This window comes from Drosophila albomicans, chromosome X, assembly GCF_009650485.2.
Source record: "Drosophila albomicans strain 15112-1751.03 chromosome X, ASM965048v2, whole genome shotgun sequence".
Classification (NCBI taxonomy): domain Eukaryota; kingdom Metazoa; phylum Arthropoda; class Insecta; order Diptera; family Drosophilidae; genus Drosophila; species Drosophila albomicans.
In genome coordinates this window covers 23,612,463-23,684,551 of record NC_047627.2, presented here as the reverse complement: position 1 = coordinate 23,684,551, position 72,089 = coordinate 23,612,463, and the positions used below count along the sequence as shown (strand labels likewise).

Sequence of the window (72,089 nt, the reverse complement as noted above, 5' to 3'; positions counted from 1 at the left end):
CTGCAGCTTCGAATTCGGTTTTGCAATTGGGCGATTGCTCCAAGTGACCAAAGGGGGACTAAGAGAGAGACTGGGCCATCGGAGGGTTAAAGGGGAGCGAGGGGGAACAAGAGGGAACACAAGGTGTTGGCATTTGTACGCTTCGCAATCAGAAACTCCGCATTTCCCTCTTGTCAGCTTTCGGCTTTGGAGTCAACTTCCAGCTGCCGCAGTTGTTGTTGTTGTTAAGAGAGAAAGGGAGAGAGAGGACGAGTGAGGGAGAGGGAGAGGGAGGAAGGGATGCCAGTTTAGTTGGCGTAGGTAAATACATCATTAAACATGTAAGGTCCAAATGCATTGTCAACAGTTGTTGCTGCAGCTCTCAAACTGCAGTTGCACCACAATGCAACAGAGCGAGAGGGAGAGAGAGAGAGAGAGAATGGTAATAGGAAGAGAGGAAAAGAGAAGGGGAATAGGTGAAGCTATGCTTCGACTACGTGCTCAAGAGTGTTGTGCATTGCCTCTGACGCTAACTCTCCTCTCCCTCCCTCTGACTCTCTTCTCCTCTTCTCTCCATCTCCCTCTCTCTCTCTCTGTCTCTATTCCACTCTGCAGCTGCAATTGACGTGCCAGCTGTGTACGTGTGTTTTTGGGGCCAAGACAAATGCATATTTGTGAGTTAACATGCGTATTTGCAATGCCACAACGACATCATCATCATCATTATCTGATTGCCATTGCTTTGCCCATAATCATCATCATCATCATCATCAATTTCCTTTCGACTTTGCTCATTATCAAATACACAACTCAATAACAGCGACTGCAATTGTGACTCGATTAATCCAACAATTTGGAAGTCTTCTTGCAGTTATTGTTGAAAGTGAAAGAAAGTCAAGAGCTCAGTGATATACAACTTTTTGCTGAATAGTAGAGGCAGACTTATTACTGAGTACAATCATGGGGACAAAAGCTAAGTGCCATAAAACTTTCTGTTGCAAAGTAGGGGCTTTTAGTATAAACACAACTCTGTTATACGACCCCTTATATGGAGATTGTTGACAAAAGCTTAGTGCCACAAGAGTTCAGTGCTATAAAACTTCATGCCGTACAGTAGAGGTTTGACATAGAACAACCGATAAATTCATGTGGACAAAAACTAAATGCCAGTAGCTAGTATAGGCCTCAAATAGTAACCAAACTCTAATATACGATAGCTTACATAGAAGTCGAACTTAGTGGTCGATGAAATCATCCGGAAAAAATTGAAAAACCTTTCTGTATGGAGATTGCTGACAAAAGCTAAGGGCCATTAATTTTTCGGCGCTACAGTAGAGGCTTGACATAGAAAACCCCAACTTAGTATTGGATAAAATCTTGCGAGCAAAAGCTAAGTGCCTTGAAACTTTGTTTGTTGCTTCTCATACAAAATCCTGACTTAGCACGCGATGAAATCGTATTAATTATATTGCAAAGCAGCCTCAAGGAATTCAACATTTTGGGCTGTAAACTCTCGTCAATTAGTCGGAGTGAATATATTTTCCTTTTAGCATATATAAAACTGAGCAAAAGCTTTGAAAGTGGCTTACAAATGTGAACAAAGTAAAGCGATAATCAAACTAACAAAGCTTGTGACAAATATGCTATACAAAAGCAAAAGATTTGAATATTAACTGAATACTAAATATAAAATACTACAAATAGTATTTAGTAATATTACGTCTAATACTAAATACTTAATACAACTTCTAATCTAACGTTAAGTTGAGCTTTTCAACGCTTACAACATATAGTGCAAAGCAGCTTAAGCAAAATGAAATAAAATGAAGCTTAGCGAGTGGCTAAAAAAAACTTCTGAGCTGAGTTCTGAGTCCTGAGAAGACGTACAGCTGAACCTCAATTAGTACTCACACTTTAAGCTGATGTTGTTGTTGCTGACAAAAAGGAATGTGAAGTACATGTAAATGCAAAGAGAAGGCCAAAAAGGACAAAACAGTTAACAGGATTCTCGCATTGCGCATTGCACCTAAATAGGCCTTTTGGGTTAAGCCATTAACAGCTCTGTCTCTCTCTCTCTCTCTCTCTCTCTCTGTCTGCCTCTGTCTCCCTCTCTTCTCTCTCTTTCTGTAACAGTTCAGGTGAAAATCTCGGCTCTCCGGATGTGGTTTTCATTTATAACGGAAATTAAAAAATGTCAACGCCGCCAGCAAAAGCAACAACAACAACAAAGAGAACGAAATGAAGAGAGAAACGAACGAAATGAAATGAAAGGAGTGAGGAAGGGATTAACCAGCTTACCACCTCCAACCCCCTCTCAACTCCCTCCCCTCCTCTTCAATCTCCACTCGCTTTTCATTTTTGGTTTAGTTTGCAATGTCAGCAGCAGCTTTTCAATTGGGCCAACTCCCTCTCTCTCTCTCTCTCTTTCTCTCTCTCTCACTCTGTCTGCAACACTTTCACAGTTTTTTCATTTGATTTGTAACTCATGCCTCGCACCATTTCATCAATTGCCCAGATATTGATTTTGTTTCTTTTTGTCTTCCCCAATATCAACTGCATTTCATTCGGAATTCCTAATTCTCACTTTTCATTTTGCATTCAATTTCAAAATTATAATCAAAGCTCACCTGTTGCCAGCGTAGCAGGCAGCTTTTGTCTTTCGTAACAAGCAGCTTTATGTTAGTATTGAAGTTGGCTGAAGAAAAAAAAAGAAATACAGAATCAACTTAATGAGTTTATCGTGAATAAATATTAGAATAATATCACCTGTTTACTTTAACTTGCAGCGTAGCAGGCAGCTTTTGTCTCTCGTAGCAAGCAGCTTTATGTTAGTATTGAAGTTAGCTGAAGGAGAAAAGAAAAACAGAATCAACTTAATACATTTATCATGAATAATATCACCTGTTTACTTTAACTTGCAGCGTAGCAAGCAGCTTTTGTCTCTCGTAGCAAACAGCTTTTGTCAACTGCATTTAATTCGGAATTCCTAATTCTCACTTTTCATTTTGCATTCAATTTAAACATTATAATCAAAGCTCACCTGTTGACTTTAACTTGCAGCTTAGCAGGCAGCTTTTGTCTCTCGTAGCAAGCAGCTTTATGTTAGTATTGAAGTTAGCTGAAGGAGAAAAGAAAAACAGAATCAACTTAACAAATTTATTATGAATAAATATCAGAATAATATCACCTTTTCGCTTTAACTTGCAGCGTAGCAGGCAGCTTTTGTCTCTCGTAGCAAGCAGCTTTATGTTAGTATTGAAGTTGGCTGAAGGAAAAAAGAAAAACAGAATCAACTTAATGAGTTTATCATGAATAAATATCAGAATAATATCACCTGTTTACTTTAACTTGCAGCGTAGCAGGCAGCTTTTGTCTCTCGTAGCAAACAGCTTTTGTCAACTACATTTTATTCGAAATTCCTAATTCTCACTTTTCATTTTGCATTCAATTTAAACATTATAATCAAAACTAATCTGTTGACTTTAACTTGTAGCGTTCCAGCCAGCATTTTTCTCTCGTAGCAAGCAGCTTTATGTTAGTATTGAAGTTGGCTGAAGGAAAAAAGAAAAACGGAATCAACTTAATGAGTTTATCATGAATAAATATCAGAATAATATCACCTGTTTACTTTAACTTGCAGCGTAGCAGGCAGCTTTTGTCTCTCGTAGCAAACAGCTTTTGTCAACTACATTTTATTCGAAATTCCTAATTATAACTTTTCATTTTGCATTCAATTTAAACATTATAATCAAAACTAATCTGTTGACTTTAACTTGCAGCGTTGCAGGCAGCATTTTTCTCTCGTAGCAAGCAGCTTTATGTTAGTATTGAAGTTAGCTGAAGGAGAAAAGAAAAACAGAATCAACTTAATAAATTTATTATGAATAAATATCAGAATAATGTCACCTTTTCGCTTTAACTTGGTGCGTAGCAAGCAGCTTTTGTGTTTAATAGCAATCAGCTTTGTTTTAGTATTAAAGCTAGCTGCAAAATAAATGAATAACAGAATGAAAATAATAATTGTAAAGAAAATGTGAACTATGAATATTCTTATATATAACTATGAATATTATTCTTATATATATTATATAATATATTATTCTCCATCTAATAAAATAACTGAAATTTTGTAATCCGTCAAATTTCCTATAAAGTTTGTATCAAGATTTGGGTGTTTTCGTCCATAACTCAGTTAATCAAGCTGTTATGAACCATTTTTCATTGTAGTCTAAAAGAGGAGGTCCTGGAAATCAATTGAGTTATTAGCTCTATTAACTTGTAAAATAATTAATAAATAGTATAAAAAAAAAAATAAAATATAAAGTAATAATTTTTTAGTCTTTTAAGATTTTTGGTCATCCAATATATAATTTTTGGTTTACTTTACTTCTTCCTTTTATTAATAAGAAATTTTCTAACATTAAGATGTTCAGGTTCTTGATCCACTTTTTAGATCGACATTCTTAGTATTAAGACCAATATCTTTAATTTTTTTTTAAGCTCTTGTCCTGGGAGTTCAATTTTTAAAACTTCTTTCTCATGTGATTGTATTTTAACGAAGTCTTATATATCATTTTTGTTAATTTTAATAAACACATTAAGATTATTGGCTCTATAACTGACTGGCAGTCATTATTATTTCCCGTTATTCCTACTTTTGAGTAGCTTTCAATACTCTACTCTACTCAAACTTTTAACTTAATCTATCACTAAAATATATGTTTCCTTAAACATATTTTCTGACTACTTCCGTGTTGTCGCAAGCTCTGTTGATACAGTTATATGCAAGAATAGAGTGAGAAGCTCAGAGAGAGAGGCGCAAAGAAGGAGTAGGAAGAGGTGAGAAGGGGGGAGGACAGGTGAGAAGTAAACCAAGTGCGACGGAAGCAATAAGTGCGCTGATTGATATTGTCAATGATGAAGCATGAATACAAATACGAATATGAATGCGAGTGCATGAATACGCTGAGTGAGTGCGAGTGTGTGTGTGTGAGTACAAATTGTGCGGGTAACTGAGCAATTGAAGTTGTTGTTGTTGTAGCTTCTTTTGTGGCATCTTTTGTGGGAGAGAGAGAGACAGGTTCTTAGCTGAGAGCATTTGTCTTCAAAGTGTATTTATGGCGAGCACACTTCATCGGGATAATGCTCATCGTCATCATCATCATCATCATTATCATTATCATCACCATCATCATCGTCATTATTATCAGTCGCTATCATTCACATCATTCGCCATCATTCACACTCAATGACACCTCGAAGAGACGGAGACAAAGACGGAAAACTAGAGGGAGACAAAACGTGGCGTCGGCTGGTGACACGTTATTGCATTTCATTCTTTTTATACCCGCTACCCATTGGGTAGAAGGGTATTATAACTTTGTGCCGGCAGATAATTTATGTAACAGGTAGAATATCCGACATCTTCGGCTGATACTATCTAGCCTTATCGGTCTGTCTGTCTGTCCGTCTGTCCATATGAACACCTAGATCTCAGAGACTATAAGAGATAGAGCTATAATCTTTTTTCGACAGCATTTGTTGTGTTTGCACGCAGATCAAGTTTGTTTCACATTTTTGCCACGCCCACCTCCGCTCCCGCAAATCAACAATTGGAATTTTAAGGCTGCGAATTTTGGCATATACAGTAATTATGATAAAAATTGTGGAAGTTATTAGAGAAATACTTTTGTACTTACTAGGGGTCTTTTATGCTTTGGCTGACAATCTGGTATATTGTGCTGTCTATGGTATATTTTGAATTTACTGATATACAAAATATACCATTTTACATAATTTTAGTATTTGTGTATCATTTTTGTTGGTATATTTTGAGAATAATACTGCAATATTTAGCTTTATTCAAATTGGGTAGCGGGTATCTCACAGTCGAGCACTCTCGACTGTAGCTTTCTTACTTGTTATTCTTGTTGTTGTTATTATTACTCTTACACACACACATACACATACACTCTCGCTTGGAGTCTGTCTGAGCTTTACAACTTCAATCAAATTCAATTGAGTTCAATTCAATTGTAACGTATTGTATTTTTATTGAGGCGTAAAAAAAGCAAGAAAAGCAACGCTGCCAAGGTGTGTCTTTCTCTCTTTCTCTCTCTCTCTTCCCCACTTATCCCTGTCTCTTTCACTCGCTCACAGATTTAACAAGTGCGACATAATGGCGCTGACAACGCGGGGTTCAACGATGGAAAGGAGATGGGGAAGGAAAAAGAGAAGAAAATGGGGATTGAAGCGTGCAAATGTCGCAATCACTGACACGCAGCATACGCGCCACGCATGAAACTGAGCAGCAGCCTCCAAAAAGGGGGCGTGGCACAAGCACACACACACACACACATTCAGAGACAAGGCATTCAGCATTTGCGCGTCTTGGCGACGCGACTTTTATGACTTCAATTCAATTTGTTTACGAGCCCAAAGGGCTGACAGCCGCTGCCTCAGAGACGAGGGCAGTCACAGCAGTTGCAAGTGTTATACAGTATAACACTTTGGTATAAAAACTTTTAAATTTGATTGTGATTACAACTGTTCTACACATTTATGTACTATTTATACAACTGCTATACACAGTTGTCTCTAAATTGGTTGCAAGTGTTATACAGTATAACACTTTCGCATTCTTTAAAGATAAAAATATGAAATACTTTTATATTTGAAAACATTGTACATAAAACTCTTCTGCACAGCTATCAGCTAAATATGCAACTGTTATACAGAGTAAAAAAAAAAATGGTGCAAGTGTTATACAGAATAACTTTTTGGAAAACTTTCAAGACGAAAAACAAAAGAAAGTTTTGAATTTAACTAAATTGTAAATATAACTGTTCTGTACTGCTATCCGCTAAATATTGAACTGTTATACACCGTGACAAACAGTTCAATGTCTACAGCATTTGAACGAATACATAGTAAATACAGCAAGCTGCTAAATATACAACTGTTATACCCAGTATAACACATGCTTTATACTTTCAAGTCAAGCTATACATTTTCTGTAGAATATATTTCCTGCCTTTCTAAGTATTCATATTCATATTTCATATAAATATACAACTGTTATACCCAGTATAACACATCCTTTATACTTTCAAGTCAAGCTATACATTCTATGTAGAATATATTTCCCGCCTTTTTAAGTATTCATATTCATATAAATATAAATATACAACTGTTATACCCAGTATAACACATACTTTATACTTTCAAGTCAAGCTATACATTCTATGTAGAATATATTTCCTGCCTTTTTAAGTATTCATATTCATATTTCATATAAATATACAACTGTTATACCCAGTATAACACATACTTTATACTTTCAAGTCAAGCTATACATTCTATGTAGAATATATTTCCTGCCTTTTTAAGTATTCATATTCATATTTCATATAAATATACAACTGTTATACCCAGTATAACACATACTTTATACTTTCAAGTCAAGCTATACATTCTATGTAGAATATATTTCCTGCCTTTTTAAGTATTCATATTCATATAAATATAAATATACAACTGTTATACCCAGTATAACACATACTTTATACTTTCAAGTCAAGCTATACATTTTATGTAGAATATATTTCCTGCCTTTTTAAGTATTCATATTCATATTTCATATAAATATACAACTGTTATACCCAGTATAATACATACTTTATACTTTCAAGTCAAGCTATACATTCTATGTAGAATATATTTCCTGCCTTTTTAAGTATTCATATTCATATAAATATAAATATACAACTGTTATACCCAGTATAACACATACTTAATACTTTCAAGTCAAGCTATACATTCTATGTGGAACATAATTCCTCCCTTTTTAAGTATTCATACTCATATGTATTTCAATATTTAAGTAAACTTAAGAGTAACAAAAAAATGGCCAGCACTAGAATCCTTGACAGCTAAATATTAGCCAAATATCTCAAGAAAACATTTGGATCTATTTCTAATGTGTTTATTTTGGAATTTAATGCAATGCAACGATTTGTGTGTGTAAGTTAATTTTTTTAAGTTGCCAACGAACTTCCACCAAACATATTTAAAGAATAATTACAAAGAAGAGAAAAAAAAAAGCGTGACACTGCTTCAAAGTTTTGCAGTACTTTTATTTAAGAGCATGGCAATGCTTTAATGCACCGTACAACCCGTGTGTGTGTGTGTGTGAGAGAGTGTGCGTGTGTGTTTGTCGCGGCGCACAAAAGTATGCTACAGCATAGAGAGGCAAAAACACACACATATTCAAAGCGCCGCACAAAAGTATGCTGTGCTAAATAAGTAACTCAACAACAGGCAGCAGCCAGCAGCAACAACAACAACAAAGAGAGCAAGAAGAACAACAACAAGGTCACAGGAGCAGGTGATGAGCGTAAAATTTATGCAGCGACATGTTAGCAGAGAGGCAGCACGAAACTTGCCTGCGGCCCAAGGGGGACGGGTGGGGAGGGGAGGGGGTAGAGAGCAGCGAAGTGAAGGCAAGCGAAAGAGCTTTTCAGCTTTTTTTTTCACTTCTTTTTTTTTTGGTATTATTGTCACGCGTCTGGCGGGAGATTTTAAAGAGCGAAAGAGCGGTGGAGGGGGAAGGAGAGGGGAGAGGGGTTTTTAAAGTCGCGGCACACTAATTAAGCCGCCAGGTGGCGCCATTGTGCTGATAAATTAGCGCCAATTTACAGTATAACAAGTGCCAACACAACTTTCACCCGGCCGAGCACTTTCTCCCTCCTCCTTCCTCTCTCTCTCTCTCTCTCCCGCCTCCGCCTTCTGTGGCTTTTGCTGTGTGCAGTGCAGCCAATTAAATTTCATGGATAAACATGAGGTTCAAGGCGCCAACAGGCAAGAATGGCAAGAAGAAGCAAAAGCAAGCAAAAGTTGCGAGGTGAGATGACTTTGGATTTGTGGCCAAAAGGCAACGTTGCCCGATTTTGCTTTTGCTGCTTTGCTGCTGGCATTTTCAAGTTTTGTTCAAATTGAATTTCCAGCAATTTGGCGCGCCCGCTGCAAGGCAACAACAACAACAACAACAACAATAACAGCAACAAGGAGCGCGAATTAAGCCAAAGCCAAAGCAAGAGCAAGAGCAAGTAAATCAAGTGGAGCTGCGGTCAGCTAGGCAACAATGGGTTAAAGCGAAAGCTACTATAACAAACATACATACATATATCTGATACGCTTGGCGCATAAATTTGAGCTAAGCAATAATTTGAGACAGTTAATGAGAAGTAAGACGGACTTAAGCAGCAGCATTCAATTAAGTTAAATACGTATTAAAATTCACATTTTATCATTGATTTCAAAATATACCAAATAATATACCGCAAAAGTACTAACAAGTAAGAATGCTACAGTAGAATGTGCTCGACTGTGAGATACCCGCTACTCATATGGAATACACCAAATTGATATACCGAAAAATTACTTAAAATATACTATACGCTATTTATGGTATATTGATATAGTACTATTCAAACTATACCATAGAGTGTAAAATTCATAAAAATACTTAAAATATACCAGACTAAAAGTACTAAAAAGTAAGAATGCTTCAGTAGAATGTGCTCGACTGTGAGATACCCGCTACTTATTTGGAATATACCAAATTAATAAACCTAAAAAATACTATAAACAATATACCAAAGACTATTTATGGTATATTGATATAGCACCATTCAAAATATACCATAGAGTGCAAAATTCATAAAAATACTTGAAATATATCAATAATAAGACATAATGCATAATACGTATATTTTTTAATGAAAAACTAAACTTACCCGTTATAAAGAAAAGCTTCCAATACAATTGGAGAGATCCTCGAGTAACGTAGCAGTTGGCTTTTATGAGGCATGGCAGAAAACTTTTACTGCATTTAGCAGTCAACTTTTGCTGTCAGATGCCAAAAGGAAAGACGTGCTATTTAGTGTGACATAGCAGTCAGCTGTTGTCAACAGAAAATACATGTTCTGTTGCGTGACATAGCAGTCAGATTTTGTGTCGCTAGAGCACACTGCAGTAAAGAGAATAGAATAAAGATCCTCAAGTAAGGTGGCAGCTAGCTTTTGTGTGACTCATCTTAGTAATTAGCTTTTGTCAATGGGGAATACATGTCTTGTAAGACATGGTAGTCAGTTTTTTTGACGCTACAACAGATGTCGAATAGAATACAGATGCACGAGTAACATAGCAGCTAGCTGTTGTGTGACAAGCAGGCAGTTTATTCCGCAGACTTCTAGGTGACATAGCAGTTAGCTTTTGCCAATAGAAGGTATATGTAGTTTATTTGACATAGCAGTAAGATTTTGTGTGTAGAATACATGTTGTTTTGCGTGACATAGCAGTCAGCTGCTGTTGCCAAAGCAGGCTGCAGTAGACGAATAGAAATAAAAATGTTAAATGATGAAACATAAAAATAGCAGCACAGAAAAGAAAAATGCTAAAAGCAGTTAACAACATTTTGGCAAAATGCAAAACAAACAGCGCAACTAAATCAAGTCAAAGATGACGCTCGCTTCTTCCTCTCCCTCTCCCTCTCTTTCTCTCTATCTCTCTCCCTCTCTTTCTCTATCTCTCTCTCGTCTCTCAACCTCAGCTAAACCTTCTCCCATTCCCTTTCCCTCAATCTGTAATTTCAACTCCATCTTAAGCGGCAATCGCGTTTTTCCACAACTTTTTCAGACGTAATAAAAACGCTCAACTTTTCTCCCTCTCCTCGCTATCTCTCTCTCTCTCTCTCACTCCCTCTGCTTATCTCACTCACTCATAGACACACTTTTGTTGCACGATTTTGTGTAGTTTTTTCTTCAGGATTTTAACTCCTTTTTTGCTTGCTATACTCTGCCATTGAAGGTCGCTCAATTGTCTGGGAAGCGTTTGCAGATATCAAGTATACGCAGCGTATTTGAGCTTCGCTCAATAATTATTTCACATCCACTTATTCTTTTTGTTTTTTTTCGTTCGTTGGGCACTCGCCTCGTTTCATTTTCGCAATTTTCATTTGCCGTCGTTGCAGTTTTGCTAGTTGGCGCAATTTTCCGCGTTTTCATCGTTTTAATCGATGTTGGTCAAAGTTGTCGGCTGAGTGAGAGAGAGAGAGAGAGAGAGAGAGAAAGAGAGAGAGAGATGAGGCTGGTGGCATCGACAAGGACTAAAAATCTTTGTAACCATAATTAAAAGTTGTTGTTCTCCCTTTTCCAACTCCCGTTGCCATTGCGCCACTTGTGGCGCAAACAATAATTAATTTAAATTGAAACATTTTAGCGCTCTTTTCTCACTCATTCTCCCTCTCGGTCTCGGTCTCTCCCTCTTTCTCTTCCTCTACATTTCACTCGAGTTTTGTAGTTTTTTCTCTCCTCTTTTTCCTTAAGTTTTAATAGCTGTTTTTGCCACAAGCAACCACGCCCATGCCGCCCACTTTTGGCGTGACTTTTATGGCGTCTCTGTACATATCAATTGTCTCTGTCAAGATTTATCGATATGCGCTTATCGATAAATCTAAATGATAAATCTATGCGACTTGGTAAACTTTGGCTTGCTTCACTCGATAGCTTAATAATCTGTTATCGATCTGTCTATCGATTTAAGCATTAGTTAATAGAATTTCCCATAGTTTCGACTCTCTAAAGCGTTCTTAAAAATGTAGCACATATATATTTACACATTTTGCTGATAACTTGATAATTACTGCTTTAACAATTTTCAGATTCATCTAAATTCGAGAGAAAAATACATAATGGAGAGTAACATTTTATTAAATTGATACTAAAATATTTAATCGTTATTAACATTTGGTTCTTCTTTTATCGATAGTAAAATATTTAATCAGTAGTGTCATTTTCTATCTTGTTCGATAGTAAAATACATAATCGAAAGTAAATCTTTAATCGATAGTAAAATATTAAATCGAAAGTGTAATTTTTGGCGTCTTTAATCGATCAATAGTAATAAATTTAATCGACAGTAAAATATAGAATCGATAGAAACATTTTCTACTTCTTTAGTCGATAATAAGATATTTAATCAACAGTAAAATATTTTTGTTTTTTAATCGATAGTATAATATTCCGTATATGAGATATATCAAATTCTGTTAGTAATCGAGTTGCAGTTGAATAATTAGTACTCTCAGCTTTCTATTTGCTTTTGTTTGTGTGTTTGAGTTTAGAGTTGTCATTTTGTTTAACGCTTTAATAGGTTATTCATTTCCGTTTCAGACTCGTTTTCCGTTAAATTCTCTCTTTCTCTTGCTCTCTCTCTCTCCCTCTCTCTCTCACTCACTGTCTTTGTCTCCGCTTTCATTTCGATTGTCGATTTATTTATGGCTGCGAAATGTTCAGAATGTGTTTTTTCTCTGCTCATCGAAGCGACAACTCAGCACAACAAAAATTTGGCCATTGTTTCAGTTTTTGTTCCTGCTGCTGCTGCTGCTGATGTTTGGTTTTTGCCAAGTTGTATGATATACATATTTGCAGTTATTATACTATATATACCCTGTAGACCTTGCACACTTCATGTGGGGTGGCATCAAAGACCAAAAAGACTTGCGAACTTCTGACGAAATCTTTGCCTTTAATTCTTAATGGATTAAACATATCTCCAAATTGACTTTGACTTTAGATCAAGTTTGAAAAGAAAATTGAATTGATATTATATCAATTAACTACTATAAATTATAGATTGCTTATTTTAATATCAGATTCTCTTCAGCGTTGTCAATTAAGAAAGTTTTGATTTAGGATTTTTATCAACAGACGCATAGAGTAAAGAACTTCAAGTAATGTAGCAGCTAGCTTTTGTGTGCCCTAGTAGTCAGTTTATGCTGTAAAGGGTCAAAGTCAGCTTTTTCTAAAAGAAAAGACGTTAGACTTGTGAGTGACATAGCAGTCAGCTTTTGAGTCGCTAAAGCACACTGAAATATATAGAAGTGAATAGAGATCCTTAAGTAACATAGCAGTTAGCTATTGTATGATTTGATTGATTTAAGATTTGGTTTAATTTGTAGACTTGTTCCATCTACTTTTTATTCTTAACACTAGATGCAATTGTTTAAATTAAACCTAATGCACAACAAATGAAACATTTAACATTTATTTCAAGTTTTTACTTTAGTTTTGTACATCATTTAAGCTTCAACTATTCGTGTACTTAATCTACACAAAACTCTTTTTACAGGGTATTGCTTGGTCGAACACTCGATGTAACTGCTGTTGAAGTTTCGTCTGCTTAATTGTGATTGCATGTAACCGAAACATTTTTGTATGAATTAAGTATCTTTGCCTAATTGAATGACATTGGCAAATATGTTGTACAAAGAAAGCAAAGAGACAAACTGGAATTCGTCAACTCCAACTCCAATTTTATTCCCCAAAATAAACATTGCATTCAGTTGAACTGTGACATTTTAAGGATTCAAAAAGGGATTTAATCTAAGCTAATGAGGCAAGAAAAAGATTTATATTTGAAAACAAAGCTCTCGAAATAAGAAGACTATTAATTAAGAGCATTAAATATCTGAGGAAAGAAAAGAAAGATTATTGAAAATAAATGAAAATTCAACAAAATGAAATAAACTTATTATTTCATTAAGTATCTTTCATTAAAGATATGAATAGTTGATATTAGTTGAAGTTTAAATTTAAGATTTCATTTACTGTGCCTTAAAATATATCTTTGGTTAATGCAATCAACATTGCCTTTTGGCGTATTTCAATTGTTGTGGATGTTTTTAATCAAATCGAGTTGCATTTGCGTTGAGCTAATCAAACGAACCAGAGGGATTGTAACAGCGAGCGAGCTGCAACGAGATTTGAATGTGCCACAACTTCAAAGTATTTTGAATTATCTCAAATGCTCCAATGCTGCTCTTGCTTCTGTTGCTGCTGAGTGAGCAGAGAAAATAGGAAAGCAAATCTGAAAAATTGCCAAATGTGCAAAATGAAAATACACAAAAAAAGGAAGCGGGAAAAAACATACACAGAGTGTGGAACCAAAGCGAAATGTCGCTGAATGGATGCGGCGGCGGCTGTCAAATGCCGTTGCAATTTCGCCCTCGCCGAACAAAGCAAAAGAAGCGAGCAAGAGTTCAACACTTGTCAGATACCCTGTAAAGCTACGAAAGCGTAGAATGAGAGAGAACAAGAAAGGGATTTCACCCAAAACAATTGCTTCTATTCAGCAAGTTGGCAGTCAGAAGATTTGCAAAGCTTAGAAAAGGATTAACAGAGATTTATAATACACAATTGTCATTTTCCAGCAAGTTGACAGTCCTAAAATCGCAAGAGATGGCAGTCCTAAAATTGCAAAACGAAGAAAAAAGAGCCACATAGAGAGCAAGTTGGCAGTCTTGAAATTTCAAAAGCTTACAGAGAGATTTCTACATAAACAATTGGTTTTTTTCAACAAGTTGGCAGTCCTTTTCTTCAGCATGTTGGCAGACTCGAAATTTCAAAAGCTCACAGTTCTAAAATTGCTTAAGTCAAAAAATTGCAAAGCATAGAGAAAGAGAGAAAGAAGAAGTTTATGCATAAACAATTGTTTTCTTTCTTCAGCATGTTGGCAGTCCTAAATTTGTAAGGCGTAGAGAGAATAAGAGACCAACATTTTTACACAAACAATTGTTTTTCTTCAGCAAGTTGGCAGTAATAAAATTCAAGAATATGCAACACAAAAATGGTAAAAACAAATTTATAATTTCCACTTTAAGAGACTTCAGAACATAAAATTTAAGATTTTTAAGGAACTTTTGCTAAGAAAAGAACAAAATTATATCAAATCTTGTGGTTAAGCCGATGAAAATGAGATTAGCTATATTGTTTTTAATATTTATTCCATTGAAATTTAGTAATATAAAATATAAAAGCATTATAGTAGTAAATTGAACTGTACTTTCAAGCTTTTTATAGGGTAGTTGCAGCTAGAGCTTTGGCTAGAGGTGCAGACAGATATGTTAGATAAAGAGAGAGTGAGAAAGAGGATTGCACAATGAATGCGTGGATGCAAAACACAACAACTCGAGAATCGAAAGAGAGAGAGAGTCAGAGAGAGAGAGAGAGAGAGAAAACTGAGAATTGGGTTCATGGAAAGTGGATTCCTGCCTCTGCTGCCTGCCTGGCAATCTATCTCGAGTGTTGCCATGAATTTGTCCAGTCGACTGATGGCATGCCACAGCTAGAGAGTTAGAGAGAGAGAGAGAGAGAGGCAATGTGTGAGGGAGATAGCATGTGTGTGATGTATTGCTTTGTGTGATTTTGACAGAATTAGCAGCTGCTGCCGAAAATTGCACACAACAAAATTCATTCAGCACGCAAAACGATGCGAAATGCCAAAATCTCCCATTCTCACTCTCTCTCTCTCTCTCTCTTTCTCTCTATCTTTCTTTCAACAATTGTTCAACTTGTCCTTGGCGCAGTTCATCATCTGCTCAGCTCATCATTCTCCCATATTCTTCTTCAGCTGCTGCTTCTATTTTCTTCTTGTTCTTACTTCGCTCAGGTTATAAAGTTGCCGTGGCTAATGTATTCTGCTGGTCTCCAAGGATATATTAATTTTGTTTTTATGCTGCCAGCTTTTAGGCCATATTTTTATGCTTAATGTTTATTAGCCATTAGGCTGACCACAAACCAAACAGCAAACAGCAAACGCCAAACCGAAACCGAAACGAACTTTGGCAATTAAAAGTTGCGACCAAGTGAAAAGCCAGCAACATTTTGCATGGCAACCAATCGAACTGTGTCTTTAGCAAATAGCTTTCACTTTTCTATACTGTCATTTTTTTTAAGGGTCGACTTCATTTCTTTACTTCGAATAATCAAATGCAAATGAGTCCCAGATTATTTAGCTGGAAGCACCTTTTTTGGAATTCATTTCATTCTTTCTTATATCATATGTATATAAAAAACTAAAAATCTTATGTATCTGATTCTTTTCTTTCTTTCTTGTATAGTTTATAATAAACTAGAAACCTTCTGTCTGCGATTTAACCAACTTTAGCTCATTTTTTTAACTTTTATTATAATCGCTTTGTTGTCAACAAATTTTGCATTCATAACTCATTTATTAAGTCCGTTTAAACAAGGAATTTCATATACTGCGAATGTGTGGACAGAGTAAGCTGCTGATATTCTGTTGGTAAGAGATTGACCTACATATACTTTTGTATTAGATGGCTGACAAACTTGGTATATTGTGTACTCGATGGTATATTTTGAATGTAGAACTATATATAGTTTTTTGCAGTATATTTTGTACTCGATGGTGTATTTTGAATTTATAACTATGTTATATCGATATACTAAATATAGTCCTCGGCATATTTTATTATTTTTCTTGGTTATTAATTTGGTATATTTTGTACTCTATAATATATTTTGAATCTATCGATATACAAAATATAGTCTACGGTTTATTTTTAGTATAATTTGTATTCCATGGTATATCCTGATTAATGAACTGTACCAAATGAAATTTCGGTATATTTTAGTATTTTTGCGGTTTAATTTTTTGCTATATTTCATACTCTATGGAATATTTTGAATGTAGTACTAGTCCCTAGTATATTTTGAATGTAAGGTTATATTAATATGCCAGATATAGCCTGCGATATATTTTAGTATTTTTTCGGTATAGTTTTAGAATGTGGTATACTTAAAGTGGGTGGCGCGTAGTTGCTGTGAACTTTTTCAGCTTGCTTTTGGAAATAGTTGCGTAATTTCGGTTCCATGCCAATGAGAAACAATTTAACAGTCAAAATAAATAACTACAAAAGGTTTCTTTATAGATTATTGCTGAAGAAATTTAATATTCATTCGACTTGTAAATGCAAATGGATTGTTCTTATTGTTTATTTAGCTACTTCATGTATATACTTCGCAGATTAGATTAAAATTGTAGACTAAAAAGCTGCCACTATTGCTTCACAAAAATATCTGTTTACTTCAATTCACATTTAACATTTCAAGCTCAGTTTACAAAGTAATGTGCTAAACATATTTACCAAATCTCAAATAATTTGCAGTTAATTATACAACTTTAATTTCAACTAAAATATGCGTTCCTTCGTATTTAGTTTTATGTGTTATCCGAATATGACTATCTCATATTCCCAATCAATATTTTGTATCCCCTTCTCTTCCATCTTCGAATGTCTGCTATTTCCTCAATCTCTGTCTAGCCACAAACTGTGCCACAAAGCAAGCTTATTGCCAAGGCTTATTGCGTCTGCTCTCTCTCTCTCTCTCTTCTCTGTCTCTTACGACGCAGTTGTGGATTGCGATGCATTTCTAGTTGTCGCAACTTGTTGTGCTCTGGCACAACAATAAAATAACTTTTAATTATGCGCAACTAAAGGCAGCTTTCCATGTGTTTGAGTGTATGTATGTGTGTGTGTGCATTCGTAAAATGTAATTAGAGTTTTGTGTAGTGAAGTTGTCAGCTTTTGGATAACCGAAAACGAGCGTTTTAACAAGTTTAATTGGTGCAAAGTTGCTCACAAGTTGTCCCATCACAACACAACTTTTCTACAACTCGTGCTCTCTCTCTTTCTCTTTCTCCCTTTAATACTATCTCTATCTCACTTTACTTTAATATGAGTCGAAATTTACTTAAGCAAGATCTATCGACACTACAAAACAGTGTTAATAATGCTTAGCTTAGTTAACGTTTGCTGTCTTAGCTATCGATTCTTGATTTCAATTGCTTTTCCTCAGCAAGTTGGCAGCCCTTAAATTGCATCAGTTGCTAGTTCTACAATATTGCATTTGAATAGTGTTTAGCTTACTTAACATTCACTGTGTTTGCTTTTGATACGTGTTTTCAATCATTTTTCTTTAGCAAGTTGGCAGCCCGAAAATTGCAACAGTTGCCAGTTCTAAAATATTGTAATAGAGAACCATTGTTCAATATATTATAACAAATATTGACCGAATTGTCGCTGTGCATTAAAGTTGCACTCGATTAACCTGCGGACGGGTTTTTTGTGGGCGTAAGTGCCGTGGTTAGTGGCAGGGGGCGTGGCAGGTAGGCAGAGAGGCAGGCAGGCGGCCTGCCACTGACAGTCTATGCAGAGAAACAAAAAAAATGCAATGGAAAGTCAGAGCAAAGCGACAAAACTTTTCGCCACAACCAACAGCAGAAGAAGAAGAAGAAGCAGCAGAAGAAATGCAGACAACTTTTGTCATCTGATTTTCAGTTTTGCACTTGTGCATTTGAATACCCTGTAACCAAAATATGGCTCACATTGGGTCTGACAAGGATTAGAGGAACATAGAGAAATATGATATAAACAAATTGAAATTACAAAAAATAGAATTAAATTCAATGCAAATATTAAAATGATAAATTGACGAGACTTTCATACAATTGAAATAAATAAATAAATATACAATATTAAAAAAAGATAATATTTGCATTAAACAAAAGATACAATTTAATTTATATTTTGTAAATAAAAAAAAATATTTAAAAAGAATGGAATACAGCGACACAAATTTTACATTAATTTGGTAAAAGTTGAATGTGCATTTTTTGAAATTTTAAAATTGAAAATAATGGCAAAAGATATTAATTTAATTAAATTAATTAATTTAATTTGAATACAGGGTATGTGCTAGTCGAGTGCCTGGCAACACTGTTGCGTTTTTCTTTGCAGCTGCTGTTTGGCTAAGCAAAAAATTTTTAATATTTACTAAACTTATGCAAAAAGTGGCAGTTGCTGCCTTCCACTGTAGACACTGTCTCGTGCCTAGTGTTGGCTAATGAAATGCACTTTCCCCCTCCTTCCCACCCCTCCGTCCTCTTTATAGTCTTTTGCGAGCTTGGGCAGCAACTTTAGCCAGCTGCCAAATGTGGAGACACGTTGATAGCAGGCAACAGACAAAACTTGGCCCTAAGTAAATGCTTCAGACGTGTGCATTACCTGTCTCCTCCCCCCACTCCCCCCTCCCCCTCTCCCCTCCTCAAGCTGTTGATGGGACAGCAGCTGGCAACTGGCAATTTGCCCACAACAATTCGAAAAGCGAATATGCAACGCAATGCAATGTGCAGCACAAGAACAATTTGACGCTGGTTAACAAATTGAAATGCCAACCAATGATGATTATTTGCTACTGCATTCTTCCCAATGGGGCTAACCACTATTAGCACTGTCAACACTGTCAACGGGAACAACGGAAACTACTTGCAACAAATTTACTTAGCACAAATTATGATTTCTTGTAAAACCTTGTTGCGATGGCAAAACAATCAAGTGAACAAAAAACACGATAAAAGCATTTTCAATGATGGAGAAATAATTCAAATTAGTTTCGATTATAAGTAGTGGAAATCTCTTGAAGTAATATGTTGATAGTAATAAAACAAATTTTGAAATAGTAAATGAATGATAATAATGATATTATTATGAAACTATTGTAAATCAATTCAAACTAAGAAATGATAAAAGTTCTTGATTTGCATATAAATATTGAAACCTTTTTGGTATTCATTCTCATATAAATTTCTAATACTGATACTAATATCCAGATGAAAAAAGTAAGCCACTATTCAAAAATACTGAAAATATACCAAGTTATACCCCATAAAATGCCAAACCTATTCTAAATTATGTCATATAATTTGGTATAATTATATGGTATAATTTGATATATTGTTAATATTTTATGTGGTACAATTGCGTACTTTATTTGTCGTAATTTGGTATATTTTTAGTATTTTAAACGAAAGCGTTGAAAAATACACCACAGTGCTTAAGATATGCTAGATGGTCAATAACATGATAACAAAATTAAACAAAGCTAATTTAAAAAATACTGAAAATATACCGAAATGTAAAAAGAAAAAGAAAGAAAAAATACTAGATTTTCACATGAAGATAAAAATAATTAAGAAAGATACCGTGAAAAATACTAAAAATATACCAAAATGTGTCGTATAACTACATACTACAGTATTCTAAATATACCGTACAGAACCATATATACAAGATTGTCAACAAGGAAAAAACAACAAAGAAGTACGAGTCGAAAAATACTAAAAATATACTAAAATGCGTAGACAACATTCCAAATTATACAAAAATTGTCAGTCAAAGTCAAATCAAATAAGAATAAAATAACAGATCCCGAAAAAAACGAAATAAAACCTGAGAAAGTATTTAAGGTAATTAGTTATGCTTTTAATGAGCAAGAGGTTTCTAATGAAATTGTAATATGATTAGAAAATTAGGTGAATTAAAAATTTTAGACAATTTCATTATAGTAAAGCATTTACAGTCCAAAAACGACTGCAAGTTATTTAAGGCAATTTTTGGAGTTGCAACTTTGCATTCATCGAATGCAATTTTGCAATTTCAATTCGTGTTGCAGTTATCAAGTGCAACGCAGACGTTGCAACTTGCCACGTCATCCACTTGTTGCAAAAAATTGATCTTTGCAGTCGCATTTTTTCGACTTTTTGTTAAAGTTGTTGAACCCCGCCGCATGTGTTCTCCGTGTCTCTTGTAGTTTGTTGTCTGCTCTTGATGAGTGTTAAAACTGACAAACAAAAGCTGCTTGCCCACAATGTGTCCCCCTTCCCCGCCTTACTCCTCCTCCTTCCAATTGACTTTCCCTGTTCCGAGTTTTGTTCCTCTCCCGCTCTCCCCTGTCTCAACTCTTGCTGAGGACTGGCCCATGTCCAGTGCAGACTGTAAAACAATTGACAGCTTCAGCTTCAGCTTTAGTGTCACCATTGAAACATCCTTTCTCTCTCCGTTCCTCCGTTCCCAACTCTAGCCGCAGCTCTTCCCGAATGAATGACTAAATGACTGACTGACTGACTGCACACCTCAGCGACACTCTCTCTCTCCCTCTTTCTCTGTGTTTGTATGTGTGCAGCTTCAAGTGACCGTGAATCCCTCTGACCCTCTGTTCTCTGTTCTTCGTTCCCTTCCCTCAATCCCAACCCTCTGACCCTCTGTTCTCTGCTCTTCGTTCCCTTCCCTCAATCCCAACCCTCTGACCCTCTGTTCTCTGTTCTTCGTTCCCTTCCCTCAACCTCAATCCCAACCCTTACTCCTGCTCCAATCCCCAACAAACAAAAGTTTGACAGAGTGTCTGATGTGCGAAAGGCCAAGAGCAGAAGCCGTTCAGAAGCCGTCATGGCCATGACTAGTGTCTGCCTGCCTCCCCTCTTTCCCCCCACGCTTCCTCCCTTTCCTTAACTTCGAGAGTTCCCCACATTGATTTACGGGCAACAGGGGTGCAGCTCGTCGCAGCTCGACTGTGGCACCTCCGTTGGGTGCAGGCCACTTAACGTTGCGTCCAGCAGGTTTCCTTATTTTTTTATTTTCCAGCTTGTTCTTTGTTTGCATTGTTTTGATACCCTACATGAAAGCGGGCAAGCTCAACGCTATTGCATGTTTGCACTTGTAAAATTAAATAAAATACTCTGTAAATCTGAAAGTCTGTCCGTATGGTCAAATGTAAGTGCGATAAATGCATGCTTTGTAGAATAGAATTTCATAAAAATATACCAAATGTGGTATAACGATATACTACAGCATTTAAAATATACCAGATTGTCAACAGGGTAAAAGAATTTTTAACAAACTTCAGTCGAAAAATACTAAAATTATACCAAAATGTAAATGTGGTATTGCGGAACACTATCGCATTTAAATTATACCATGTAAAGCATAAGAAGATAAGAAAGATGCCATCGAAATATACTAAAATTCAAATATACCAAAGAACGCAAAATATACTATATTGTCTATATTACTAAAAATATACCAGCCATATGTGGTATAATGGTATTCTACTACAACTATAGTAAAACAAAAGAATAAAAAAAAATGCAGTCGAAAAATACTATAAATATACCGAAATTTCAATATACTACTGCATTCAAAATATGCCATTTCGATGCTGCCTATGATAATACATTTAAATCTTTAAGATATGTCGAATATGCTAAGTTCAACTGCAGTCAGTTCTTAAACTCCCGTTGCTTGATCTACTTCTTTTAGTGGTAATCATTCCTATATACTAATTAATATAAAATTATCAGCTGACTTACCATTTGCATAAAGTATCTGCTTTGTTGATTGCATAACCTGCAAAAATGTGAGAAATTTAAATTATCTTAAAGTTTTCAAGCTCTAGATTGTCGACAACAAGATAAAAGAATTAAAGAAGCTCCTGTTCAAAAATACTAAAAATATACCAAAATGTATATGTGGTATAAATGTATACCTTTGCATTCACAATATACCATAGATCATAAAATATATTTAATTATCAACAAGATACAAGAATTAAAGAACTGCAATTGAAAAATACATTAAATATAGTAGTTACTATTACATTTCAAATATACTATAGAGAACAAAATGTACCAGAAAGGGTATATATTGAGTCGAGCATACCCCTGGCATACTTGGTCGGCAAAAAATACTAAAAAAAAATACCAAAATATAGATGTACCTTAAATGAAATATATTAAATTGCCAACAAGATAATAAATTTTAAAAAACTTCAGTCGACAAATACTTAAAAAAAATACCAAAATGTATATGTAATAAACCGGAAAGGGTATATATTGAGTCGAGTATGCCCCCCAAGTACTTTGCTGGCCTTGCTTCATAACTGTCTGCGCTCTCACATTTTATGGAGTTTATTAATTTGAGTGCTTTTCACCCGCTGGTGACACATTTTCCTCCCCCCCAACGCGTCGGCCGGTGTGCCACTTGTTTTATTGACTGGCCCCAAGCCGAGGGCTGACTTTGGGTCACACGACAGACTGAGAGGGGGGGATAGACAAGAGATGGGGGAGAGGGGAAGGGAATACAACGCATGTGTCGCACAACTGTCGAATGAAAGTAAACGGATTGGCTTTCAAATGTTGTCCACATACACAACAATCTGCCTCCTTCTCCTCCCTCCCTCCCTCTTGTTCTCCTGCTGCACACACACTAGAACTCTCCACCCTCCCTTGGGGGGAGTGGGGGAAGGGGAGGGGGAGGCAAACACATCATGTGACGCGCGCGTCTCGTGTTGGCAATTGATTTTGAACTTTGGGTCACGTATTTTAAAAATATTTTATAAATATTGACACTGAGATTACGCGACTGAGAGGAGTTTATTTACCCTCCCCTTCCCTCTCCCCTGACCAGCCCTACCCAAAGAGCAAATAAATCACGTATAAGCCGCGTATTGTGCGCCGCGAAAAATGCGAATTGAGTTGACTTGAGTTTCGAGTTGCGAGTTTATGTTGTGCCATGCAATTAGACAAGAAAATTAAACAAAGAGATAGAGAGGAGGAAGAGAGAAAGAGAAAGGGAGATAGAGAGAGAGAGAGAGAAAGATACTGGCAAAGACATTTCCGCTGAGACTTTGAATGGGGACTGAGCAAATGTGACGCTTTGTTTCGTTCATAAACTTTACATGAATCAACTTTTTGATTTGTCTCATTGTCTCTACATAGGCAGGCAGTTGTTGCAGTTGCACAATTGTTGTTGTTGTTGTTGTTGCTGCCACAGTTACAGTTGCGTACGTGCCACAAGTTGAGTTCTGCCTCGCGAGTTGCCAATTTTGCGGCAATTTTGGGGCGTCAACTTTTTAATTGTCTTGCGGTTAGACAGCGAGCAAAAGGAAAATCGACAAAGTTGATTGTGTATGTGTGTTGCTTGTTTGTCAAGCTGCATAATACACACACGTACACACACACTCCCCATCACACACACTCTAAATGCTTTGCTTTGCTTTAATGTCCATTAAAAAAGCTTAAAAAAAAAACTTCTAGATTACGCTAGAGAATTCTTTGAAATTGATTCAAGATATTCACATACTATGATTTAGTTTACAAAGTAATATTGAATGACAAATTAATAATATGCAAACTTATGAAACGATGAAATTGGAATTATAAATTGGAAATTATAGTTTTTACAATATTCATTTAAGAACATTTCTCGATATTAATCTATTTAAAGCCGTTACGATTTAATTATGGGAAATGTGAAAGCTAGTTTTCATTGTTGTTTTAAGTTAAAAATTAATTAATTAATTGCTATGCATATTATTGTGTGTTTAAATTTCATCGTTCCATGCTTTCTATGCTTTCTATTGATTTGTGTGTCCATTCCATCGTTTCATAAGCTGTACACACTATAATTTATGATAGATTTTAATCATTCCAAAAGTTTGCTATACTTACTATAAATTTGTGTTCCTATTTCATTGTTTCACAAGTTTGCTATGCCAATTATAAATTTATGTTTTATTTTCATTGTTCCATTATTGTAAACTTATGGAGTATACTATTAGCTACTATATATTCGTGGTATTAATAGTTATTATTTCAAATTTTATTTTGCTATTATGAACCGAATTTTTAAGTAGTATAATGTGGACAAATAAAAACCATTGCCAGTTCCTCCCGTTTGATGATTTCTCAGCCTTAGTTTTTGCCCAATTCAATTGTAGATTTCCCGTTTTAGGGAAACTCGAGCTTAAGCTCAGAGAATTGGTTTAAAGTGCGGCAACTTGCTCGATTCTCAGCGAACTTTCGAACTTTTCACTCACTCTCCCTTTTTCTCTCTCTCTCTCTCTCTCTCTAACTCTCTCCCAAGTTGCTCGCATTCTTTGGCTATTTGTCGCTCCACAAGCGTCTGCAGTCTGCAGTCTAAAGTCTGAAGTCTGCATTATTATGCACTGGGCATTTGTTATAAAAGTCCTGTGCTGTCACCTCATAAGGAGAGTGTCAGCAGGAGTCAGAAGTCAGAAGAGGAGACAAGCAAAATGCCGCTGAAAGGACGAGCTATTCACTCTCTCTATCTCTCTCTCTCTCTTCGCAAAGCCGCAATAAAATGTGAAAACATTAAAGCATCGCAGCAAAGGACATTAGACAAGGAGAGGAAGAGAGGGAGGAGAGGCAGACACACCTAAGACATAAGCCGCTATCATTCACCCTTAATCCGTTTAAGGACACTTGACGTGCACGGCAAAACAGCAGCCACAACAACAACAACAATAGCAATAGCCACAGCAACAGCTAACCACAGACGAAGCACACCTTGAACACACACACACACACACACACACAATCACACACACACTCAGGTCGAGGCACAACTAAAAGTCAGTCAAGTTGACCAGCAAGTGCAGGAGAGTTTATAAAATAAAATGATGACGATGACGAGGACGAGGACGAGGACGGAGAGGGAGACAAAAAGAGGGGAAGGAAGTTGGCGAAATGGAAACATAAAGAAAATAGCAGATAGAAAAAACAACAATAACAACAACAGCAACAACAACAATAACGAGAGCAAGAGCTACAGAATAAAAGCGGAAAAGCGTCAGGAGCCCGCATCGAAAGTGAAATACAAAAAAAGAAACAAATGAAATAACCTAAAAAGCAATGAATCAAGTATCGAATGACAAAGACCCAGTGCTAATATACTATATAGTATACTAATATACCATAACAGATATACTAATATACTAGTATACTACAATATGATATTACAGAAATAACTTAAAAATGAATAGCTCGAGTAATGACTGCTAGAGACCCTTTGATTACGACGGTTATAGTAATACTTATTTCAACGAAACAAAACACCTTGAACTATGAAACACACATATATAAATATGCTACAATATTATACTACTATATAAATAACTAAAAAGCAACAAACTAACATTAAGAAGTTAAGCTCTAGTATTGACTACTGGAGATCCTTTAATTGCACCTCTTTACAAATGCAAAAAGCCTTGAACTATTAAACTCAGTTAGTCAGGAAGTTAGTTAAGTGAATATTATGGATTATAGAGTATACTAATATTCTACGTTATTTTATTATATAATAAATACAAATCAGAAAACTGAAGTAAAGCAATTCAGCTGGAGTATTGACTACTGGAGACCCTTTAATTGCGCCGCTTTATGAATGTAAAAAGCTTTGAACTGTAAAACTCACAATAACGAAGACCTAGTTGTTGTTTAAGGTTAGGTAATTGAATATTGGAATACCACTTGTTGAACAATATCTACTCTTGAACATAGTGAAATATGCTGCTTCAGCTCAGCTACCTCGTCGTTAGCTAATATTACACGGTAGCTGCATGGTCAGGTATTTCTAATTTCTAGCTATCTATATTTTTTTGCGTTCGAAATCCGAAACCTAAAATCATCCACTTAAAAGCCAAGGGTCGATAATTTACTGATGCCTGCCTGACAGTTTATGGGGCTCGCCAAAGTTTTGTGCGCTCTTCGCTTAGCCACAACACTTTGTTGTCCCTCTGGAAATAACGTTAACGTGTCCTACCTTTTATACCCGAACAGCTTGTTCAACATTGTCATCGGAGCGTAGCATAACGCTACGCCTCTGTCTTATGTTAACTCTGCAGTGGTCAGAGTGCTGCGATGAGCACAGACCAGACATGGAGTCACATTTATTGCGGCATAAATTTGCACTTTGTTGTGGTTTGGAGACACACACACGTACGTATACACACATACGCATGCATGCCTGCATGCAGTTTAGTTTGAGGTTAGAATGAGAAGTGAGGTTAGGTTGAGGAGTGAGGTTAGGTTATTTAGCTGGCAAATTGTTTTATGCTCCTCAAACTTGTCTGGCTATTTGTGGTCGGAGAGAACTTAACTTGCCTCGAAAGCAGACACATTCGATAACAGGGAGTCGAAAAGTAAAGCGAGAGAGAGAAAGAGTAAGGCAAGCTGGAATGGACGAGACAGCAAAGGTCACTGCAGCAAAGAAAGAAAGGCATCATGAGTGGACAAGCGCTTATGTAATGGATGCAGGAGTGTTATCGATAAACGATAACAGCTGGTGTATATTGTTAGGCTAAAATAACTCAAATATGTCTACAACAAAGCAGTTGATTTTCATTGCGCAGTCATATTCATATGTTTATCGATAAGCGATAATTTGAAGGTGTTATCGATAAAAGATAATCGCATCTTAAAGCTGAAGCAACTCAAATATGTCTACAAGCAGTTGATTTTCATAGTTCAGCCATATTTAAATAAATATCGATAAAAGATAACTTGATGGATTGTTATCGATAAACCATAATCTCGTACTATGTGCAGCTAGTGCATATTATTAGAGCAAAAACAACTCAAAATCAACATCAAGCATTTGATTTTCATAGTGCAGACCTATTTTAATATTTTTCGATAAACGATAACTTGAATGAGTATTATTGATAAATGGTAATCTCATACTAAGAGCAGCTAATGCATATTGAAGCTAAAACGACTAAAATATTTCTACAAGTAGATGATTTTCCTAGTGCAGCTATATCAAACTGTTTATCGATAAACGATAACTTCAATGAGTATTATTGATAAATTATAATCTCATACTAAGTGCAGCTAATGCATATTGAAGATAAAACAACTCAAATATTTCTACAACAAGTAGTTTATTTTCATAGTGCAGTCGTGTTTATTGATGTTTATCGAGAAACGATAAATTGAATATGCAGGGTTGCCGCAAAAGTAAGGAAGGAGTTGACTGTGTTGCTTTGCGCTGCTTTCTAATCTCTCCCGTGTTTGAGTTATTTCAGCTTTTTGACACTCACAAGAATTTACGATGCAAATGGAAATGAAAATAGGAATTGGGCAATTTGATGTGGCTTTTTATAGGGTTGCCACAACTCGTGCGCCTTATTTGGCCATTAAGTGCGAGGTATGTCCGACATTCAGCACCTAATTAACGCCAAACGTATAATTTTGCGTCCTCCCCGAGACACAAAAACTACACCAATAACTTTTCTTTTAATGTCCAAAGTAAAAGCAATTGGGGTATGTTCGACTGCCAAGATACCTGGTAATCAGCAGCTATGTGATAGAGCGTGGCCCAATCACGCCTTTCTAGCAGCTACTTCCAGGGTAGGCGACAAAAAGGGGCGCAACAAATCCACAGACAAAACTTTTGTCATTTGCACATTGTTTCCTTTTTTTCCGTTTTTTTTTTTTTTTTTGGAGTGGAGTTGCCTTCAGTTTGTGTCCATTCGCTTCGCGCCCTTTGCTACAGTATTACTCATTAGCAAAGCTCGTTATTGTCAATAGCTGGGAGATAATTTAGTCTTTTGTTTCGTTTTTGTTGCTTATTTTCTTTAACTTCACCTGGAATCTGTTCGTGAGTCCTTTTTTCCTTCCCCTCCCCGCACTCTCCGCTTAGTTTCTCTCTATGTGTCTCGTCGTCGTCTCTCCATTGGACTCTATTATTTGCCCTGTTTTATTTTCAAAGTCATTACAAAAGTTTGCCGCATCGATAAATGGATAACCAAAACAGCAATAGCAACAGCAACAAGGCCGAGAAAGGTGCTCGCAATGCCCTCGGGCAACTTTGTCATCATTGCCCAGTCGAACAACAACAACAACAACAACAACAGCAACAGGAGCAACAACAACAACAACGTATTGAAACAACAAACAGAAATTTCCAATTGACTGCGATGCTCCGCAACTAATTGGCAACAAATGAGCACGAAACCAAACTAAACTCAAACCAAAAACAAAAACTAAATGGAAAGGAAAACGGGAAAAGGGAGGAAGAAGAAGAGCAACCAACTCTCTCTACCTCTTTCTCCTGACTCCTCCTTCGATAGGGTGAGCAAAACATCTCTCTAGTACTTCTCCTGTCCTCCAATCTCTTGCCCTACTTGAAGCTACGGGTTAAACAGGGACCACAAAGCAATGACGAGTAATGCGCTCGACGATGAGCTACCCTGTATTATATCCTAGACTAGTTGCTGTTGGGAATATATCACTTTGAATTTTTCATTTTACGTAAGTATTTTGTTGCAAAGTTAAAGAGAGGAGAGCTATAAAAAAGCTATAAATCAGAAAATAGTAAATATATACAATATACATACTAAAAATATACTAAATATTTAAAATACTAAATATAAAGGCACTATAAAAAGGCTAAAAATACTTAATACCAATAAATACTACAAAAATATTCAGTACAAAAATTCGAAATGCTAAGAAAATATTAAATATAAAAATGATAAAAACTTAAAAATATTAAATATGAAGAATTATAAATACTAATAATACAAAATATAAAAATACTGAAAATACTAAAGACAATAAAATATTAAATAAAGACCTACTAAATACTACAAAATACTAAATATAAAATATAATAAAAAATCTAAATACAAAAAAAATCTAAAGAAACGTAAATATAACAATACTAAATACATACTAAATATTAGATATACAAAATACTAAAATTTAAATAAAAAAAAAAATATATATATATATACATTTATGAAGAATAACAACAACCAGATTTGCATAAATAACTTGTGGTGAAACAAAATTTATATTTTTGTTGAATTTGAATCATTGGATAATGTGGAAAGAACCCCGTTTGCCAGAGAAGTATAGGGTATGCAAGGAGCTAGAGGTGCAAGCAAAACGAAGACACTAGAGAAAGCGAGAGACTGCAAATGCATTCATTTAGATAGGCGCCAGCAAACAGAGAGAGATAGTGAGAGAGAGAGAGAGGGGGAAAGAGGAGCAGGCAACCTAAGGACCTAAGTACCTAAGGAGCGACCTTAAGGACCTTAAGCAACAATGGGTTTACCTCCTGTGGCAGCAAATCAATTAGGCAACGCGTAATGCAGCGTTGTTCTCTTCTCTCCTGTTCTCTTCTGTTGTATTAAACGTTGTGCCACGCCCCCTTCTTCTTCTTCTTCTTGTGGTGGCTCGAAATAGAAAAAGTTGTTAATTGAAAATGGTGCGTGTTTGTTGTTGTTGCTGGTTGCTGGTTGCAACTCGTTTTCCACTCGGTTGCAGCTTTAAGTTATAACAAGAACAGTTCAAATGACCTCTTCCTCACCCCCACCCCCTTCCATGCACCCGTGTCTTCTCTTCCACCGAATTGCTTGTTAATCCCTGACACGCTGCCAACGACAAACCAACTGAATTAACACATTAAAATTACTTTTTATTACAAGCCAAGAAACAAACACACACGGAGGGCAAACAAAACAGCTGCTGGCAGCCAAAGTTGAGTAATAAAATGGCAGGCAAACCGTCAAGAGTAGCGCAAAACCTGAAGGATACCAACTACAGTAGTCACTGCCTAAGAACAACAGATTCATCAACTTCAGTCGACCATTTTGCTTATACTTTATAGGTTTCCCCCTTTAGCAGAGCTGCATACTACAATAATTTCTACTGTACAACCTGAAAGCACGAACAAACTAAATGCATACACTGATAAAACTAAGGTAAATGTTGACTTTTAAATACCCTGTAAACAATGCTTACAACTCTAATCAAGTGTTGATAAACATTGCTGGTCAAAAAGTTGATCAATTAGATGGTTATAATGAGGCAAATTTTACGAGATATCTTATTAGGAATAATAGAAGAGTTTACTCTTTGTCTTGATAATAATTGTATAAGTGTAATATACGAGTTCAATAAGAACAGTTTAGGAGTAAAATTCGAATCGCTGTATAAGAATGATAAATGAGAAAATTACAATTATAAAAGCACCATTACAAAATGCACAATAGTGCACTGTATGAAAAGTATAAGTGTGAAATATGTGAAAATTATAATTATAAAAGCAACAATATAAGAGTGGTACAAGAATCGTATAAGAGTGATTTATAAGTATAAGAAAAATAATGAAAACGCCATAAAAAGTTGTTGCAAATATATATGTATAAGTAAGTATTAGCAAAAATTGGTTTTTATAAATACTTTTTCTACTTTCTCAAAAGATTCTTCTTCTGTATGAAAATAACATAAACTGAACCAATTTTAAAAATAAGTGAATGTTATTCTTAAAGATTTCGATAAGCACTATATTTAGAGCTAAGATTGGTTTTAGGAAGTTTTTCTGTTTTACGATAAAATATATAAATTAGTTAATTTTTTTGGTTTGCTTACGAATTTGTTCATTTTTGCAATTAATAAAAACCAAAAAAAGAATGACTTTTTCTTATTTTTTTAAATATTGTTTCAGTTTATGTTGTTTTTACTGTAAAGAGTCTCATACGGGACAAATCCATCATGGAATTATCCATATTTGTTTTAGTAGAAAATGTAAAATTAGTCCGCAGTCTTTATTTTTGATGATCTTTTGTACATTCCGTTTATATATTTGTTTAATAAAGCGTTCTATTTTATATTCTAATTTCCTTTGCTGTTATTTTGAATAAAGTATTATAATTGTAAATAAATTAACTGAGATCGATGCCACCCGAGTTGACTTCGATTGTAACTCCAGGGTATACAACGGCTGAAGAAGCCAAACGCTTTTGGCTTCACATGCGTGTCGTCCTTGCCCTTACACTATGTACTTGTGTGTGAGTGTGTGTGTGCTAGTGTGTGTGTACGTGTACGTGTTTAGCTGAGGTGTTGCGTGCCTGTGAAATGTTTTGCGCCATGTGCGTGACTGAATGCCCGACTGAGTCCCCCACAGCAAACATAACACACACACATACTCACACACATACATCGAGTCTGCTATAGACATATGCATACATACATCTCCATGGCAGATATCTGGAGGCAAACTCCTTCTTGGGCTGTTGCCACACTCCACACGTAGCAGACGCTTAATCTGACTAAAGACACGAATTGAAATTAGAATCTGAATCTGAATCACAATCTCAATCTGAATCTGAATTACAATCTCAATCCGTATTTCTATCCAAATCGAAAAATCACAACTTTGATTTCTGATGCTGTTGACTATTATTCTATTTGTGAATGTGTCAAGTGCTTTTCTCCTTTCCCTTTCCCTTTCCCCTTCTCCATTCCCTTTCTTGTTCTGCATTAAACTATTTTGCAGTAATACTGTAAACGTAAAAATTATATTTTACTTGGTTCAATAAAGAGCAATTAAAATACCAATATACCAAATATTGCCTTCTGTATATGTATACATATATTATATTTTTGCAACAATATAATATAATAATAATATAATATATTTTTGTAACAATATAATATACCAAACCAATATACTGAAAAAAAAATACTTAAATTTACCGAAAGTTATATAAGTATATTTATAGTTTCAATAATTTTGCTCTTATTCAATGTACTCTATATCGATGGGACAATAAAATATACCAAAACATACTGAGCATTCCGCAAAAATATACTAAAATACACTGAAACGCAAAAAGTCAAAAATAAAATATACTAAAACATACTAAATATACCAGATACTATATAAATATAATGATATTTTTTCAATAAAACTAAAACAATGCAAGAATAAAATATACCAACTTTATATACTAACAATATATAAAAAATATACCAAAAGCTTTACTTGGTATATTGATATACTATTACAAACCATTTTATTTTCATTATTTCGTTTCAATCTCGGCTGTCTTCTTATTTTCTAACACTCTCCTTAGCTTTCGTCTTTCCTTTCATTACCCACTTTTAACTGTGGCTGCTGATAAGCGTAAATACTTTAATTTTCACGAGTAGACACATTATAAATTCATATTTAATATGCTTCAGCTAGCAACTAAAGTTGTTTTGGCATTTTAAAGTGCACACTTGAGCTTAAAGCACGATTGGGGCAGCAGTCAAAGATCTGAGGTTACTCAGGGCAACTATTGCAGCCACAGACAAATGTTGAATTATCGGTTGTGCACACACACACACACACACACACCTAAGTATTGGAGCCGCAGGTAACCGCAAAATGCAATTGAAGAAGTGCAACAGCAATAGCAACAGCATCTGCAATGATGACAGAGAAAGAGAAGATTGTGAAGATGCAACCTGCTAGCTTCGCTGTCAGTGGAAGGTCAACAGCATCGATTCAATATTCAAAATGTAATTTAGCGTAATGTACACACACACATACACACAACACCAAAGAGCAGCAGTAGCAGCAACATCGACTCGAGCAACAGTTGCAACCTGAGACGCAGCAATTGCTGTGCGATAAAGACTTTGCACCTTTCAATTGCCTGGTTGCAACTCTCATTGTTGTTGTTGTTGTTACTGTTGCTGTGGCAACAATGGATTTGATGCCGGCAAATGCAGATAGCAGATAGTGTTTACACCTGAAGGCCACAACTCAACATCAACATCAGCAAAAGCAACATCAACAATCAGAGAGAGAAGAGCGCATAATAATCTGTATCCTATAACATTTATTCCACAGTGAAAAGTTTCCCTAATATTTTAATCTAGAAGAGATTGCTAAAAAAAAATGTTGAATTTGTTTCTAGACCTGAAAATAACATTTATGGTAAAGATAACATAAATCTGTGTGCATATTAAACTTTCTAGTTAAAAATGTAATGAAGTCAAAGGCGAAGTAAAAAGATTTGTTTCCCAACCTCAAGTTATCATTTATCCAACAGATAAAACTCTAAATCATTTGTTTTGCATCCTCAAGTTATCATTTATCCTACAGATAATATAAGTCTGTGTAAACTTTAAAGTCTAGTTAAAAGTTTATCGAAGTCACAGCAAAAGGATTTATTTCTTAGTCTCAAGTTAATATTTATCTTACAGATAAAACTCTAGAGGATTTCTTACTCGACCTCAAGTTAACATTTATTGTACAGATAAGATAAGTCTGTGTACATTTTATATTCTAAAACATTTGTTTGTCAACCTCAACTTAACATTTATCCTAAATAAAAAAAGTCTGTGTAAACTTTAAATTCAAGAAAAGTTAATGACGAAGCAATCGGATTTGTATTTCAACCTCAAGTTCAAATTTATCGTACTGATTTTTTCTAAGTCTTAGTTCACTGTTAACTCGATCCACAAAAATTAAGGAATCTATATGTTAAGAAGTCACAAGGGAATTTTTTTCTTAATCTCAAGTTAGCATTTATTTTAAAATAAAACTCTAGGGGATTTGATTCTCGACCTGAAATTAACATTTATCGTACAAATAAGATAAGTCTGTGTAATATTTAAGCTTTATATGATTTGTTTCTCAACCTTAAATTTAAATTAAAGCACAAACAGATATGCCTGTCAGTTAAAAGTTTTTAGGAAGGCAAAGAAATATTTAGCATATAATTTAGTTCTATAATTTTTCAATTCAAAGTTGTAAATGGTATTGGTATTTCTATTTCTGATAATATTGCAAGCAATTTATCATTTATATTATGATTGGAGTCATTGCTAAACAGAATTGGTGTCTTTACTATAAGTTAAAGCGAACTTTAAATAACCAACGCTTTAACTTGAGCATAATTTACTGTCTTAACGGTCTGTCTGTCTGAACACCTAGAATTCAGCGAAATATTTGTAGAGTCAAATAAGTTTCGAGTATTCGAAGTAGAGCGAGAAATGCCGATAGAATTGCAGTCAATGCGACATTCGACATAACACTTCCAGAGTTTTAGTTCTATTTTTGGCTCGTGTGCACTTTTGCTTCCTTTGCTCCACTCGCAGTAAACGCATAAATGTTTTGCTATGATAAATATGCCAAATAGTTGGCAGGATCTTGGGGCGCCGAAAGGAAAGCAATGACTGGGAGAGGGGCAGAGGTGTGGCGTGTGGCATGTGGCATGCAGGACGAAACAAGTCGAATGCATAAATAAATAAATAACAATTTCAATGCTTGCTGCGCTATCAAAAAATGGCTGAACCACGACGCTTAACCCTTGAGTGTGTTCCCAATGGAATTGCTGAATAAATGCAAGTTTCTTGGCAAGTGGCAACTCGCTAGAGTTGCCAGATCGCTGAGAGTTGATCACAAACAGTGTTTGCATATCTTTGTCATCACATTAACTTTGACGATAATTATGCTGACTTTCACTTTATTACAAGCAGTGTTGCCATCATTTTCGATAATAGTGCTGAATTAAGAAATTATAAATAAATGCGTGTCAATGCAAGTAGTGACAAGTGGCAACGCTGCAGCACTCGCTAGAGTTGCCAGTGCATTAAATTGATCAGCAGCAGTGTTGCCATATCTTTGAGTGAACAAAATGATAATGCTGTGTCATCACATAAACTTTAACGACAATAATACTGATTTAAGTGTTAAGAAAATCATATATCAAATATCAATTATTAAAGTGGCAACTCTGCAGCTGTCTCGCTTTATGACAGCGTTGCCAGACCGTTAAATTGATCACGTAACAGTGTTTTCATATATTTTGCTAAGCCAAATGTTGATAATTTTTGTCTTCACATAAACTTGGACGATAATAATGCTTAATTACGTGATAAAGTGCCAAGTAGCAACTCTGAAGCTCTCTATAACTCTCTGATAGGGTTGCCAGAGCGTTAAGAGTTGCTCACAAACAGTGTTGCCATCTGTTGTGGATAATCGAAATGCTCTAATGCTAAGCCGATTGAATTTGCACTGCCGCCAGGCGTTGCCTGACCGATTAAATCACATTAGGATTGCTGCATTAAGCTGCTTTTAAGCGTCAATTGAGCGCACGAACTAGCTGAACCGGAACTTGTTCATTACCAGCATCAAAGTTGAGCTGCCAATGCGAATGCGAATGTGAATGCGTTCAATGCTCGAGCATTCTACAACTCTTTTCTCGACTGCACTCAATGCCAATCAGTCAAGGGTTAAAACCATACACAACCTCTTATCTCTCTCCCACTCTTTTCCTCTCTCTCTGTCCCTCTCTCACCCCCTTTTTCTCGCTATGTGTTGGCAACACATTCGCTGGCAACTTAAATGCCAAAAAGACCAGGCCAAAAAACTAAACGCGCAGGCCGCAGGCAACGTCCTTCTTCTTTTTTATTTCTATTTTGCTGTCCGCGTGGCGAGTGGAAATCAATAAATAAAAAAAGAAAATTGTAGAAAATAGATAGATATTGAGTGGAGAAAGAGCAAGAGAGATAGTAAGAGAGAGAGAGAGAGAGAGATAGCTGGAAGTGGTGGCTAAAGCTAAAGCTAAAGCATCCGTCAGATACACGCAGCGTGAAAACCTTTTAGTTATATTAATTTCAAGTTCGCAGCGCAAACAACACTTGCAGCGCCACCGCACAACACAACACCACAGCACCTTGACTGCCACGCCCATCACATTTTGATAGCTTTAATACGCGAAAGGCGTAAACCAAAAGTCGTAAAACTGTTATGAGTTTTGCCTCCTATTCTCTCTATCTGTATCTGTATCTGTATTTTTGTGTTCGTCACATACCCTGTATTTTGTTAAAGAGTGTATGGGTTAGCTTGTGGCACCCGAAACTATTTTGAAGCTGACCTTGAATATAACAATAACAATAAATCGCAAATTTCTAAAGTTTTTCAAAGAATATTAATACTAATAATTTATATTAAATTTTGTACACAGAAGTACCTAAGTTTAGACTGTACTATATTATATACTAAATACTTATACACACTAAAATATATTATATATTGCTATAATATACTAAATACTACTACTTATTTATATATACTATATATGGTAGTGTTATTATATACTGTATACTAAATACTGCTACATTGTAATATATACTATTTATTAGTATATAATATATACTGTTATTATATACAATATACTATATACTTCTACACACTAATATATACCATATACTGATATAATATACTAAATACTACTACCTACTAATATATACTATATACTGTTATTATATACTATACTATATGGTATACTAAAAACTGCAACATTCTTATATTTACTATTTATTAGTATAAACTATTTACTATTATTATACACAATATTGTATATACTGCTATAATAATAGTATTTAGTATATTATTATTTTATTGCATTCTAATATATACTATTTAATACAATAATATATTCTATACTACTACTAATATATAGTATATACTGATATTATATACTATATATAGTAAATTGTACTACACGCTATTAAATACTATTTACTACGAATATATACTATATAAACTATATCGCAACTTTCCGCTTAGAGTATGCTTAAAGTCAAGTCAAAGTTACTCGCACTGTGCACTTTATTCTTTTACTTCAATTTGCTCCACTTTCAAGCCTGCATAGTCTCCCACTCTAAAAGGAAATTGTGAATGGAAGGTTGCCTGTCTGATAGTTACAATCGTTGTCCGACAACAAGCAACTGCTGAGATGCAGAGAGAGAGAGAGAGAGACAGAAACCGAATGCAGACCTTGGCCCTCAAATTGATCTTGTCGCATAATTTCAACGGCAAATTGCTACAGCGATTTATCTTGTTGCCAATTAGCTGGAGATTTTCGCAGCAGAGACCCCAATAACAATTGCCGTTGGCGTTTTTAATTAGAAAATGCGCGCAGACAAAAAGCCAAAAGGCTGCCCATTCCAATTCCCCACCTTCCTCCTGCCTATTGAGTGGGCTTTTGTATGTGTGTGTGTGTGTCTGCTGCTTTAGCAAGGTGTAAAAACTAATTACATTAAAACTGCCACGAATTCAATTGCATTGAGGCTGTCTCTCTCCCCTCTCACTCGCTCTCCCTCTCCCTCTCTCACTCATGTGAGTGTGCAAGGTGTAAGCTGACGACGACAACAACAAGAAATTGCGAGAGAAAAGCGCGCATACGAAAAATGTGCAGCATACTTTTCGGCGTTGCGTTAATCAAAGCCAAATGGACGAAACGGTTGAGTTGATATGGACGAAACGGGTGAAACGGACGAAACGGTTGAATGGCGTATTGCCTGCTGCCAATTATTGCTTGCACATGAAGCAAGGCAGCCGCATACTCGTACATATGAAATACTCGAATACCCTAAATAAGGATCATACAAAGGTAACATAAATAGTCTCTCAATGTTTAATAATATTTAATATTTATTAAGTGTACAACTTAATAAGTACTTTAACAACACAGGAATAGTAAATGAATAAAGGGTAACGTTTAAAATAATACAAAACATAGCGAGTAGTAAGTAACGAGTAACAAAGAGAGTGCAACTAGTAAAAAGGAAAATGTAACGAGTAGACATTATAAAGTAACTAGTATCCATTAAAAAGAAACGAGTAGGGCTGTAATGCATGTAATAATGTAATAAAGAGTAACAAAGAGAATGCAACGAGTAATAAGGCAAATGTAACGAGTAGTCATTAAAAAGTAGCGAGTAGGGCTGCAATCCAGTTAAGCATAGAGAAGTTAGTATGGAATATAGGGAATAATACGTAGAATGCAACGAATAAAAAACAAAATGTAACGAGTAGTCATTATAAAGTATCGAGTAGCCATTAAAACGTAATGAGTAGGGCTGTACTGCAGTTAAGCTGCGAGCAGTTAGTGCTAAGTAGCGAGTAGTAAGAAGAAAATAATGAGTAACAAAGAGAATGCAACGATTAGCAAGCAAAATGTAACGAGTAGACATTTTAAAGTATCGATTAACCCAGAAAAATTAAATAATAATATTTCAATCATTCTTAGTCACATAAAAAATGATTCAAATATTAAAAAAAAAAAACAAAAATTAAACTACAAAAATACTAACGATTAAAAATAAAACATACAAATATGTAACGATACAAATATGTATGGTAAGCAGAAATAAATATAGTCTCGCAGTCATGTTAAATCTGACTTCATATTAATAACAATAACATGCTTACAAATCTAAATCACAAACCCAGCCAAAATCATCAACGAAGCAGAGCATTGAAAAGTCAATTGCTAGTGTTAAATTTTGTATATGGATTTGTTGTGTGTGTGTGTTTGTTGCTGTGTTCGCATTGTCGTTTTGCTTTTGCGACTGACTTTGCTTTCAATTGTAATGTCAAGTGATTGGTTTCGGGTTTTCAGGTTTGATTTTCAGTGGCAAGGTGTCTGCTGGGGTCTGGGGTTGAGTGCGATTTGCGTTGTGACTTTGATTGAATTGCGTGGGCATTTAATAATGCAACGAGCAGAGAGCAACGAGACGCCGCCACTCAAATTTAGCCGAGACATTTGAATTGAATTAGCAAGGTTTTTCTCTTGATTGCTTTTCCTGTTCTTTTTTTCACTCCACTCAATTTATGGCTTTTATTTAATTATTACCGCGTAACAACAACAACAACGAGTAGCGAGTAATTGAAAGTAAAACTCTGTTCAACATGCTTCCCATTTCAGCAGTTGTTAAAGTGTGTGTTTTGGAATATTAATTGAGACGAAACAAGTACCGATTAACAAGGGATGAGTAAAAACTAGGACAATATAATTACTAACAAATTATTTATAACAATTCCAGCAATAGCAGCGAGTTGTTAGTATGAAGTAGCTACTACTCGCTAGAAAGTAACGAGTAACAAAGAAAATGCAACGAGTATCGAATAAGGAAAATGTAACGAGGGTCTATTGTAAAGAATCAAGTAACCATTAAAAAGTAACGAGTAGCGCTGTGCTACAGTTAATCAGCGGCTATTTAGCACGAAATAGCGAGTAGTATATAGAAAGTAGCGAGTAACCAAATGTAGCAATTATCGCATATAATATAAAGTAAGGAGCAGCAAATAAAATTAGCGCTTAAAAAGTACTAAGTAACGAGTAGGGAGTGGCGAAAAAATAAGCGAGCAGCAAGTAAAACTAGCGTTTAAAAAGAAACAAATAAAGACTCAAAAGTAGCGTGTAACCAGAAGCGAGTATCTAGTAGGGAGTAAGAAGCAGCGAGTAAAGAGTATCTTGGAGCTCATCAGCATAATATGCGTTGCCTAAATCAGTTGACACATTTTCGCCTGCGGCTTTATTTATGCGTGTACGAATCACAGTTTGGAATTGAAATTAAGGAGCTGTGTGAGCTGTGAAATGAATGTCAAGACAAGAGACAAAAGACATCAGACGACAAAAACAATGGAAATGTGAAAAATCTTGCGAATTTTCGTATCGTTTCATTCTGTTTTTGTTCTCTGTCATTTGTATGCAAATGAAGTGAAAATCTAATTATGGAAAATATGCGCGAAATCTAATGACAAACAAACAATAAGCGAGGCGAGAGCGTATCACACACACACACACACACACACACAGACACACAATCAAGCCGAGTAGCGTGTGAGTGATTACATTATGTACACACACACACACACAAACAAATAAATACAACAACGAGTGAGAGGGAGAAAGAGAAAGATGGAGGCGAAGACGACAATTTGTAATGCGCCAATAAGAATTTATATCAAAGCTTTTCGCAAGGCGCGCACACAGCACACGACATCAACGAGCGCCAAACGAGCAGGACATCACATAACGACAACGACAACGCCAAGGACTTGGACACGGACACGGCTAAAGGGGAAGGACGACACAAAGGGAAGACGCTGTTGTCGTTGTTGTTGTTGTTGTTGTTATTTTGCGAGCGCTTCGCCCAACAACTGATAAGCAGCAGCGAGCAGCAGCAACTTCGCGACTCAACGCTGATTGCCAGCGGCATAAAACAGCACAAAGCAGCAGCAGCAGCAGCTGAAGATGAAGCTGAAGCTGAACGTTGTGGCTCAGAGTGAAGCTCCGCTAACTGAAGCTGAAGCTGAAGCTGAGGCAGAACACGTGCTCGGCTTGGTTTGTCCATCATCGTCGAGCGCTGTAATTCGCTGAAAATTACCGAATGCTGTCGCGCAGGCGTCGGCAGCGACGCGACGTCGTCGTCGTCGTTGTCTCGTTGCTCGGCAGCGTCGTCGTTCGCCAAGTAGAAGAGTGCACTCTCTGGTATAAGAGTGAGCCAGCCGGCTAAAATACTGAGTATAGTGCTCACCAAGAGCGAGAACACTTTTCATGGGAACAGTTTAGTTGGCATACATTTTGAGAATAATATGAATGACATGGTAAAAATCTGTGCAGTGCTTACTACCTACACTTTTAAAATTTGAAAATATTATTATAAACTCAGACAAAGAATTAGAATTCTTTAAAAGTCGTGTTGTTTCAGCAAATAAAATACTATAAATCGCAAAAAACAAATATGTACATACATATATTCTCCTCTCCGAAGTGGAAATTAGCAAAATAGCCCCAAAAGTATGCAACTAAAATTTCCATCACGAAGTCAGCAGCTCAATTGCAAGACAATTAAATTTATGAACTCATTTAAAGTAACACAATACGACAAAAATGATTTATACATTTGTATAAAATTTACTATAACTTTATATATTCCTATATTCGTTCAACTTGTCATTAAATAAATATAAAATACTGTATCAATAGCACAAGCTCCTTCCTTCAAAAGAGGAATTTTGCTAAATAGCCCCAAAAGTATGCAACAGAAATTTCGATCACGCAGCTCAGCTGCTCACCAACATGCCAACAGAGGGAATTTACGAAATATCCCCAAGAAAATTCCCAAAAGAACTTTTGCTACTTATACCCGCAAGCATCGCCGTCGCTTCACTTCGGCAGCGAAGCTGTTCGGCTTTCGCTGTCGCGTCGTGTTTTGTTCGTCGCTCGCGACACGAACGATGCCGACGGCAATTGCCGACGTCGATGCTTTCGCTGTTGTCGTTGTTGTTGTTCTTAGTTCTGCTGCTGCTGCTGCGGCTGAGTTGCATATCCTTTGGCGCTGATAGCAGCAGCAGCAGAAGCAGCAGCAGCAATGACAAAAATTCGGTTTTCAGTTTTCAGTTTCAATTCGGATTGTGATGCAAACGGACGCGCGTGTTCGTAACGCGCACGTTGAATGCCAAAACCAAACAGTTCAAAACTGCTGAAGGGAAATATTTTGGAAGAACGCGTAAATCGCGCGCTCGTGTTGTGAACAACGAAGAAGAGAAGAAGAGTCGAGAGAAGAAAACTTGCAAATCAAAATTGTGAAACACAATTACAAAATGCGAAATGAATGAGAATAATTGCGACGATTAAAGAAGTGCGACGAACAACTCGATTTCTTTTTTTTTTGTTTTTTTTTTTTAGTTTTTGTTTATGTTGCGAAAGAAAAAAAAAGAATTTGAAATTCGAAAAACGAAAAACGAAAAAGCAGCGAGTAGCGAGCAGCGAGCGGCGAAAAGCGGAAATGAATGATGTCAGTTGTGTGCACATCGAAGAAAGCAACGGAAATTAAAATTTGCATGTGCAGCAGGGCAGAGAATCGGAATCAGAATCCGAATCAGAGAATCGAAGACCTGAGAAGAAGACCTGTGTGTGTTGGTGTTTGTTTGTTGGCCATGTGGCATGTGGCATGTGGCAATAATGCGGCCAATACTAGATGAGAGTTGAGAGGCTGCAGCTCTGACTGCTGTCCCCAAATCTCAGTGACAGACGCCACTCAAAAACGCAATTCGAACTCTGTTTTCTAAATAAACTTGACTTGAGTGCGAGAGGAAACGAATGAGAGATCTGTTGTTGCATTAACTGACAAAGCAGCAAAAACTACAACTATAACAAAAAAAAAGGAAAGGAAAGGAAAAAAGAAAGAAAGATAGCAAAAACCCCAACGACATTGACAACATCATCATCAAGTGAAGTTGCTTCTGCTTCTGCATTTGCTGCTGCTGCCTCATCAAGCAAAGAGCTAAACGAGTTTTGAGGGGAGCGAGCGGACAGCAATCTCCTTCCTCTTTCCCCCTTTGCCTTCGCCCTATCCCTTGTGTGTGTGTGTGTGGCAAGTGCAACAGTCATGGCGCTGCAAGGACACAACACGTTCTCCTTTTGCTGCTCCACAGCTGGATTTATCGCTTGCTCAGCAATCGTTCTGCTTTGCAGTTCCGGTAAGTGAAATATGCTCTCCAAACGACTCCAAATAAAGAAAACACTGCAGAAAAGAATTGACCAAACCAGAAATACTCAACAGCAATGATCGACTAACAGTTGCCCTGTATCGAGGACAAAATATTGTCTCAAAAATGGCACCAAATTGAAATATTCAAGTTTCAAAAATTTACAATGTTAGAAATACAAACATTCTCTACAAATAAATCTACAAATGTTGCAAACAGTTTTACGAGCGTGCTCGACAGGCGGTTATCCTTTTTGTGGCATGCTCGACTAAAAGTTACCCTGCGTCAACGATTTTAAGAGACAATTCAAAGCTGCCCATGTTAGAAATGGAAACTTTGTCTTCACATAAAACTACAGCAAATGCAGAAAGTTTTGCGAGGGTACTCGACTGGTAGATACCCTGTACCAAAATAGAAAAAATGTTGCAATAGTTGTAAAGCAGAACTTATACAAAATGTTTATAAATAAAATGTTAAAGTGTGCTCTATTCCAAATCAAAGTGAATAATGCTAGTTAAAAGTTTTAGTGGCGTGCTCGACTAGCAGTTACCCTGTAAACAGTTTAGAGAGAAATGGCAAAACAAAAATCTCATTAAGCCGAAACATTGTCTTCAAATAAAACTGCAGCAGTTGCGAAAAAGTTTTGTGAACGTACTCGACTAACAGTTACCCTGTATAAAAAAAAAAAAAAGCGTCGCAATAGTTGTAAATAATTCGTGTTCTACTCCAAATCACAGTGAAAAATGTTAGTTAATAGTTATAGTAAAATGCTCGACTTGCAATTACCCTCTGAAAAGTGAAAAAGTACTTGCATAGGGAATGAGACACATTTTGTTGTTCCTAATTTTATACTAAACATACATATACTGAATAGGGAATGTGACACATTTTGCTGCGCTCAATTTTATACTAAACATATACTGAATACATAATGTCAAGTATGTTCTAACATATACTAAATGTGTATTGACGAGTATGTTTTATCTGTTGTGATATTTGAAATATATACTGAATGTATAAAATCGAGTTCGTTCTATCTGGTTCAAAAATATACTGAATATATACTGTCAAGTGTGTGCAAACATATACTGAATATATATTGTCGAGTATATTCTATATGGTTGAAACATACTGTATATATACTGACGAGTATGTTCTATAAGGCTTAAACATATATTAAGTATATACTTTCAACTATGTTCTATCTGATTAAAAAATATACTGAATATATACAGACGAGTTTGTTCTAGTATATACTAAATGTGTACTGTCGAGAATGTGTTATCTGGTTTAAGAATAAACTGAATATATGTAGTATATTGTCGAGTATATTCTATATGGTTGCAACACATACTGAATAAATATTATTGTTGAGCATATACTAAATATATACCATCGAGAGTATGCTCAACTTTGGTCAATGCCACCCAATCGATGTGGAATTTCTAGGATATTTAAATAACTCGTCTGCGGCAAAAGTGAAGTCGAAACAAAGTCGAAATCGAAGTCGAGTCATAGGAGAGCGCCAAAAACTGTTTATTCATTTATTCATTCATACATTCACTCGCAAGTGAGGGACTCGCTTGGCCAGTAGTTTATTCATTGAAGCAAACAGCTCAACTTGTTATTGTGCTCGCTGCTGTGCTCGTCACTGCTTCACTCCATTTCCATTTCCATTTCACTCGCATTTGTTGACGTTGCAAGTTGCAACTGGCAACTGGCAACTTGCAACTGGCAATGAAAACGTCATCTCTCTTTCTCTCTCGTCGCTTCTCGCATGTAAAATGTTGTGTGCGAGGCACTTTTGTGCAAAGCAAAGCAGACCAAAAAGCAGCAAAGCATTCCCCAACAAAGAGCAAGGATATAACTCATACTAAGACAAGTTCTCTCTCTCTCTCTCTCTGCCCGAAAAATTGCAACTAGAGTTGAATTAATGCATTTTGTTGCACAATAACATAAATAGTATTTCTCGCTCGTCGTTGGCACTTGCAACCAAATGAAAGCAAATTGATGCGTTTTGTGTGCTAATCAAAAAGCATCTCAAGCACATTCAACTCAACTTCTCTCTTTCCCTTTTGTCAATTACAAATTTAATTCAGTCGTAGCTTAAAGCTTACACTTAATATATGATACAAGGTGTAAAGCATAAGCGAGAGATGATTTCAAATCAATTCATTTCTCAAGTGGCAAACAAAGTCTCGCTCTCTCAGCAAATAACGCAAATTTAAAAGTTGTCGACGAAAACAAATCAAATCTATTCACAAATAAAACCTATTTGAATATGTGTTTGCATTGCTTTCATTAACAACTCAATTCAAGTTGTTTTCATTACGCTTGTTAATAATATGCACCAATTTTTATACCCGCTACTCACAGGGAAGAAAAGTATAATAAATGTCTGTAAAAGGCAGAAGATGTCTCCTTCTCTGATTCCATATTTGTGTTCTTGATTTAGACAGTATGGTATAGTTTCTATTCTATGGTATAATTGTGAATATGTCAATATGCCACATATAATCTTCGGTATATTAATTTGGTATATCTTAATAATAATACCGTCACAGACATTTCTAACCCCATAAAGCATATTCTTAATGAAGACAGCATGGTATATTTTGCACAATATGGTATATGGTATATATTTAATACCGCACTGTTTTGATGTATCAATATACCAAATAAAGCTTTCAGTATATTTCAGTATATATTTTCAGAATAATACAGCACTGTTTAGCTCTCATTAACAATGAATAACGGGTATCTCAAAGTCGAGCACGCTCTATAAAGTCTTCTAACTTGTTTCAATAAAAAATGCAATACAAAATGCCTGACAACAGAAGGCATAAAATATTTGTTGTTTGAAATATATTTGAAATTAATTTTGAATTCAATAACTGCATCGAAGCTAAAAGCATAAAATATTGTTTGAGTTTGAAATACTTTTAAAATTGATATTCAATTAAATAAACTGCTTCTAAGTCCAAATTTTTCATAGATTTGCATAAACTTCCGTTAAAACATTTTCAACAAAATGTTTTTAATTGACTCACCAATTTAGCATTTGATATCAAAAAGCATTCCAAAAGATGCTGAAAAAAAAAAAAAAACAGAAAGATAAATTAAATGAATGTGAAAAAGAAAGGGTATCAATATAAATAATTATTTTTGCCAACTACTTTTGTGGCTTGTAAAGAAATTATTTGGTATTTTTTGGTGGGCTGCGGCGGCATGCCACAAAATGTGGCAGCAATGTGTTTTCTGTGTGTGTTGCAAAATATTTGCGCAAAAATGAAACAAATCATGGTATCGACTGCGTAAAAAGAAAATCAAGTAAAACAAAATCAAATATGTGCTAATAATTAAATGCAAACTTTTCAACAATTTGCCTCGAATCAATAAATAAATCCTTGCAACAACAAGGGGCAAGCAGCACCCCACAACATGATATGTGTGTGAGGCACAAAAACAAAAAAAAAACAGCATAACAAAAATGCATTTTTCATGAAGTGCATTTTTCCGAGTCTCGGCTACACTTGAAATTTACGTTCCGCATTTTTATTCACAATTTATTTGCCATCTCCCCCCCGCTCAAAGGGGGGAAAGAGAGGGGGACGGGGGGTTAATAAACGCAAACTGAAAGCCAACTTTATGCCACAGCCAGAGTCCACAACATATTTGCAGTGTGTCAAAAGCTAAAACCAAAACAAGACTTTCACAAAAACACAAACAGAACAAAACGGAACAGAACACAAATCGCAAACGTTGAAACACGAAAACAACGAATTACAAATACTCTTAAAAACATTGATAAAATGCAGCGTAAATGTTTAATTAAGAAATGAAGTGATTTATTGTAAAGAGAATGATTTTTGCGTAGAACTTTGTATTTCATAATATATATTTTCCATTTTTGATATTAGAAAGAAAGAGAACAGAAATTTCTAATAATTTCCTTTTTAAATATTAGAAAGAAAGGAAGAAAAAGCATTTCAATGTTTATGAAGCTTTAATTTAAAAAAAGAATATAAATTTATAATAAATTATTTGCAAAGAAGTAGTTAGAGTGAATATAAATATAATTGCCCATAAAGCATCAAATTTCATTTATTATTATTGAAATAATCATAAAAAGTCATTTAATGGCTATTTGTAACCGCAAACCTTATATCTAATGTTTGTATTTGATCAACTAAATATAAATAGTGAGAATATACTTTGAAAATTATAAAAATGTTTCATTTAACGTGCTATATAATTCAGTTTAACAAAATTGTTGACTTATAGTATCAACTTGAAGTTTATAGAATAACAGAAATTAATAAAAATAAAGCAGACAATTTAGTTACTCATAGTTAAGTAAAGATATTATGTTTAAATCGAATCATTTAAAAAACGAATTTTTGAAAATTCCTTAAAATTCTAAAAGAAACTCCGCATTCTTTTGCTGACAAGTTTAAATTGACATTGATAGAATAAATATCAGAAACAAATAAACAAAGCACAAATAAATAAATTTTGTTTAAATAGAGTTGTTTTATTCAAAAATATTTCTCGAACGTGTTAATTCTAAATATAAAACAGATTTTTGTAGACTGGTTTAGTCCCGATTAAAATATAAAAAAATAAAATACAACATGTGCTAAATTTGGTATATAAGCAAAACAGTTCGGTATTATTTATGTCATAAACGTACAAAAAATATACCACAATCAATGTTTGGTATATTGATTAAAACAAGTAAAAAAAAAGCTACAGTCGAGAGTGCTCTTTTAAAATATACCAAATTAATATACCTGAATAATACTAAACAAGAAAGCTGCCAAAATGAATATACCGCAAAAATACCAAAATATTCGCTACCCATTTTTAATGAAACCATATTTTACAAATATACTAACATACCACAAAAGTACTAAAACATACCAAAAGCAATATTTGGTATATATTTATATTCTAACTTTCAAAATTGAGTCTTTTTTACATTCTGTCTGTTTTTTTTTAATAAGAATGTTAAAATAGCAAAGTTGGCTAGCAAAATCGTTAAACTGTTCAGCACCGATTATTATCGCTAATTACAGGGTATTCTTAACTCTTGTTGCGGACATGCTAAAGAGCATTGCGTCAAACTGCATGCCGCAGTACAATCAACTTGTCTGGCTTTGACTATCTACCTCTCTCTCTCTACCTCTTACTGTCTCTTTCTATATGCGGGTGTGTGTGTGTGACTTGTGCTGGCTGCCTGCTGTTCTGGTTTATGATACCATTTAGCCCGAGGGTTGTTTTGACAAATTGTGCAAATTATTGTGTTAAATTTGCCCTTGAGGTGAAAAATCACTTTGACATGGATAAAATATATATTTCTTTCTCATTCTCATTCTCACTCTCTTTCTCTGTCTGTTTAGCTGATTGTGCATTTGTCTGACACACACACACACACACACTTAGTCTTAGTCGTGATACAAAAGATGCCAATAAATGTGTCAAGAGCCAAACGCCGCGGGCTTCAAATGGCAACCGAGTGACAATTGCCTCAATTGGCAATCGAGAGTCGCTTAAAGCAACGCATATACCCTATAAGCTCTAATGCGCTTAAATAGAGTATTTCCAAGCTGCAAATTAACTTTAATTTAACTTTCTTTTGCTCGAGAAAAAAAATTCACACGCAGCGCGGAAGTCGTCAATTTAGCAAGAAAGTCTTAATGCTTTGCTTTGCTTTATTATTATTGCGATTTATTCTTAATAATCGTATTATCTTTGGTCTTTTGATGTTTCAATTGTGCAATTGTTAATCTAGTTCTTTATCACATACAACTTGTTCATCTGCCAAATCGCAGTTTCAATATTAATGCACAAATAGAAACGAGAGAAAATATATTATATTATATTAATTTATTAACCTCAATTACTTGCAATAATAGTAGAAAAGTGTGATCGACTGTGAGTTTCCCTCTACACATTTTGACTACAACGGAAATATCTTATTGTTGACAAGAAAATACTAAAACATATTAAAAGATATATCGATATACTACTATATTGAAAATATACCAAGTACAGCATTTTCAATAATAGCAAAAGAGTGAGGTATTATAAATATTCATTAAATGCTGAAATATACAGAAATATATTTGGTATATTACATTCAAAATATACCAAGTATAGCTAATTTTGTATTATCGTTGAAATAAAGCAAATTCATATGCTAGAAAAAATACTGACAGATATATCGTTATACTACTATATTGGAAATATATCAAGTATAGCTTCAAATACTCTCTAACTTTTTCCAAGTGAAGCAACATAGTGCGGGATTTTTGTGAAAATATACCGAAAAATTTTGTATATCAATATACTATTACATTCAAAATATACCAAGTATAGCTCTTCGACATCGAATTTTGTAACTCTTTTGATTAGGAGTCAGCCGCTCTTAAAACTCTTTCTTTCAGATTTGCCAGTCTTCTGCCTACTGACTACAGAGTATCTGGGTGTCTGCTATCGTGGCAAGCTTAAAAGTGATTGCCGCACTTCTTGTTGTTGCTCTTTAAAGGCCAATGCCACAGCGCAGCACAGCGCAGCACAGACAGCAAGCAAGAAGCAAGCAAACATACAAGTTGCAAGCGAATTGCATGCAACGCCAATAATAATTGAGCCAACTTTTGGCCAGTAAATCAGCGCAAGCAACCAAGAGGGAAGCGCAGAGAGAGCTTGGTGGGGACAGAGGAGGGCGGGGGAGGGGGCTGCACAGGTGGCAGCGAAACTTGTGGCAGGCAACTTGGAAACGATTTCGTATGCAGCGTTGACGTGACTCGCATTAACATTGCACACGTGTGCCACGCCCACAATTGCATCCACACCTCCGCCTCCCTATCCTCCATCTCCCTCACTCTCTTGCCTCCTTCTACAATGGCGCTGTTGCTTATTATCGAAATTGTATATGCCACAAAACTGCAGCTTTAGTAGAACTTCCTTTAGCTAGCTTCAGTTTTTTTTTTTTTTTTTTGCACTCCTTTTCTCTTTCCCTCCCTCGCTTTCTATTCTGCATTTTTCGTGCTTCGTCTTCTTCTTGTTGGTCCTTTTGCTTCACTTTTTGTGGGCGCAAAGTTTTTGCCAGCAACTTATTAAGATAGTTGGATAGTTGGTTTAGTTGCGCGTCTAGACGGTTTTTAGTCAAATTATGGTTTTCAAACGTCCTCCTCTCTCTCTCTCTCTTTCTCTCTCTCTCTCTCTCTCTCTTTCACTTACTCGCACACACATACAAATAGTTGTAGCTGAAAGTCGGCGACTTTCTGCCGTACTTTCTCCTCGCTTTCCTGTCGTCCATTTCCCCCATTCTTTGTGTCGTTCAAATGAAAAACAAAAACATGAGCTTCTTCTTCTTCTTCTTCTACTTCTTGCGACAATTGTTGTGTGTGTGTGTGTATGTGTGTGTGTGGCATGTGATGGCATGTCAAGGAATTGGCCATTAGAGCAAACTCTACTTGCGCCTCGGGACCATGCAATTTGCCAGTGTTAAAAAAAACAAGTGAGAAAGCTACCGTCGAGTGTGCTCGACTCTTAAATACCCGCTACGCATTTCGAATAAGAGCAAAAATGTGGTATTATTATTAAAATATACCATAAAAATAGTAAAACATGACAAAGGATACAGTTAGTAGAAAAGCAAGACAGTGCGGTATTATTCTCAAAATATACCGAATTAATATACCACAAAAATACTAAGATTACATCAAAATCTATATTTGGTATATTGTATTAGTACAACATTCGAAATATACCAAACTATTCTGCTCAAGAATATGCTTTATGGGGTTGGATATATACTAAATTCGTATACCATAAAAATACTAACAATACACTAAAGGCTATATTTGGTATATTGATTCAAAATATACCATAGAATACAAAATATACCAGACTGTTCTCATCAAGAATATACTTAATAGGGTCGGAGATTTCTGTGCGGAATTGATATGAAAATATACCGAATTAATATACCGCAAAAGTACTAAAAGCCATATTTGGTATATAAATATATTCTAACATACAAAACGGAGTCTTTTTTAAAGTCTTAGATCTAGTCTATATACAGAAAAATTAATCCATTAACAGAAGGCAATTTTTGGTAAATCGATATACTATAACATTGAAATTATCTCTTTTAGTATCTGAGATTTAAAGTATGGCTGTTGACGCTGATCAAGAATATATATACTTCATGTGGTGAAAAATGCTTCTTTCTGCCTGTTACATACGTTTCCCTCTAGCACAAAGTTATAATACCTTTCAACTTTTTATGAGTAGCGGGTATGAAAAACAACGCAGCAAGCATGAAAAGTGTTGCACAATGCAGCTACAAAAGAGGATGAGAAAATAGGGGAGAGGGGCCAAAGGTTGCAAATGGGGGGCGTTTTGTTTGTTTTCTGTATTCGGTGACCTTTGAAAAACCCGCAAATCTGTTCAGGTCGTGCATTCTCTTCTCATATATGTATATTGAAAAATTGAAGAGTGATAAAGACTATTGGCATTTCCCTTCCATATGAAGCTTGCTCGACTGTTAGATGGTCATAAAATCTATTATATTAAATCTATCTTTGTAATAAAAAAAAAGATAATATTTAAACACTTCAAATGACACAACAGCTTAAATAGCTGTGCAATATGCAATATAATGTTGATGGTAAAAACATTTCACATTTTGCTTTTTCAATAAATTAATTTGATTTCTGTTTCAGTTGTATTCTTTTTTCTTCAGTTTTGTTTTTGATTTAATTATTTTTTATTAATATGTTTTTTATAATTAAGTTCTACAGAAAAAAGTTCCACGATTTTCTGGGTGAAAGATTAAAGACGCTTGACAACTAAAACGTTAAGCGAATCGAGTTTCGAGATGAACTTCGTGATGCAAGGGAACGCGAGTGCGAAAGATAAATTTCATTGGAAATGCAGCGATAAGTTTGGAAAGCGAATTCATCGAATTCACCTGACGGGGAGAGAAATGTGACTGAATGGGAGTAGGGGCAAAGGGAGGGGTAAGGGTTGGGGCACAAATGTAGCTAGCGGGGACAAAGCAAAAAAAAAAAAAAAAAGAGGAAAACTTTTGCTGTTAACTCATCGCGTGAGTTGAACATTTTGTTGTACATCTATTTGCTTGTTCTTCATGCCATGTTTTCTTCTTGTTTTTACTTCTGATTCTATTTTTTGTGGGTGCTGACCTATTTTTTAATTTACTTTTATTGCTGGCGTCGCCCTCTGCACCTTTCCCCCTTGGCCTAAAAGAGAGATTCGCAGCTCGACGCATCGCCAAAAGATGAAATTGGAATTTTATTTTGAAAAAAACAACAACAACAAAAGTATTTCACTTATTTCGCTCTCGCAGTCCGTCTGCATCTGTTTCTCATCTATGTTTTAAAACGTTGCCCGCAAAATATCCGTAAACAAACAAACAACAATAACAAATGCTTTTGACCACTGCCAACGTTTTGCAGCAACATTTTATACCCTGGAACTTGGCAAATGCTTTAATTGGGTAATTTATTGCTGTACTCAAAAAGTGATCTACGCAATGTTATTGTGATAAATATAATACAATGAACTGTTTAATAGAAAGTGTATTTATTTCAAAGAATATGGAACACAAAAGATTTGTTTAAAGAATTGAAGAATTTGGACAAATTTTCAAAAATAGTTTTGCTGGAAGAATTTAAATATTTAGAATAAATTTTGTTTGCAAATTTTAGGTATTTATTCAAGGAATACTTTTGTTTAAAGAATTCAAGTATTTAGACAAATTTTGTTTACCGATTTAAGGTAATTATTCTATAAACAAAATTCTTGTGTCTTTGTTATTTGAAATTGAACAGACTTCTGTTAAATTGTTGCCCATTAATATGAATATTAAAAGTGCAGAATAAGAGAAAGTACAAACAAATTGATGATTAGGTTTTCGACTAGCAGATACCCTATAGATATAATAATACAGTGTATTACAAAATAGTTTCTCGTTACCCTATAAAAATCTCGCATTATTTATATAGGCTAAATCTAATGAATAGTTTCTTAAAAGATGGTTTCTATCGCAACCATTTTACAGGGTATCTTATAGTCGTACATGCAAGCAAATATTCTAACCTCTGCTAGTCGAAAAACTTTGCTAAGAACTAAAAGAGAAACTATTTTGTAATACACTGACGAATCTCAAATTATTTATATAGGGTATCCGCTAGTCAAAAATCAAAAGTTTGTTAAAGAAAAAGATTCTATTGCAATCATTTTACAGGGTATTTTGTAATCGTGCATGTATACAGGGCATCAAAAAACCTCGCTAAGAAATAAGCGAGAAACTATTTAGTTGAATCTCTCATTATTTTTAATAGGATATCCGGTAGTCGTTAGAAAAAAGTTTCTATTGCAATCATTTTACAGGGTATCTAGTAGTCGTGAATGCTCTGCAAATGCTATCTTTCCCTTTTGTAAATTCAATTGCCACTCAACAACAACCAGATAGAAAGATAGAGAGAGAGAAGGAAATACCAAAAAGAGACGAACGAAAAAGTTGCCAAAAACATTTGCAGAAAATTTCCGTGTAATGTCCTCGACAATTGTTGGTGTTGTTGTTGTTGCAGGTATTATTGCTGTTGGTGGTAAATTTGCCTGGTAATTAAGTGCTAAATATGTGTGAAATGTAAATTGTTTTTCTGCCAAGAAAACAAGGAGTGGAGAGAATAGAGAAAGAGCGAAGCAAAAGCCCAACTTCAACTTCAACTTCGAACTCAACACGACTCGACTTGATTCAAGAGTCTTGCGCAAGGATTAAGCACTTAGTCCTTAGTCCATGTTGAACTGCACTTCAGGCAGATTGCAATGCGATGCTGTGAATATTCGAACAACAAAGATTAAGCTACCTCAATTGCCTCAACATATACCCTGTACTTAGCCAAAGAGCAGGGTGTATTGATTTCTCGAAATTCAGAAATTACTCAGAAACCTATTATCTTTATGAATATTTTAAACTAAAACGTCGTAATTAAATTAATATTCCCAAATTTAATTCATAAATTGTACCCTGTAAACTTATTTGGAAATATACTTTTCCAAAACTTCATTACATTTAATAAAAATAATTCATTAAATACACAAAAAGAAAAAACGAGCTAACATCACAAATAAAATCTTGAATCCAGATTGTTTTTATGTTAAAATTGAATCAAGAATCAAGATCGAAATTCTATAATTCTATTCAAGAATGTAAGAATCTTTCAATTGAATCAAGCCAAATTCTTAAATCCAGATCAAACAACCTTAAATTTAGCTTGTTTAAAAGAAAACAAAAATAAATAACGTTTTTTCTGATTTTTAAAAATTACAACATTTTTAGAAAAATTCAAAAAATTCTTTTTTTTTAAGATCGAAAAAAACTTAAATCGAGATTTACAATCTCTTTTTCAATATAAAATAAAAACAATCTTGAATGAAGTTTTTAATCTTAAAATAAAATGATAAATTTAGCATAAAAATCACGATTTAAGATTGTTTAACTTAAAAATCTTATTTCAAGGTTGCTCTTTTTAGGATTGGAAAAATCTTAAGTCCCATTGAAATTGATGTGGTTTATTTTTTATATTTGTATCTATTATATTTACTATACAGAGAGAAACAAATATAGATTGAAAAAATATTGATTTAAGATTGTTTTAACCCTAAAATCTTATTTCAAGATTGTTCTTTTTAGGATCGAAAAAATATTAAATAGAGATTTTTTCAATATAAATTTTTTCCTCTCTGTGTAGTAAATATAACAAATGATAAACATATAAAAAATAAACCACAGTTTTACATTCACTCTGACCCACTTTTGTATTACAGGGTATACTAAACAAGAGTAGAGCAACAACATTAAATGTTCTTTTACCTTTCTCTCATTACTTTAAATTGCAACTTTGCGCAAACTTTTGCGTAATCTTTTTGTGTAAATTCCCAGGGTATTTTACTTGACACGCACAATTGGCAAAGTTCATTAAAGCAAATTAACCCAAAGCCAAAAACTTGCCGCCAAAAAGCACCGCCAAAGTGCCAAAGAGTCGCCCCAATTGAAAAAGCCAAAAACCCACAAAAAAGGGGAGGAGCAGCCTATTGAGATGGATTGGATAGATGGAGCAAGGCAAAAAGGGAGCAGAGAGCGAGATGGGGCGAAAGAGAGTGAGGGAGAGGGAGATAGCAAAGTTATGCCCGTCAATCTTCGCGACGAGGCGACAGTTTGATAAACTGAACTGCCGCCGAGACAAGGATGGATCCTTCAGATACTCAGATACTAATCAGTTCGTTCGTTGAGCGTTTAACAGGAAGTCATAAATTTTAGCCACCACATCAGAGCGTGTGTGTTTGTGTGTGTGTGTCTCTCTCTGTCTCTGTGTGTGTCGCGCCCTTGTCTAGAAATTTTAATTAAAAGCGATGACATAGCGAGTAATTCGATATCAGAATGTCGCCTATTAATTTTAAGGACATTTCCTTTATTGATTCTTTGTCAATATTATATTGAACCCATAATTTACACATAAAAGGCCTTTCTCCACGTCTCTTTCCATCTCTATCTCCATTTCTATTGCCGTCTCTTTCGGTTTGTGTGCGTGTCTTTGTGGCTTTTGTCCATTGTCTTTGGATTACGAATTTGTCTTTGGCTTTTGTTTGTGCGTGTGGCGTGTGTTGCATGCATTCATCCTCGACACAGGAGCGCTGCGCTTCCTTTCAACTCTTTCAGCGCGCGAAAACAATGCGAGCAAATACTATTTATGAAATTTGGTATTTCTAGTTCTAGTCATGAAGTGTTTAATTACACTCTGACCTTTGTTTTCAAATATATTTCATGCGCAGCAGGTTTTAGCAATAAATAAATACTCAAATACTTCACAGCGAGTCGTTTTAATTGAAGTTTCTACTCAATGTAAATGTGTTCATCGGTATATTTTAGTATTTTTTTATGTTTATGATGTATAATCAAAAATGTAATTGAATTTCTAACTCAATTCTAATAGTTGAATAGTTGAAAAAAAACTAGCAATTACATTTTATACCAAGTACATGTTTTTAGTATATTTTAGTATTACTTTGGTATATTCCAATACTTCAGAGCGATTAAATTTAATCTAGGCTTTATTCAATTGAATAGGTGAAAAAATTATCCAGCAATTGCTTTATATACCAAATATGATATATGGTATTTTAGTATTTTATTGGTATATTGCAATTTTCCAAAGCAAGGCAACTTAAATTAGGTCTTATTCAATTCAAAAAGCTAAAAATAAACTAGCAGCCATGTCCGTAATATTTTTTTTTAGTATTTTCTTGGTATATTAATTTGGTATATGGCAATACTTCACAGCGATCAATTTTAATTGAAGTATCAATTCAATTCAACTATTTGAAGCTAAACTAGCAATTAAACTAAACACCAGGATTTAATATATTTAAATAGTTTTTGGTATATTAATTTTGTATTGTGCAATACGTCAAAGTAAGCAATTTTAATTTAAGCTAGCACTTGTTTTTTATACCAAATATAGACTTTAGTTTTTTTTTGTATTTTAAATGATCAAGTGTGACCAAATTTAATTGAGTTTTATTTAAATTCAAAAATGTAAATACCGACTATAATCTTTAGCATATTTAAGTATTTTTTACTATATTTATTTGGTATATTGCAATACATGACAGCGAGTAAATTTATTTTAAGTTTTAATTCAATTCAAATATCTTAAAATTGAATAGTAATCACTTTATATACCAACTATCTTCTTTGGCATATTTTAGTATTTTCTTGGTATATTAATTTGGTATATTTCAACACTTGTTTTAATATTTAATATGATGTGGCATGAACTTTTAATACCTTTGCGATCTGCTCATTCTATTTCACCATTGCCAGCTAATATAGAATTGCTTTTGTTTCGAGTTTTTGTTTCTTTTGTGGATTGCTAATGAGACTAATAATTGTCATACAAATGGAACCCAAACTAATATACCAGAAACATATTTGACTACATTAATATATATATCAATTTTTTTATATTTTCTTTTCATAAATCTATTTAATTTAGTTTTGAACATTGATTAATACAAACTCTGTTAAATCGGCACAGTTTCTATCTTGGAAATGCGCTCCTGAAATCGAATTAGTTGCTGTGGCTGTGGCTGTGGCGTGTTGCCCTCTGATGCGCGACGCCATTGTAAGCACCCTCACACCCTTAAACACACACACACACACCCTTTGCTACACACTCGATATGAAGTGTGTGCGTGACTTTTGTTCGTTGTTGTCTTTTCATAGCCACTTTTGGCATAGTCAAGGAGCATGAAGAACCGCATTACGACTCTTTATGTTATATCCCTTCTTGGCTTGTCTTGTCGCCTGCCTGCTGCCTTTTTGGCTTTGGCTCTATTTTGATTTTGATTTTGATTTAACGTTCGTAATTACAACAACATCAACAAGAAATCTGACTTAATTTAGTCATCGCAACGCGCTTGTTATCGATAAGCGGTTACGACAGAGGGCAGAAGAGAAGAGAGAAGGCTCAAAAGGATGTAGGAGAAGTCACAAAAGGGAATCCTGTTTGTATGTTTTTGTGTGGCAAACATTTTCAATATGCATAAACCGTAAACTTTGTTGATTGTTTCTCTTCCCCCATTCCCCCTTCCGTTGTGCTGTGTTGTGTTGTGGGTTAATTACGTTTTGTGCTGCCCTTGTTTAACTTTTGTGCCGAGCGCAAACTATTCGCCAAAATCAGTTTATAATAAGCAAACAGCCACACAAAGCGATTACATTAAAGACTGATGTAATCAGTTGTATTGTACAACACATTTTTGGACACTTGAAACTATTGAATAAAAAACGAAGAAGAAAAACTGCTGACCAAGGTGACAAACACTCATTTGAATAGATTTCAAGTGATTTTAACGCCAATTAGGAAAGTCAAGTTGCGCAAATCGACTGCGACAATCGACAACGACAACGACAATCGCCAATCGACTGAGACATTTCCATTTTGAATAGATAATGAAAGTGCGGCGGCAATCGGAATGCCCATAAAGCATCCAACAAAGTGGCGACACTTGGTCGCATTTTTGGGTCGAGAAAGATAAAAAAAAAAAAAAACACCACCCGAAAAACTGTTATAACAATAAATTAAGTTGCTGTTGCAGCATAAAACCAAATTGCCACATGACCGACCGAAGAAGGGACATAACAACAGCTGAAGAAGAAAGAAAGACGCTGTGCAATCTGTTGACGAATCATCATCGCAGATGAATCGAATGGAATCTATGATAGAGAAACTTACGAGAGAGCGTAGCGTAAACTGGCTTACAGACTGCCGCAGCAAGCCGCAGCTAGAGTTGCTGGATTAGGGTTGCCAGGGTTGTCAGGGTGCCAGGGTGGGCAGCAGCCAAAATGCCGTAAAACATTCTCAAATGCTTTTTATTGAGCAGCTTTGTGCCATTTTTCGGTTTGACTTGGTTGCGAGGCCAATTTAATAGCATACTTTTCAGCACTAAGCAGCCAAACAAGAGGCGACGCCACCAAGCTCCAACTTGAAATAGCAGCAGCTGAAGACCAACAACAGCAACAACAACAACAACGACAACAACGGCAACAACTATCCCACAAAATATACGCGACAAACAAACAAAATGAAGTGACGGCAACTCGCGACTAGTGCAACGCCAACGCAAAACGGACGTTCATTGTTATTTCAAGAAAAGCAACACGACAAAACCCAACGCCAAACCGACAAGCGCCTAACTTTCTCACTCTCTCTCTCTCTCTTGCGCTTCCCTATCTTCAGCCTTTTCTTCATCTTGAGGAGACCAAAAGTCTTACATAAGCAGTGCCTCTATTAATACTCTTCTCAAGCCAGTCAAAGTCCTTGAAATCGCTAGATAAAGTCAACACAGCAATTAGAATAGCGTGCTAGCAGCATAAATTTAAATAAATGCAGAGCCTTCTAGTGAACTACCGAGAGGGTTCAAAGACTTAAAGTGCTGCAATTGAATTTATAGATTACAATAGAATAACGTTTTAGAAGCATAAATTTCATGCAAGCAACCGATTACTTGCATTAACTGCAAAAGAATACCTCCTTTATTAATTCAGCCTTCTAGTGCACTACCTAAAGGTCTGAAAGACTCTTCACAGGTTCAAAGACTTATACTGCTGATTACTATAGAATCGCGTTTAGCAGCAACTGTATAGGAATGCCTTTAATAAGGTACATCCTTTTAGTGTACTACCTGGAGGTCTCAAAGAGAGCTTACAGTGCTGCAAGTGAATCACGACTGAATTAATAGGCAACAGAATTTATAGATTATCAAAGGAAAGCTCGCATAAAGTAAGGTACAGCTGCAGTTCTAGAGCCTTCTGGAATTTCCCAGAAGTATACTACCTTTATTAATGCAGAGCCTTCTAGTGCACTACCGAGAGGTCTGAAGGACTCTATAAAGTGTTGCAAGTGAGTCACGACTAAATTTATATTGAATTGTTATATAGAAGAATGCTCGCTTAAACTTAGAACTATCTCTTAGTCCTAGAGCCTACCGAGAGGCTCAAATAATTTTAAAAGCAAATCACAATGAAATTGTTCTATTACGATCGCCTTAGAGTCGTACATAGGTAAACAAAAAGAAATAAAAAGTATCGCTGATTGTTTCAAAATAACCACGACCTTCTGCAGTACCGAACACCTTTCTAGTTTTTTATATATTTAGGATACTATAATATTAGAATATCTTTTCAAAAACTTTATACTTAGTTATATTCATATTCGTATTAATGTCTTAAACGGCAACATTTGCGACCTTGCGCAGTACCGAACACTACCGACTTTAGTTTACCACACTTTCGACCTGCTCATCTTTATAGCTAAGAGGCCGCGACCTGAATAGGGAAGTTGAAAAGAAGACATAGCATAACGCTGGTAGCTGCAGGAAGCAGCAGCAGCAACAGCAGCAGCAGCAGCGATTCCAACGACTCCCTTTCTCAACATCCGCTTTGACTTGCAGCAATTTCTTTTGGCTTTATTGCCCCAGCCACCGCGCGTCGCTCTGTCTCGCCAGCCAGTCAGTGTTTGTGTGTGTGTGTGTGCTACCCGCTGCGGCACGACGCATATAGCATAAATTTTGAATACCCTCCAAAGTGGGGGAGTGGGGATTTTTTGGTCCGAAAGAAAAATAGCGAAAATTGTCTGTCGCTTGATAAAGCGGAAGCAGAACTTGCCCATAAACGAAATGTGGCAACTGAGTGTAAACTTTATTGGCGCCCGACTGACTGGCGACAACGACAACGACGACGTCGACATCCTAGACAACCAGGAGTCTCCATTTTCTCTCTGCCCCCCTCAGAATCTGTAGAAGCCTTTTACCAATGTTTGGACGTTGACTCATGCGATACGCATTTAGCCAACGCCAGACATTGGCGTCTCGATGGCTGGCTGACTAGAGTTTAGCATCCCCCAGCAGAAGGGGCAAGGGAAAAGGAACAGGAGCTGCTTGTTTGTTTTGTCTGCCTCATTTCTCACTTGTCTGCGCCATAAGGAAATCTTACATTAGTTGATTTCATGCGCTGTTTACATTGGCAGCGAATTATGCGCATTGAAAAGCCAAAAAAATAGATTTGGCTGCCAAACTGGGTCCATGACCGACGACTTGCTGTGAACCAGGAACCATTCTGGTGTCATTGACGCGGGGATTCGATTCGATTCGATTCCATTGGATTGGATTGGGAAGCGAGGGGGGAATATTGGTTTATATGCCTAAGGTGGAGACGACGACGACGACGACGAGTCGTATGTGTAAGTTGAGACGACTTTTGCCTAGACAAATTTCTAGTGGGGAAATGAAAGTGGTTTTGTCAGCTGGCTCTCTGGTCTAGTCTCCGTCTCCGTCTCGATCTCCGTCGCTGTCTTGAAACTGTATGTGGAACTAGGCTTAAAGCTTTGGCACATTAATGCATCTCGGTCTTTCTCTTATTGTCTTTCTCGCACTGAACTAACACATTTTTCTCATCTCTCTCTCTTTCTCTTTACATTTCTTTTTCGGTGTTTGTCTTTCGCATTTGCAGAAGTCCTGTCCAGCTGGGAGGAATGGTGGACATACGATGGCATTTCCGGTAAGTTTTACTTTTCCCCTCTAAGCTTGCAATGCAATTTAAAGAGCAATCACAGCATTTGTAAAATTCTGCAAAAATCTCTTTGACTAAACATTCGTTGATGCACACAACACGACACAAGTAACGAGTTAACGAATCCTCGACTGATAAGAAAACCTAATCGTATTCAAGAACTGACGTTGGAAAAGTGATAGAAATGCATAAAAAAAAATTAGAAAACGGAGCGAAAAATTGAATTTATTTCAACAATTCGATAATACATACTAAACTATGAGAATTTTTACTTACATTCAATTTCCCTTTAGCATTTGCTCAGTTCAACTGAAAGAAAGAAAGAGAAATGAATTACAAATTAAATTTCTAAAGAAGGCATATCCATTAAAGTTTAATCTTAGTTGACATCAAATATAACTAGTAAGAAAGCTACAATAGAGTCTACTCAACTGTGAGATACTCGTTACACATTTTCAATAAAAGCAAGAAGAAAACTACAATTGGCATATTTTGTATGTAATAGTATATTGATATACCAAATATATCCTTCGGCTTATTTTTGTTTTTTTTTTAGTAGAACAATTTAGTATATTTTAAGAAGTGCGGAATTATTATTTATGTAAATATACTAAATTGATGTACAGCATGTATCAATACACCAAATACCAAATAGTCTTTAGTATATTTTTGTATTTTTCAGAACATCAATTTGGTATATTTTGAGTGGAGCATTATTCTTAAAATATACATTTTTGTTCTGATAAAGTACAAAAATATACCAAAGTCTATATTTTGTATATTTATTTACTATTTCATTCAAAATAAACCGATCGAATTTTTCTTATCTGTTATTATATTTAAATTAAACTTATATTTTCCACTTGTCGTAAAATCAAATAAATAATCATATCGTAGAAAAAATACAAAAATGTACTGTAATTCATATTTGGTATATTGATATACTATTACATTCAAAATATACCGATGGTAGTTTTCTTTCTTAATATTTAAGTTAAACTAATTTGTTCTACTTTTTGTAAAAATAAATCGTAGAAACTTGACTAAAATTTAAGAAAGATTATATACAAAGTCATAGAAGAGAAAAGGTGGAAGGAAATATAGATGCAAAGCTAGTAAGAAATAGAGAGAGAGATAGAGAGAGAGTGCGAGAGGGAAAGGGAAGAACACATCAAAGAGCTGTCCGCTTGTTTAGGCGATTGAATTGCAATTGAAACGCGTTTCGCAGGCGTCCGAAAACAAATTAAATAAAAATGTGCAAGGAAAGAAAAACAAATTAAATAAACGGCAACATTTTTGTGGATAATACGCAACGATACGACGCATGTGAATGAGTTTGAGTGTGTGTGTGTGTTTGTGTTTGTGTTTTTTTGTGTGGGTCTGAGTGCCAGGGGCATTTTTGTTATTACGCCGCATGGTGGCAACTTGCAACACGACGCAGTTTTATTTATGCAACACAGCAACAACAACAACAACTACGCAAATGAATGGATTGAGTGGGCGAGCGAGCGAGCGAATAAGTGAGTGCATGAATGCAAAACTGCAAATGAACATCAGAGCAGCAGAGCAGAGGCATGCAACAAAGCGCACGCGGCACATGACACATGAAGCGCCTTTTTTAAACTTTTGACATTTATTGCAATCTGCGCTAGTGTGTGTGTGTGTGTGTGTATGTGTGTATGACACTGTGTGCGAGTCTAAGTGCATTATGCATTATCCAAATGCAGTTGCGACACATTGAATGAGGACTTCACGAACAGCAAATTATTAAGCAGAAAAGGTGACAGTTGAACTATAAAGACAGCGAGGCAAGAGAGAAACTAGATAAAATAGCAAAACAGTGCGGTTTTTATTTCAAAATATACCAAATTAATATACCGCAAAAATACTACAAATATGCCGAGGGTTATATTTGGGATATTGATATAGTATTACATTCAAAGTGAAAAATATGCCAAATGCAATATTTGATATATAGTACATTCAAAATATACCTCAGAGTGAAAAATATACAATAAATGTTATATTTGGTATATTAATATAGTATTACACTCAAAATATACCATACAATTCAAATTATACCAGATTGTCAGGCAAAACAGCTAAAACTTCAGTAAGTAGACATTTTTTGCTATACAAAAGTTGTTATTTAATAAATTCCACAATTAGTATACAATCCAAATTCTCAGAAATCATAAATACTATAGGTCTTATTATCTACACTAAACTCCTAATTCAAAATTGTATTTATTTGTATTGATTTGTGGGGGAGAAAGGAGTGTCAAACATAAAAACAGATTTTAAAAATAGAAGAGATAAATAAAAATATAAATATAAATTAATTTAAGATTTATTCATAAAAAAATAAAAATCAACTCTCGACAAACGATGTTATATGAAATCATGAAAGAGTTAAACAGAAAAATATAAATATGTAATACATTTTAAAATCTGAAAGATTTCCAAGAATTAAAAAAAATAGATACAAAAAATAGAAGAGATAAAAAAAATGTAAATTGACTTAAAAAATAGAAGAAATAAAAGAAATTTATTTAATATTTATTCATCAAATATAAAAGTGAAATCTCGACAAAGAATTGAAGAATTTGTAAAAAATATGTTTTTTTTTTAAATCATGGAAAAGGAATAAGCAGTAAAAATATACTATAAAATCGATGCATTGCATAATTTAATAATCAAATAAATTTTAAGTCATAAGAGACAATCGAAATGGAAAATTGAAATGAATTGATAAGAATAAATAATAGAAATCATCTAATGCAAATAAATTGAAAAAATGCTCTCCTTTCTCCATAACTCAACTGACATTTTAAACTAAAGTTTTAACTTGAAAATCGAGCCAAAAACAAGACTCACAACGAGCATTCCAATGGATGCAAATGCCACAACAATTTCAAAGTTATTTTGTGTGTATTTTTGGTTGTTGTCGTGTTTTATTCAGTTTCTGTTTCTTTTTTTTTTTTTTTTGTTGCAACATACGTGAAGCGCAGTGAAAAATATTTAATTTTCCATATGGCAATTGCAATGCAGCAGTGAGTCGCAATCACACCCTTTCTTTTTTTTTTGTGCCTTATCTCTCTCGCACTTTGAGTTGGCAGTTCATTGTTTTGAAAAGTTTCGACAGTTTTGTCTGTCACATCAACAACACAGCAGCAGAAGCAGAAGCAGAGGGAGGAAGCAAAGGGAGGAATGTATGTATACATACTAGAGTGCAGCTCCCGTTGGATCATTTAATTGCTATTTAAACTGACGGACAGCAGAAGAGCAGCAGCAGCTGCTCGACAGCATCGACGTCGACGAGAAGCTTATGAAATTTCATTTGGTATTTGAATTGGCGACTCGCGAACCCAAACCTCGCCTTGCCTCGCCTCGCTGTTTACATTTGAGAGGTGACTAGGACACGTTTTCCATTTCAACTCGAACTGAAATAGGACGAGCGATTGACAAGCATCGCTCATGGACTGCTGAATTCATCGCTGCTTTCCACTACCCTGGGGAAGCAGTGAACAAATTCTAATTGCTTAAACATTTCATTTTCGATTATCTCTTGCTCGGATTTGTTCAATTTAAATTGCTTATATCATAGAGATTGATAAAAATGTATAGTTTGTTAATAGAGTATCTAGAAGTCGAGCTCACTCAACAGCCAACACACATTGTTAATACAAACGCCAGCGACATTTGCGTACACACACGTAACGTATTTGATTTTGCAGGTCCAAGCTTCTGGGGACTCATCAATCCGCAGTGGAACATGTGCAACAAAGGACGACGCCAGTCGCCCATTGATGTGGTGCCCGATAAGCTGCTCTTCGATCCGTACCTGCGACCGCTGCATATTGATAAGCACAAGGTAAGTGAGAGTTGAGCCAGCACATATTTCTGTGTGGAGTTGTCTCTCAATCGTTGTCATTTTTGTTGTCAACAGGTTTCCGGCACACTGCACAACACTGGTCAATCACTCGTCTTTCGCGTCGACAAGGACACAAAGCAGCACGTTAACATATCCGGCGGTCCGCTCGCCTATCGCTATCAATTCGAAGAGATTTACATACACTACGGCACCGACAACAGTCGCGGCTCCGAGCACTACATTCAGGGCTATAGTTTTCCCGGCGAGGTGCGTAGTTTTGCTCTTATTCTCGACGAGTGATGAGTGATGAACACACTCTTTATACTATTTCCATCTATTCTCATTCCCTCACTCTCTCTCTCTCTCTTTCACCCCGCAGATACAAATCTATGGCTTCAACAAGGAGCTGTATCACAACATGTCCGAGGCGCAGCACAAATCCCAGGGCATTGTCGGACTCTCGTTGATGGTGCAAATTGGCGAGACGCCCAATCCAGAGCTGCGCATCATAACGAGCACATTCAATAAGGTGCTCTATCGAGGTGAGTGTGCTACATATTAATATAAGGTTAGTCACTTATTGTCCGGGAACAGATTGCAAAACAGACATTAAAAAAGGGTTCTTTATCTATAACAAGTATTCATAAATTAAAAAGAAAGTACTTCATCAGTTGAAGTCTAAATCAATTATAGTTTTAGTCTCTTATTTAATGAAATGGGCTATTAATATCAAAATATACCTAATTAATATGCCGCAAAGATACTAAAAATATACCAAAGTTCATATTTTATATATTGACATAGTATGCGGTATTTATTTCAAAATATACCAAATCGATAGAACACAAAAATACCAGAAATATACTAAGCTATATGTCGATATACATATATACATATATATATACATTCAAAGCAAGTAAAAAAGCCAGTCACTCGTTACTCATATCGAATAAAAACAAAAGAGTGTGGTATTATTCTTAAAATATACCAAATTAATATACCGCAAAATACAGAACATATACCCAAGACTATATTTGGAATATTGAAATAGTACTACATTCAAAATTTACCACAGTGCTAAATATACCAAATGCTATATTTGGTATATTGATGTAGTACTACATTTATACCATAGAGTGCAAAATATACCAAATGAACAGCCAAAGCAACTAAGGTCTGTAGTAAGTTGGCGTTTTTGCTCATACAAAAGTATTTCTTAAATAACTCAAATAGATTTAGTGTCATTTTTAAACATTTCCTTTGAAGTATTCCAGAAACGAGTTTAGGTGCTAAACAAGCTAAGTTCGGTATATTTTGTTTCTTATACAAACGAATAAAGGTGTGAAGCATGGTCACACTTAAGTTTGGTATATTTTGTATCCTATATAATCGAATTAAGGTGTTGAGCATGGTCATATTTAATTTCGGTATAGAACTATTTAACCTACTTCATTGGGTAGATAATTAAGAAATCAGCTCTCGCTCTTTAGATATTTTGTTTCGTATAAAAACGAATTAAGGTGTGAAGCATGGTCACACTTAAGTTCGGTATATTTTGTTTCCAATACAAACGAATTAAGGTGTTAAGCATGGTCACACTTAAGTTTGTTATACAAGTATCTAACTTATTTGAATGTGCAGTTGTTGAAGTATTTTGTATCGTTCACTTCGATCACATATCGATCATCTCTAGTTTTGTTTGCCATCTCTAGCAACATCGGAGTTCAATGAATTCTTTCGCTGCTGGGGCTTCGCTGCAATTGGTTGGGGCAACATCATTTCCGCTACGCAAAATGTACCGGAAATGTTGCAACAGCCACGTTGCTTTCGTTGCCGCTGCGTTGCGGCCAGCCAGCAGCACTTTTATGATGTCATTGCGGAGCAACAACAGTGACTGCAACAATTGCAACAGCAACAACAGAAGCAACAACACCAGCAGCAGCAACATAATTATGTGTGCCACCGTCTCGCAAAGTGAGCCATAAAAATTGCTCGACAGCAGTTGCCGCGAAATTGGCGCCGTGGCGCAAAGTGACGAAAATGAAACCTCGAATTACACTAAACCGACACTTAATAATTCCCTTTTTGTCCCCACCTCTCTCTCTCTCTCTCTCTCTCTCTCGCTTTCTGTCTCTATTTCTTGTTCTCTGTCGGCGGTTTCAGTTTAATAGCCTTTTTACAGGTCGTACAACTTTATGTAGACCCGTGCACAAAAAAAAAGGAAAAAAAAAAGAAATAAGCACCGGACAAGCTTTGCCTCGCGGTTGCGGTTTAGCCTTCACTTCTCCCCCTAAAACGTTCCGCGACTGAAGAAAATATGCGGCCAATTTCTGCGAAACCAACAAGCAAAACAACTTCAAAGTTAAACAGCTTCAACGAGAACACGAATGCAACAAAGAGCGACTCTTAAATGTCGAACACGAATATTGAATGCACTTTCCTAGACGACGCTTTATATTCGATATCGATCAATCACTTTGTATGGCGTTAATCAGTCTTATACATTTATCGATTATGTTATCGATGAAGTATTTCAATTGTTTTCTTGAGTTTTTTATTATCTTGGGCTATGAAAGGCTTCAAATACACTACCTCAATAACTTTTATGATACTAATATCAATAAATCACTGTTATACATTCACCGATATTAAGTTATCGATAAATAATTACAACTATATGTTAATTCTGTTCTTACTTTAGACTGCTAATGGCTTTCAAATAGACTCATTCAATAAAATTAACGACACTATCATCGAAAAAGCAGTAATTTACATGTAATTCAACTGTGTGCTTAACTTTTTCGCAACTAAGTAACTTCAAACACCCTATTATCGATTTTATGATCGATTAATAATTCGATTGGATTAACACTCAAAACATTCCCGACACTGTTATCGATAAACGTCTAGACTATAACGACTTATCGATTATTTTATAGATTAACTATTTCAATAGTTCGATTAAGCTATTCATAACTTTGATAACTTTCACGACACTGTTATCGATAAGAAGGTATTTATCGACAATGGTATCGATTAATTAATAAAACCATTTGCGTTACTTTTTCGCTGCATTGTACTGTTAACTATTTTGAAACACCCTATTATCGATTATACAGTTATCGATTAACTCATCGATCGACCCGATAAATGTCTAGATTATAAAACGCGCACTTCAATTATCGATATTTAAACAGAGTGTACAATTTAGTGCACGTATTTGCCAACGAGCAATTCTGATGCAAATACTATTTTCTATTACCACTTTTTTTTCATGTTCGCATGAGGAATTCTCTCTCTCTCTCTCTCTCTCACACACTTTTTCTGTCTCTTTCTTTGGGCATTGCTGTGCATTCCGTTCGCGTTTTTCCGCCGCCTCATAAACCGCGAGGCGCTTCATTTCCGGCTTGGCATAATGATTTGTATGAATGAAGTCGAGGAGCTCCGGCGACGTTCAAGTGACCAACTAGAAGGCGGTGTCCTCCCCACCACCATCGAGTCCCGGGTTCGCCCCCCCTTTTTTCACTCCTGCCGAGTCTAGTCTGAATTATTCATTAGGTCTGTCGACTCGCAGACGTTTTGCATTCATATTTCGTATTTTTTATGTGGCAAAGGCAAAGGCACCTTTAGAACTGCATCGAACTCTGGCTGGCTGCACCTTGAACTCTATTTGATTTGCATACCCTGTAATTTGTCACTAAGGGGCATGCTTGATGAGATACTTGATGATTAACAAAGTGTTATATTTTCTGCTCTTTCGTTTTTCGTAGGCTTCTCGACGCCCATTCGCCACATATCGGTGCGATCGCTGCTGCCGAATACGGATCATTACATCACGTACGAGGGATCCACCACGCATCCGGGCTGCTGGGAGAGCACCGTCTGGATCATAGTTAATAAACCCATCTATATCACGAAACAAGAGGTAAGCAATGCGAACAGCTGTGGGACGGAAGGGGGGCGATGTTTCATTGATTTCACAAGCGACCGCAAATAATGAAATGCATTTGCGTTTTGCAATTGCAATTAGGGAAGTCTTTTTTTTATATATACATATTATTCTACTCTTTTTTTGCTCTCTTTATGTATGTATGTGTGTGTGCGTGTGTGTGTGTTGCAAATGCAATTATAAAATTTCTCATCAATTGGGCAACCGGTTGGAGCGCGGTTCAGTCGCGGTCAATGCGCTACTCTGCGCATAATTAAAAAACAATATTTGGTTAGTTTAATCAATTTGCATATTCGCATTAAGTGCCGCCACGGATAACAACAATTCTGTAACTAGAAGCGAAAAAACACAAAAAAAAAATAATAATAATGCAGCAAATCAAATGAAATATTTACAATTTGTTAAATCGCACAAAAACAAAAAAAAAACAATCAGCAAAACAAAGCAGGGCTCTTGTGTCAATAATACAACTTAATCGCAAACAATGGCTTAATCAAACAAATTACAAAATATCAAATTTGAAAAACTAATGAAGCCTCTTGCAATATGAATTTCGATATAGAAAAATCTCTCTATAAATATTTATTTTACTTGTTATCATATTTTGAGTCACAAGAAATATGTTGAAAATAACTTTCTTTTTAATTTCCGCAGTTATATCAACTCCGACGACTGATGCAAGGCTCCGAGAGTACACCGAAAGCTCCATTAGGTAATAACGCGCGTCCCGTGCAAAGTTTACACCATAGAACCGTAAGGACGAACATAGATTTTAAGCGTCACAAGGTGAGTAAACCTCAATTCAAATAAATAAGAAAACTATATTCACTATTCATTTTTTCATAAAATATATCAAATTAAAATACCGCAACAAAACCTCAACTATACCGAAGGTCATATTTGGTATAAAAACAAAACACTGCGATATCAATTTTTAAATATACCGAAGGTCATATTTGGTATAAAGGCAAAAAAAAAACAGTATATTAGTTTGATATATTTAAGTCAATCCACACATCTTAAAATATACTGCAATAATATACTGAAAGTCATATAAAAACAGCACATTGCGGTATTATTTTGGAATTATACCAAATTAATATACCACAAAAATACTGAGCATGTACTAAAGTCCATATTCAGTATAAAAGCATAACAGTGCGGTTTTATTCTTGAAATATACGAAACAAATAAACCGCAAAAATACTTCAAATATACCAGATGTTATTTTTGGTTCATCAATGAAGTACCACATTTGAAATATACCATAGAGTACGTAACATACTAGAGTTTCAGCCAAAGCAACTAAGCCTCATTCAAAAGGATTTTATTAAATAACTTCCATAATTTTCCGATCTCAATCAGATTTTCAAAAATAATAACTATTATACGAGTAGTTATTATTGCATGTACCAAAAATCTCAACTCTAGCTTTCAAATTACACTTGTTATTCAATTTTTGTCAATTTGCTGGTGCGGAAGTGGGCGTGGCAAACATTTGAAACAAACTTTGATCTGCGTCAAAACATCGAAAAAGAATTATAGCTAAATTTCTTATAGTCTCTGAGGTCTAGATGTTTATACTGACGGACGGACAGACAGCCAGACATGGCTAGATTGTCTCGGCTGTTAATGCTGATTAAGATGCCTCCTTCTCCCTTTTACATTTATTTCATGAAGACACAAAGTTATAATACTCTTCTACTCCGCCCACAGTTTTGCTTGAATCCATCTCAACATAAATCACAATTAAGTTCATTCAAATTGACGATAACTCATTTAATATTAGCAACAACTTTGAATTAATAAATATTGATGTTGACTTTAATGTGAGTTGCTTTAATCTTTAATCCACAATAGAATCAAAATGCGTGTCCTTCGATGTACAAGGACATGTACTATCGAGCGAATCGCTGGTCACCCGATACGGGAATGCTGATACGTTGACAACCACAACAACAACAACAACAACATCAACAAGAACAACAACAAAAACAGGAACAACGAAGCGCACCAACAATAACGATAACAACAACAACAACAACTGCAACTGCAACTGCAATAGAGGCTGGCAACGCATTTCGCATTTTTGATGCCGCATTCAAATTTGATATTAACGTTTTTGAAACGAGCTCAGGATTCGTTTGGCTTGCAGCAGCATTCCTTCTCCTACAAATGCAACACACAGCAACAATAACAACTGCAAAAACAGCAACAACAACAACAAGAAACTCTCAAAAATATGGTAAAATTGTAGCGAATAATTTTGAAAAAGCAAAGCTTGAGAATACCCTTGCATATTAATCTAGGAATAAATGCTAGAAATATCAATATCGTTCCTAAAACATATGAAAAAAAGAAAGCTGTCTTTAATTTGATTTAAATAACTTTTATAATTTTGCATGTTTGTACTTTAGTTATGTAATATCGCTCTGCAAGGGTATTTACAGGGTATCTATACAAAATGAAAGGCTTATAAGAACGAAGAAACACATTAAAAGCCACAAAACCGCAAAAATGTATGCAGGCAAAAAAAAAAAAAAAAAAACAAAATTAAACTAAAAAAACCAACAGAAAAATAGCTAACACAAGAGCCTAAAACATGAGTAAAACACTCACAACACACACGCAGTCATTCACACACACATTATCACACACTCACATTCATTCACACACACACACTTGCTCACACATGACACAAAATTAATTTGACGCCCGAAAAATTTGTGTTGCATACTTTCCAGCGCAGTGTTCTATCTGTGGTGAGTTGTGGAGTAGTCTGGTAGCTAGTGAGGAGGGGGTGAGTGAATGCCCCCCGTTTAACTCTGCCTGCTACTATTGCCATAAATTAATTGCTGCCTTATCATATTTACGCAATATAAATATTTTCGGGCCTAATATTAATTTATACACACACACACACACACACAACACACACACACACACACGAACAAACATTGCGAGCTGCGAAATTTGCCTATTAATTGCTTTCAATTTTCCAGTTTTGTTCAATTTTATTTATGGGCAATTATTGATTATGCCCCATTATTGTTGTATTTATAAATAAATAGTTTTAATTTTTTGCACAATTTATTGCCACACACCGAATAAAAACAAAATAAAAGCCCCAAAACTTCGACTGCAAGTCGAAGCTTTAATACTCTTGCAGCAGCAAAAGAATTCAATTAGCTTAATTTCTAGAAAGAAGATTGTGAAACTAGATTCTCTGCAAGGGTATGCCCAAAAGCACGACTACGACAAGAAACGATAAAAGAATTTCCGTAAACTGGATGGGTGGACAATAACTAAAGAAAAACAAAAACATAAAACATATATAGTATATATATATAGGAAAAAGCAAAACAGAAAATAGCAAAGAAAATTTAACCAAGCTAAAAAAAAAATAACAAAAAAAAAAAGAAATCAAAAACAAATATTCATATAAAATATACACCAGATATCTATAAACTAACGTATATACAAA

The 72,089-nt window shown here is 35.3% G+C and overlaps 1 protein-coding gene across 1 annotated transcript; it reads left to right on the top strand.

Moving 5' to 3' along the window:
* Positions 1–42,304: 42,304 nt before the first annotated feature.
* Positions 42,305–71,125, top strand: LOC117577546 (carbonic anhydrase-related protein 10). The gene is made up of 8 exons (XM_034262376.2): positions 42,305–42,607; positions 60,723–60,770; positions 64,520–64,656; positions 64,732–64,923; positions 65,036–65,198; positions 68,427–68,581; positions 69,260–69,391; positions 70,466–71,125. Exons 1-8 carry the CDS (start codon positions 42,517–42,519, stop codon positions 70,550–70,552), a joined length of 1,005 nt encoding a protein of 334 aa, XP_034118267.1. The 5' UTR covers positions 42,305–42,516; the 3' UTR covers positions 70,553–71,125.
* Positions 71,126–72,089: the final 964 nt, after the last annotated feature.

Bases quoted from the DNA above. Each gene is read 5' to 3' on its own strand.
- LOC117577546 (XM_034262376.2), top strand. From the start codon at position 42,517: ATGGCGCTGCAAGGACACAACACGTTCTCCTTTTGCTGCTCCACAGCT. The intron at 64,924-65,035 runs GTGCGTAGTTTT...TTCACCCCGCAG, and splicing joins GCTATAGTTTTCCCGGCGAG to ATACAAATCTATGGCTTCAA. The intron at 68,582-69,259 runs GTAAGCAATGCG...TAATTTCCGCAG, and splicing joins TCTATATCACGAAACAAGAG to TTATATCAACTCCGACGACT.